This window comes from Parus major, chromosome 2 (assembly GCF_001522545.3).
Source record: "Parus major isolate Abel chromosome 2, Parus_major1.1, whole genome shotgun sequence".
NCBI lineage: Eukaryota > Metazoa > Chordata > Aves > Passeriformes > Paridae > Parus > Parus major.
In genome coordinates, this window is record NC_031769.1 from 103,477,881 (window position 1) to 103,539,202 (window position 61,322).

General features: G+C 42.6%; 1 protein-coding gene and 1 long non-coding RNA gene across 4 annotated transcripts; both read right to left on the reverse strand.

Moving 5' to 3' along the window:
- Positions 1-20,658: 20,658 nt before the first annotated feature.
- Positions 20,659-30,664, reverse strand: LOC107199330. 2 transcript variants are annotated; one of them, XR_001519200.2, is made up of 3 exons: positions 30,179-30,664; positions 22,298-22,420; positions 20,659-21,645 (listed from the first exon to the last, which is right to left on the reverse strand). It is a non-coding gene; the product is annotated as an uncharacterized LOC107199330 (long non-coding RNA). The 2 variants fall into 2 exon arrangements; XR_002002460.1 differs by lacking the exon at positions 30,179-30,664 and adding an exon at positions 28,881-29,267.
- A 16,692-nt stretch (positions 30,665-47,356) lies between these two features.
- On the reverse strand, positions 47,357-55,110 carry ADCYAP1 (adenylate cyclase activating polypeptide 1). Of its 2 annotated transcripts, none has more exons than XM_015649720.3 (5): positions 53,991-54,787; positions 53,509-53,616; positions 51,474-51,608; positions 50,886-50,981; positions 47,357-49,919 (listed from the first exon to the last, which is right to left on the reverse strand). In XM_015649720.3, the coding sequence occupies exons 2-5, from the start codon at positions 53,607-53,609 to the stop codon at positions 49,733-49,735; spliced, it is 519 nt and encodes a 172-aa protein (XP_015505206.1). In that variant the 5' UTR covers positions 53,610-53,616; positions 53,991-54,787; the 3' UTR covers positions 47,357-49,732. The 2 variants fall into 2 exon arrangements, with proteins under 2 accessions (XP_015505206.1, XP_015505214.1); XM_015649728.3 differs by lacking the exon at positions 53,991-54,787 and adding an exon at positions 54,970-55,110 and having other exon boundaries at positions 49,514-49,919.
- Between the last annotated feature and the right edge of the window lie 6,212 nt (positions 55,111-61,322).

The window sequence follows — 61,322 nt, forward strand, 5'->3', positions numbered from 1 at the left end:
TGGATGTTCCCTAGGTAGTTAACATATGAGTGCAACCTCATTTTGATCCCAGATGGCTAGAGAAAAATGGGATAACAGTGAGATTTACATCTCACCCCTCCAAGAAGGATGCCTGTTACAGTCATGAATTGTGGTTCATGCCAAATATATCCCTATACAGGCATTCACGCATTTCTCAGTGTCCTGTGCGCGTCTGAGCAGAGAAGCCACTGACAAAGATGCAAAGGTGCTTTCTAAGCAGTAAAGCAGAGTGTTCTAATGAACTGTGTGATGCCTGGGAGATGAGTCTGGAACCTGACAAAGCCAAGGAGCTGCTGGGATCTGTCCTACAATATCAAGACACCAGAGTTCTCAGGGCAACTAGAGGCAAAACTCATGTGAAGCACAGAAATATAACTTTGAAACAGAACAGTGATTTCTGGGAACATCTTGGGTAGGTGACAGCTGATAAGAGTTCTGAGAAGATAAATTTCAGGCTGAGATCCTTTCACGCATTTGCCATCATGAAGATCATCGAGGCTTTGTTTGTGACTGTAAATCCACCTCCAGGGCCAGGCTCGTGGACCCTGGAGACAGCGAGCCTACAACAACAGCTCAGGCATAACTGTGGTTTTGCATGGTTGTGCAAGCCTGGTATACACAGTCAGACAAAACAGAAGGTTAATCTAGGCTGGCTGTTTGTGGTTAGTGTGCAGGCTGCCTATAAAGAGAGCACGTGGTAGAAAAGCAGGAAGGCAGAACATGCCGTGTGCTCACAGACACATACTACATCTTTTAGAGCTTCATGAAAATCAAACCTTTGCAAAGTTGTGGCAAATGAGGAATCACCCAAAACCTTCACTGTCAGTGCAAACCCCCATGCAACTTTCTATTTTTACAGTAATTAATCTCACATGAATTATCTTTGATTGGTTTTAATTGCACAGTTAGACTGTCAACCAAAATACAAATATCTTATGAAATTCACTTGAGGTTTTAAAATTGAATTGGTAAGGAATTTGATGTGAATCTACAGCTTTTCTCATAAAAAATGAAGATATTCTCAGTGGTAAAAACAATGCCTATTAACTAGGATCATTTTAGTAGAAACCAGATGCTAAAGATGTAAGTCTTAGTATCGTATCATCAACCAAAAAGCAGAGCTACTGGTACACCACTGCAACACTAAATTAGTCTAAAAATGAAAAAATATAATTTCATTGTTGTCTTTAGTTTAAATATAGCATATTTCCATTCTCAGATGCCTTTCAAACTTATTCTAAAAAGAAAAAAGGGGTTTCTAATCTGGCTTCCCTAACAGCAAATATTTTGATTTTTTAGCAATAAAAATGCCTGGCTAAGATCACTGAATGTTTATACAGAATCTGAAGGAGTACAAACAGAAGGCACAGTCCAGTTATTCTTTTGAAGGCAAAATTTTGTTCTTCATTTTGCATCTTGAGGCACAGGAAAACCATCTGTAGAATAAAATAACAAAGTAACCATTATACAGTATATAATATTCACTGCACAAACTTGCTCTGTCCGATGCCCAGTTCTGCTTCCCCTTGATGCTGATGTCATATCTTGGCACCGAATTACAAGGATCAAGCTTGGTCTTGAGAGTATGCAAGGATGTCAGGAAAAGTGCTACACATCATTTGAGTAGGAGAGAGTGGGAACAGTGGATGGAAAGGAATGGAAGCTTTATAGTTAGGGGTACTTATTGCAAATCAAGTTGTAAAAATTATTTTCTGATCTGTCATATGAGTAAATGCTGTTCTTAACCAGTGGAGCCAATAGAATCCCACTAAGACAGGGAGCAGGGAGCATGAACTCAAACAGTGATATTTAGAGCAGAAAGACAAACTCCATGGTCGTATATTGCAGAGTAAGGGGTTCCATGGGGCCTTTGGATGAGGAGTGCTGAAATGAACCTATGGAGTTCAACCCAGTTGTTACTCTCTGAATGATGGATTAAGTGGAAAACAAGATTCCTGGGGCATGAGGGGCAAGAAATGAGACAATTACAGGATTTTGCTTGCTGGAACAGGAGAAGAGAACAGCTCTGATTCTCCAGAGGTAGATATCTGCAGCCACTTACGAAACAGAAGATTCTTCTGCTGAAACACGGTGACAGAAGAGCAGCACAGAAAGTGCGCACACATGAGAGGTGTATGTGCTAATAGCATTGGTTGTCTATATGTGACTTCATTACAGCCTCTGAACTACTCCTGCAGGGCCTGGAGGAGAACAATCCATCACAGAGCTCCTCAGTGCACAGCTGGTACCAAACTGGCAGAACTTCCCTAAAGTTTCCACTCAGAAGCCTGAGCACCAACTGGAACCAGCACACATGTGCAATTGTTCCAGCCAAACTTTGCTTTTGATATGGAAATTAAATACTAACCACTTTTCTCCTGAGCTGAGAGCTCTGCCAACCATCAGCCTAGTGAGGACTTTTATAGCAAGAAAGTATTCATTTCTGTGAGCTGAAGTTTTATCATGTGTAGAATGAGTCACTCTTTACTAGAGCAGTAATACAGACCTGCTCTCTAATCACAGATTCCCATCTGTACCATTTATTTGGGAATTTATGTTAAAATATTAATCCATTCCAGACACAATTTGAGTTTTTTCCTGTCCTGCTACATTTAACCCTTGTTCCCTTCCTTTCCTTTTTCCAATAAACTTGTTTCTGACCTTTTTTGTCACCACTCAGACAGCCTCTGCATTTTTCCTATATTCTAGCATTTTCCAGCAGCAAACATGGGACTGAGTCTGCGAATCATTGGGAAAGCCAGACATATCTGCTTCCTCTAGCATTTTGTGTTGTCTATCCTAAATTTACTTTTTATTAACAAACGAAACCTAGCATATAATTTCATTGTTTCAGGACACTCAGAATAGATCTGAATTAAGGAGAATCAACCAAGTTACAAGACAAATCAGAAAAAAATCCCCATAAATCAGAAAACCAAGTCCTGTTGTTTCTCTAGTGTAAACTTGGTTGGCAGATTTGAGTTCTGGAACTTGTTTAGTTAGAGTCTAATAGCAATATTAATTTTACTCAAATTTCAATTTAAAAAATGACTATATAATCACAAGGGTAACATTTAAAGCTAAACTAACCTTATGCTTACTCACTAATGATTTTTTATAAAACTGAAAACAGCATTATGGCAACTCAAACATAAATGTTGGTATGCACTTTAGACTAGAAATAAAGTGTCATTTAGCCAAAAGTGCCATTTAGCCACTTATCTACAGTGTTGAGTTAGATCAGACTAATCCAGAAAAAATAAAAAGAGTTCTAGCAATATCAATATTCATGTGTTTAAAGATGCTATTATAATTTTTGAAGTTTGAATGAGAACAAATGCAGCAGATGGATAAACAAACTCAAATGGACAGTGCTTTATGAAATATGAACCTCAACCAGAGACAATGTCAAAATTTAGCTGAACTTAAATATGTCCTTCTACCAATACCACTGTCACGAACTTCATGACCAGACAAGCTACCTCCATGACAAGGAAAAATAATTAAAGAGAAGTTTTAAAGAAGACATTGCTGAAATTTGCAATTAAATCATTCTATTAGTAAGCAGTCAACACACTAGGTAGCTAGATCATGCAAGGAAAAAAGCAGTCCATTTTACAGCAAAACACATAAATCTGATCTCTTTTTTGTTTGTTTGTTTTGGTTTGGTTTTTGTTGAGACCACTTATTTCCACAGGCTTACCAACAGCCCCAGACACCAGTTTGAACATGGCATACATCAGTAGGTGATATTTACAGTAGTGGGTTATTCATCTCTATGGGGTTAAGAAGGGCTTAGGGCAGAAAAATAATTGATTATTTAATAATAATAACTGATTATTCCCTTGCATAATTACTTGACCATTACACAAAAGCTGTACAATGGGACGTCTCCCTGGCAATGGGGAAGGACAGCAGCCCCTCCAGCAAGGGTTCAATCCCACAGTGACAAAAAAAGACAAGCAGAGGAGATCCAGTGGCAGCCCCTGGTTTAGTCCCTGGCTGTCACCAAGCACGTTCTCGGTGACAAGAGCATGTCCAAAGGCAAGCAAGAAAGTCAAGTCAATAAGGCCAAGCACACACAATTAAGTTTATGCAAAGGCCAAGCCAAGTGTTCCTAGGCCAGTGGGGAGGGTGGGTCCTTCATTCAGATGGTGGCTCTTCATTTTATCTTTCTGCTGATGGAGAAAACGGGCACTCGTCCATGAGGTGCCATAGTCTGGGCATCTGAGAAGTCTTGGAACTTATTAGGGGTAGACTGGTTTTAGCTATCTTTGTAAATGGATCAGCAAAATGAAATGTACAGCTTTACATCCCAAACTTGTATTAATATAGTGACTAAATGATTTGTGATTAATTCTTGTTAAATTAAAAATTAATAAACGATTACCTTTTAGCCGAGATGACCATCAGTTCTATGGAACCACAGCAGCTGGAAAATGCATTCCCCTTTCTGTGCATGTTGTTGAACTAGTCAGAGCTCTTAGTTACAGTGAGTTGAAAGATGCTACATTTGAGAATACAGCTGTTATTGTTTTCAAATTTATAGACATACCTAGAGGTAATTGTAAACTATTTGAGTGACTGCCATAAGCTACCCTGAAATGACTGGCAGCCTTTCACAGCAGTTACTCAAAAGGAAGTTATAATCCCAATACAAGCAGATGAACAATTATGGGAATACCAGAGATGTCTGGAACTGATTTTTGTTTGAAATTTTTCTAGCAGATTTCATCTGAAATGTAGCACTGGAAGGGACCTCCTGAGTTACTGAATCCAATTTCCTATTATCACAGCTAACAGAGTCAGAAACACCACGAATTTGGCAAGAGCTCAGTGATGGTAAACTGCCAGTCTCCCTGCCTTGGCATTCAGAGGGAAAACATAAGCAGGTAGCCAGTGGTGGCTGAATTTACTGAAAATTGCTACTGAAATGTAAGAGTTTCTCAGACTGGTGGGGAACGGGATTTTGCCAGCTTCAGCACCAGGATAAGGGTGAGAGGGAGCCCTCCCACCAGGGGAGGGCTGGGAGAGGCTGGATGCTGAAGGGCTTGGGAGTTAGAAGGTAAGAAGAACCTAAAGAGCTCCAGAACAGAGGCTTATGGGATAAGAAATACCTATGCAATTAATTAATCATGCTCCTCTTAGAACAAATGATTGGATGAAAACAACTCCTGCAAAGCCTCAGCTGTGCAGCTTCCACCCCTTGAGGGCAGTTTCTGTCAGCAGTCTGGTCCCCTGAGCCAGCATCACAAACTTCAACACTGAAATTTAGTTTCGTAGAGCTCGGAGCAAGACTGGGTTTAGGTGAATTTTGAATGAAATATTCTTTGGGTAAAAATCCAGTAAAACAACTTAGAGGACGGTAACCCATCCATACAAATTTAAATCAACATCTAGAAGCAAATGGGAGTTCCTTACATTGTTGGACCTTAAGGTCTTGTTTCAGAGTTGTGGGGCAAGGAAAAGTCTCTCACCCTTAAGATGAGCTCCCCAAAAGCAATATTGTCTTCTTGAAGTTCTCCAACTGGCAGGAAATGGGAAGGAGGAACTGTCATGTGTGGCCCTGATGAACCCATCAAAACTGAATTAACACTGCATTTTCTAGGCAGCAATATGCTTGAAAAACTTCTGAACATGCTGGTAGTGTTTTGTCCAACACCTCTTGGTAAGGCAAGTTTCCTTTCTGAGGATGGACACAATGATTTTATCACATTGCTTCTCAGGGCATAAAGAGACTATCCTATAAGAAAGAGACATGCCCTGACTCCATGCCTCAGTACAGGCTGGATCCACATCCTGGCCTTGCTGCCTCAGAGCCACGCTGGTGCTGTGAAGAAAGAGGAAGTTATTGAAACTGGATGGATGGGCATCTAGAATGGCCTTCTCTTTTGAGCACAGTGCATCAGAAGCAGAGTTAGTTTTGCTGGAAGAAAAGCTGAATGCCAGCAGGCATCCAGGCAAGAGGTTGAGCCTCACTTGTGTATCCTGTCTATAAAAAAAATTTTAAAATAATGTTATTACATTATAAAACTCTTCAAAAATGAAGAAACCGTGATCTTCTTTTGACACTGTCTGTCACTTCCCCCTCTGAACTGTGAAAGGAATCAAAATCTGATCCCCACAGTAAGTCAAAAGGCCATCCCAAGGTAACTGGCAAATTTTATTTGATTAAGGTTAGAGTCGTCTCAGTTGTGTTTTAATTAACATTTCATTTTTTTCCAAAAAAAAATGAGGAAGTCTTAGGTATCCTGGAATGCAGAAAGTGTTTATAACCTCTTGAGAGCTTCATTGATTAGTCTGTTTTCCTCAAGTGGTACCATAACCCTCCGTTTTTATATGGAAATATGTAGAAGCATAAACATAAATGTACGTATGCCTTATGGACTCAGGAGGAAAAGAACAACAAAAATTGCAGACCAAGCATTTAAGGTCATTATTTTTTTCTGCAGTATTGCTGTGCAAAGCAGTCTTGAAATCACAGCATAATCAGTGAAATATTGTTTAGTGAGAATTGTTCTGTGACTTCACTAAACATATTTGCTAAAAATTATGGCTAAGTAATGCAAAAAAGTCTTGTCTTGTAAATAATGTATTGATCCGCTGATGGGCAACAATCATCTAATACATCATTAGATAATGTGTCAGCCAACCACATAATTGGTAGACTAATGAATACGATAGTTCATATATAATTTACTCAAAGAAATATGCTTTATTTCCCAGATTTAAATAAATGATTCATCTAGATGTATTTGTTAGCTAATACAAATACCTTCTTAAGGTCCAAGTGAAAAAGATCTTCCCACTGCCTTTGAACACAGGCTCTTTAGAGAGTTTAGAGCATATCTGCCAATGCTTTTTTACTGGAAAAATGACCACAAATTGCAAATGTACCTACATGCATATATATTTCCATAAATTCAAGTGTAAACCATCAGCTGGGCAAAGAAGTCTCTTTAGAGACTGCTCCATAACAAGTTTCAATGTCTGTGGATAAGTGTCCTTATTTGAGTTGTTGCAAATCTTTATTTGAGCTCATTAGTATATCTGCACATGATTTCTCTATAAAATATAATCTCTACTTTTTGGCAAATGCATCCAATGCAAATGGAGACCAGAGTAGAATATACAGTTGTGTAAAACTAAACAGCTTAATTGAGCAAGGTGAACATTAGAATTGAGTCTGGCAAGGAATAACAAGGACAACAAAAAGGGCTTTTAAAAGTACATCAGCAGCAAAAGGAAGATTAGAAAAATGTGGAGCTGCTGCTGAATCAGATGGGTGGCTTGGTAACAGAAGACACAGAGAAGGCTGAGCTGCTAAATGTCTTCTTTGCCTGACTCTTTACCATACTGAGGATGGTCTTCAGGAGTCCCAGACCTTAGAGGTAAGAGAGGAAGGCTAGAGAAAGCAAGACTTCCTCTTGGTTGTAGAGAGCTCTGCTAGAGACCAGCTAAGAACACTTAACACCAATAAATCTGTGAGCCCTGATGGAATGCACCTATGGGTGCTGATGGAGCTGGCAGATGCTGCTCTGCTGCTCTCCATCATCTTTGAAAAATCACAGAGAACAGGGCAGGTGTTCCATGACTTGAGAAAAGCCAGTGTTACTCCCATCCTCAAAAATGGCAAGAAGGAGGACACAGGAAACTACCAGCCAGTCAGCCTCACTCCCAGTCCTAGACCAGATAATTCTGGAGGTCATCACCAAGCATGTAAAAGAAAAGCAGGTCGTTGGGTGTAGTCATCATGAATTCACCAAGGGGAAATCACACTTGACCAATCTGAAGATTGGTCATGCCATCTATGATGGTGTCATAGGATGGATGAATGAAGGAAGGGTAGTGGATGTTGTCTACCTCAACTTCAGCAAGGCTTTTGACACTGTGTCCCACAACATCCTCCTAGGTAAACTCAGGAAATGTGGGTTAGATGAATAGACAGGGAGGTGGATCAAGAACTGTCTGAATGGCAGAGCTCAGAGGGTTGTGATCAGCAGAGCAGAATCCAGTTGGAGGTCTGTAGTCAGTGCATTTCCCCAGGGATTAATACTGGGTCCAACCTTATTCAACTTGTTTATCAATGACCTGGATGAAGAAATCAAAGCAAGTTTCTGATGATACAAAACTGGGGACAGTGGCTGATACACCTGAAGGCTGTGCTGCCATTCAGTGGGACCCTGCTAGGCTGGAGAATTGGGTGGAAAGAAACCAAATGGGGTTTAACAAGGTTAAGTGTTGGGTCCTGCACCTGGGGAAGAATAACCTCAAGTTTGAGCATGGGCTTGAGGCCAACCCACTGGAGAGCAGATCTATGGAGAAGGACCTGGGAGTCTTGGTGGATCACTGAGCCTCAGCCCTCTGTCTCTGTGGCCAGAAGTGCCAATGGCATCCTGAGGTGTACCAGGAAGAGTATGGTTCAGCTGGTCAAGAGAGCTGATCCTCCCCCTCTACTCTGCCTTAGTGAGGTCACATCTAAAATTCTGTGTACAGTTCTGGTCTCCACAGCTCAAGAAAGACAAGGACTTACTGGAGAGGGCCATGCAGAGACCACAAAGATGATGAGGAGTTTGGAACCTTTTTGTTATGAGGAGATACTGCAGAAGATGGGATTGTTTAGTCTGGAGAAGACTGAGAAGGGATGCCATTAATGCATATAAAGCACTCAAAGGCAGGTGCCAAGAGGATGGATGGTGCCAGACTCTTTTAGGTAGGGCCCAGTGACAGGACAAGGAGTAATGGCCTTAAAAAATCCCACAAGAAATTCCTCATCAACATGAGGAACAACTTCTGTACACTGAGGGTGGCAGAGCAGTGCAACAGATGTCCAGGGAGGTCGTGGAGTGTCCCTCTCTGGAGCTGTCCAAAATCCACCTGAACATTTTTCTGTGTCACCTGCTTTAGGTGATCCTGCCAGCTGGCAGGACGGTTGGACTGGATCATCTCCAGAGAACCCTTTAAACCTAACAATTCTGTGATTCTGTGACATTGCAACAACAGCTGGAAGATCTGACAGGACATGGGGAATTGCAAGGTCTTCTCAAGCCAAGGCCTCCTAAACTGTGTGGAAGGAGTCTGACTTGGTTAATTACAGGTCTGCAGGTATAAGTGGTAGGACCAGGTCCAGAGCCCCTGCACTTTTATTACTTTCTCTTGCAGCTGCTCTTTTGTTTCTCCAGAGTTTTCTCAGGAGACCCCAGACATTTAAACACAGGGTACTCTTTCTGTACTGTGGGGTCATGGGCTACTTCAGAGATCATTTGTGGACCTTTACTTTATATGCTAAGAATCTTCAGCGCATAACAAAAAGTTCTTATATGTATTTCCCACAAAAACAAAATAAAAAACACCCAAGAACTCCTAAAAGTGCAATATAAACAGTGCTGATTAAATATTATCACAACATATTGTGCTATCTTTTTAAAAATGGTTGAGCTGAAATGGATTCAGACCTGTTGCTGCTGAAAGTGGTATGAAACTAGAAAGGTAAATTCATCCCTACAGTTGCTTATATGTATAGTACAAAATCCCATCCACGCTATAGTTTCACACTAAATGTTATAATTAGGAGAATTGGGGATCTGTAGTCAGAGTTCTGGAAATCAGCATTATCTTTAAAACAACACATTTAAAATTAAATCTGCTTTCTTCAGTCTGATTTCTAACTTCCTTCATACCTGACTGGATGCTCATGGAAATAGTAAAACTCACTTGACCATAGGTGTATTCCTTTGGAAAAATCTACTGCTGCTTCACATCATAAAGGATCAAATTTTAAAAAATTTAATTAAATTAAATCACTTATTCTCCTCCTCTGAATGTCTAAACCATTTTCAATAACACTGTAAGAATTCAATCTGAAGCTTTTATCTACCATGGAAAATTTCTTTGTGAGCTGATAATGTGCAGTAAGGTTATTAGTAAGTGTAATAAGCTATAAATAGGTTCACAGATAAGCAGATTTTTCTTTAAAAAGCACTTTTAAAGGTGAAATTTTAGACTTTTTGTTACACTTTGTGTAAGACAAAACACATGCTACAATCCCAAAGCGCTGGTCATTGCAAATTGATGCACGTTTTAGCTAGAACAAGGCACTGGGCACCCATTAACTCCTTTTATTCTAATTTAGCATTTTACTAAAGCTTTCATTACAGCCATTAGACAAGACCTTTGGCATTAAAGTAAAAGAAAAAACATATATAGAAATAAAATAAAAATTTAATTTACAGCATGGGGACTGGTAAATATATATTAACAGAACTTAAAAACTTAGTTCTAAATAATTGAATCAGATTAATACAAATGAGAAATATATCAAAAAACATATAAAAATCTGTGGGGAATTCATTTTAGAGCTTTGCAGATGGAGACAAACCCATGTTTAAATATATATTTTTTCAGTTATGGCTTGAGGAAATAAACTAATGTTGATTTCACAGCTCTTTCTATATATTTGTAGCAATTAAAATTTCCCACAATTTCTTGTAATAATTGGTTGACAAAAAGGGCAGATAAATGTAAATGTTTGCAGGCAAAATAACCTGTTATTTTCCTCAGTTTGAGAATACTTTTTTTCTTATATTTCTTAAATCTTAGCTTTAAAAAAAGTATTTTGGAACAAACCTAGACATCCCTTTCCATTCACTATTTTCAGTTTCCAGTTAGAAGAATCATGAGTTTGTTACACTAGGTAATATGGGGAGGGAAAAAGGAAAAATAATTAAGCATCCAATCTATACTGTAATGGAAAAAGGAAAAAAAATCCCTCTGAAGCCTAGGCCAGAGCAGGTTGGGGTTTCTTATTTTGGTGTGATTCTTCTCCTGGATGCTCTCTATAGTTTTAACAGGAACAAGATTTGGATAACAGGGCTTGGTAACAGGGTTGAGTGCTACATCTGATTTGCTTTTTGCATGGTTTCTGCTTGGCCCTGGGAGATAGAAGAGAGACATGCCAAGAGACAGAAGTGGCTGTGTCTAAATCACTATTACATATCCAGCCCAAACACCACCCTGTGGGAAGTGGGGTACCAAGGCTCCCCAGAGGCTCCACACCATCCCTGAGCCTGCAGAGCTGTCCAAAATCTGGGGATGCCAGTGCTTTCCCAGACTTCAGCATGCACACAAACACCAAATGTACCCAAATGCCAAATGATAGAGGCAAACTCTGTTTCCATCTTTCTCACAGAAATGTGAGTTTTAGCAAACCAAAAGTCAGCCTCAGCATGGCTCTTAGTTCTTCTTTCGGTGTCGACACAGTGCTATGTAGCATGCAGGACTCCTGACCTGTGATCCTCATGAGCTGACCATGCTCCTCAGACAATATTTTTGTTCTGCTCATAAGAATAGCACCTGTAAAGAAGACATAGTGAGCTCTGCTCTTCTTGCCAGCTTAAGCTTTCCCCATCAAGCAGAACACACTTATTGTGTGATTCTGATATGGCAAAATCTGCTAAGAAATTCATCCTTCCATCACATCCCTACTTGAATTTCAGCTTACAATGTAAATATGTAGACAACACATATTCTAGCTCTGCAGAGACTCCCTTTTTAAAAGTATCAAGTCAATTCCTGTAGCAAGAAGACCATTTGCATCCAAGTGGGCTGAGCTGTCCTTCAGAGGGAGCTGAAGGCCATTTTCCAAGCAATCGGGGATTTGTGGTGATCCTGCTATGAAGTTCTCCATTTTTCTGCAGTCAACAAAGTCACCAGGACTCTGTGAAGCACTGAGGCCCACCTGCACAGAACAGCTTGTGAGACTGGGGCCTGGGCACAAACAATAGCAGTTCTTTTGGCAAGCCTGAAAGACCTTCTTGTTGGCAGATTGAGGAAGCCCACGCTTCTCCTACTGCACTGCCGTTGATCAGCATCAGAGAAGAGCATTAATCAAATATACAATACCATTATTTTTCCAAGTTGAGGCCTCAGGTCTGTGATAAGCACTTCTCTTAACACAAAATTACATAAATATTATGCAACCACACTTCAAAACTGCTGTGTTGAGAAATTTGAATGATAATGAGTACTTTTTGGAAATGCTGCTCCAGTCTTGCTCCTGTCTAGGCAGGAAAGACTGATCATGGTCATGGTGCTACATGCTGTATCAGTTAATTTTTCTTTTCACCTGCTTTTGGCTCACCTCACCTACAACATTGTGAAAAATGACAGAGTGTAAACATCTTGCCATTAATGGGCCATGTGACAGACGCCGAGCACAGCACGCCAGGGAGAAGCATCTGAGTCTTGCAAACTCTCCCCACTGCTAGATTTACTGATGGATGACAGAGCTCCACGGTGCTGACAAAGATGCTGCTGACCTCACTTCCAAGCATGCTAGATGGTTTGCAGCTTACAGCAGTGCAGCCAGGACACAAGAGACAAGAACAAAGTATGTTTTAGCAGGAGATGGGTTGATTTTTTTAACATGGAATATGGTTCAGAAATGGTGAAATCTCGACCAAGAAATGTTGGTTTGGAAATGTTTGTGATCAACGAACAGTAGATCTTCTTTTTAAAATGTGAATCCATAGAATAGTAAACAATCCCCATCTTTTCCCCTACATATTACCTGTCTCCTGCTAGAAACTGTCTAATTAACCTAATACTTAATCTGGCCAGTTTATAACAAATATTTAGAAAGAGGATGCTTTTGTAATGGGAGCTTTGCAAGGGCAACAAAACACTTCTTATGACATTTCTTGCTATCTTGTGTTGGTTTTTTTTAACATTTTCCTTTCCTCCACACAGAACAAACACCCAACTTTTTTTGAATTTTAAAAAGGGAACAAAAATTAAGATAGCATGTGCTTTGCTTTTCAGTCTACATTGTTTCTGGAAGCAAATAAATCCAGTCTTCTTGCCTGTGAGGAAGAATATCAGAAAAGTAGGACGCACAAAATAAAAGCATCTCTGAGTCATACCTACATACACAGCAAATCCAGAAGTTCCTTATGACAACTTAGAGAAGTTGTTCATGTACAGCCTGTGGTACATTTGCATCAGCATTTTAGTTCAAGCTAAGAATTGCTCAAAGATCACTGCTCTCCACACAGTGACGCAGCAACAGAGCGCATGAACCAGATTCCTTTGAGGTGAAGTCTCATCCCCAGAGACACTCTCCAGAACATCTAAAGTGACCCAGCCACAAATAAGCCTTCAATCCACAAGAACAAGCCAAAAGGAAAACCCTTGAAACGACATCATGTGGGCATCACATAGACAAGGGGCTCTCGGCACCATGTCTTCCTACAGATCCACTTCCAGCACCCCTTGCCAAATTAAATGTAACCAATGAGTGCTGAAAAGGTCAGGAAGAAGATTTGGGATGTGGGAAGCCAAGGTCAGATCAGGTAAAAGCTGTTTTCATTCTGCTTAACAGTGAGATATGGTGATGGCCAATTAGGATTTATGGTTGTTCCAGTCAAGGAACTGAGGCAAGAAAATCCTAAATCTCAAGATTAAGTGGCAGAGTTTGGAACCAGATGAAAGAAGTGGTGACTTTGACATTAGCTCTTACAACCATAACATTTAGGGCAGTCAATGAGACCCCAAAAGCTGTATGTACAAATTATGTATTTTTGTAGTAAGAGGAATCCTGAGTCAGTACTACAGCTGCATTTCTGACCTGAGGAGTAGGCAGAGACAGTTCTTCACCTTGGGAAGAAGCCAGGAGAGATGCAGGAGACAGATCTGTAGACACAGAGATACTGAGTACACAGAAATGAGGGCTTACTGCCTCATGCAAATATTGATGCAACACTAAAGAATTAATTACTTTCTGGCCCAACAAAAATGAGCTCAGTAAAGAGCAGTGTCTCCCCTCTGCTCAAGCACAGGAAAGACAATTCCCACAGACATGCTGGATGCTCGACAGTGCTCACATGGGGAGTGTCCACACAGGGACTGACCTTCACCAACCACAACACCAGCCAACTCTGCCACTGAGGAATAGGTGCAGGATCCTTCTGCAGCCAGGTGCTCTGGAGCAGAGGGCAAGTGGGTTTCCTTCATTAAAACTCACATACCTTGGAGATGCATTTGACCTACTTATCTATCATCGATGATTGTCTTTACAGCAACCTCATTGCTGCAGTAATTAAGGGGTGGGTTTCTATCCCCCAGAGGAGAGATTTAGTCCTAGTAAAGCTTGGAAAGATGCATGTCCCAAACTAGAGACAAGATTTTTATTTTTTAGTGTTCCCCCTCTTTTTTATTCCTGATTGTATTTAAATAGCAAGTACTTCTCTGAATGAAAGTCAGACACAGAGAAGAAGAAACATCTATAGATTCAGCTTTGCCAGAAAATAACGATTTAAACTTTAAAATGAAAGGGGTGAAACCAAAATAAATGAAGGTTAAATCAAATAAATTCTGGTTCCCACGTGTCCAAAGGCGGTAGGTTAGGCTAGACAGCAGCTAAATGCCTGCTCAGCCACTCATTCCTCCCTCCTCAACAGAACATCAAGGGAAAAAAATTAGCTTAAAAAGCTCGTGGGTCAAGAAAAAGATGAGATAATTTAACTATTACCATCGTGAGCAAAACAGTCACAGCTTAGGGAGAATTAATTTCATTGATTGCCAATTAAGCATACAGTGATAAAAAAAGGCCCCAAGACGCCATTATTTTGGTTGAGGGGCTCAGTTGTGCCTAAATTGGCTGGAGCCATCAGAAACTGTGCATGGCAGGAGGCAGCCCCAGCCTTTCATCCCAAAGGCCACCCCTCTAAAGGCCACCCCTCCAGCCCCCACTGCCAGCACCTACAACAAGCACACCATCTAAAACATTGCAGAGCATGAAGATCCCCTTCCAAGTGGCTGCAAACAGCATAGGGATAACCACACAGGATTTACAAAAAGGTAACAGCTAGTGCCACAGGTTTCATTCCAGAGTACACAATTACATATATCATTTCTTAATAACCAGAAACTCTACACAAATTATCATAGACACCACTTTCATCCATATTCAAGAGTAGATCCTTTAAATGTGATGTTTCCAGATAAAGTTCTATTTTCCTCAAAGACACAGTGTTGGTTTTGCAGTTTTCTTGCATATTAAATCTAAGTGTCTTTATATTTTCCACCTGGATGCCAAAGCATTTCCATATTTCATAACACAAGATTTAGAAGTTTCATCAAAGCAAATGTACCAGCTCAGTGGCTGTGAGACTTTTGCTGTACACAAAGTGTTAGGATCAAAATACTTCTGAAAAAGTCAGGAGAATCCACAAGATATTTTCATTCAGTTCAGGCAGGGAAGAACCTACTTTATGAATAAATATTCTTCAAATAACTCACTCACAGCAGGAGACGCAAATCTAGAAAAAAAATAAAGGAAATCAGACACTTAAAAAAGAAACTTATTCTGCCTCAGAGAAAGAAAAGGCCGCTGAGGGCTGACTGAAGCAAAATCAAACTTCACATTAAGCAAATTGTACCATTGATTTATCCCAAAGTCTTGACTTTTCCTGGTAAAAGAGCATGACAATAACCCGATCTCGTACATCTGTTAGGCTGAGCCTTTCATGTAATGCATCAGAAGGTGTTTTTCAGCACATCCAATTCTGACAACATTAATCAGCAAAGCCCCTATCAAGCCAGAAAATTTAGAGAACAGATTTGCAGGATTATTATTAGACCAGAGGCTCTGACACAGCAAGAGCCTACCTACAGGAACTAAGTGCATGACAAGCTATATAAGGTGTTTTACTGGGAGGCTGTGATTTTTGCCAGTACAAATGAAACAAAGAAATTATTTCTGAAGCATGGAAGACTGAATCTCAGTTAAAATTAGGGTACTTCAAGACAGAACTGGAAGCCCTCAAAATACTATTTCACTATCATGTATTGTCAAGAAAGCGTGACTTGATGTCAGTGAACTGATATATCCTTATATTTGCCACTTTTAGGTAAATTGATAAAACAATTTGGACTACAGGAAACTCTAGTCTTGTTTAGAGCAAGGCATCAGTTCTTGCCAGGTCAAAGATTTCAATTTACCCAAAATGAAGCCTGTTCCTGCATATTGATTCCTCCTCCTAGCTGTAAATTATCACTGATTATTTTGAGGGCAGAAGTGTTGATAGCTTCCTGCTATTACTGACCCAACTGAAATTAAGTCTATAGTATAATTTTCTATTTATAGCAGCTAAAATGTGGCTGGAGTGCTTTAGTGTTTCAAATCTTACAAAATAATAAATCCCAACATCAAAGACTCTTTTGGTCTGTGGTGTTTTATTGAAGACAATAGACTTTTTCAAAAGTAATTTCTGGAAGACTTATATTCCCTCAAAACATACATATAATTTGTCAGTGATCCTGATTCAAAATTCTTAAGAATTCAGTGCTCCTCCACTTGTGAGTCTTAAGTACCTTCATATGGCATGGTGTGAGAGGGAGGAGAAGGAGGAGGAGGATTTTGGAAAGATTCAGTGATGATAGCTTGGGATCTATACTGAAGTACAAGCCCCAAATCCCTCCTTGTCCAGAAAATCTCAGTCCATGCAGTAACACCAAATCCATGGTTCCTGGTCAAACTCTCCCCAGTTATTTCCTTTTCTCAACTATAAGATACACCTCTGTTGGGCTGCTCCTCAGAGAAGCCAAGTGTAGATTAGACAGTCAAAGAACTGACCTGGGACAAATCCTGACCAGTAGGGATTACTCTAATCTCTAATTTTTATTTCTGTAATAAAAAACAGGAGCATCTCAATGGGGTAAAGAGAAGGTGAACTGCACAGTTATAGCTTGTATGCAATTGATTGAATGAGTACAAGCTTTAAGTTCACAGGGCTGTCAATCTGATCTTTTTCACAGATCACTTTTTTCTATCCTAAGAATTCACATGTCCTTCCTAGACCAAATTGTAATGTCCCTTCTTGAGTAAAATGGGATCAAATTCATCAGTAAATTCAATCAGAAATAGATTTTGTCACTTTTTTGTTTGCTTTCAAATCTTGAAAAACAAAAATAAAGTCAAGAACAAATAGCTGAAAATTCAAACTCCCTCTGTCAGGACCTTCTGCCAGCAACACCATGTCATATGACTTAGGTCATATCACATCTGTAGCCTTTGGGAATGTGCTGAGCTTAAGCTGCAATCAGAAACTGAGTTAGCTGATTTGCATGGGTAGTGCTCAGTGCAATCAGTACAGCAGTGTTGCTGGAGGTTTATACCTCCTGGAGGTCTGGACCATTACTTGTTTGTAAAAGGTCTGGCTATAAAATAGGAACTGCTGACTACAAAAACATTATTGATAATAAGTACTCAGACCAATGCTCATAGCCTAAAGCAGGAAAAACAGTAAGGTGAAGCAGAAAACATCCATCTGACAAGAATAAGCATTCAGCAAGACAAACTACTGTCTATATCCATTTATTCTTGATACTGTTTTAAACTAAAAAGACTCTCCAAAATGCAAAGACCAGAAATGTACATTAGAAATTTCTCTTTCAGGGAGACAATTTTTCCCTCTGTTAGTTTTCTTACCTTCAAGAGGATGAAAAATTTGTGCCTGTACCTGTTACAGCCCTTAAAGGTCTAAGTAACATATATTTTTTACCCAGAAAAAAATAGAGTATTCTAATGCAGCACTTGCTTCTTAGACACAAGCAATTCAGCTTAAATCTGTAAAAAATGAATGCTTGCCATAAGATAATGCCAAGGAAAAGCAATGAAAGGTATCCAATCTAGCCACAAAATTTGGAGTTAAAATCATTGAGCACACTCCTGAAATTCCCACATCTAATGGGACAGTTGAAAGAACAAAATATGACATGGAAAAATGCTTTGATCAGTGCAGAATAAATTTTAGTTAATGGAAAGCTTTTTTTTCTGTTCAGTAGTGGTTTTTCATGGCCTGGTTTTTGATAGCAGGGGTGTCACAGAGTTGGCTCCTGTGAGGAGCTGCTGGAAGCTTCCACCATGTCTGGCAGAGCCAGTCCCTGATGGCTCTGAAGATGGACAGGCTGCTGGCCAAAACTGGGCCAGTGTGAAAGGCTGGTAATGCCTCTGTGATGACATATAAAGAATAAAATCAAAGTCACAGGGTTTTACTTCTTGTCAGAGAAGAGGAGGAGGTGAGAACAGGTGAGGGAAACAACATGGAGACACCAAGGTCAGTGGAGAAGGAGGGGCAGGAGCTGCTCCAGGTGCCAGAGCTGAGATTCTTCTGCAGGCTGTGGTGAGACCATGGTGCAGCAGCTGTGCCCCTGCAGCCCATGGGATCCATGGGGGATGCAGAGATCCACCCACAGCCCCTGGGGATCCATGGGGGATGCAGAGATCCACCCACAGCCCCTGGGGATCCATGGGGGATGCAGAGATCCACCCACAGCCCCTGGGGATCCATGGGGGATGCAGAGATCCACCCACAGCCCGTGGGGAGGTGCCCACACTGGAGCCATGAATCCCTGGAGGAGGCTGTGATCCAGTGGGAGACCCAGTGGAGAGAGTGGCCCTGCTTCCAGGCTGGAGCAGCCTGTCCTTGGAGAGCTGCACCCCGTGGAAGAATGACCCACGTTGTGGCAGTTTTGGGAGGACTGTGTGCCCGTGGGGGGAGTTCACGTTGCAGCAGGTGCCGTACGGCTGCTGCTCCTGAGAGTGGCCCCATGCCTGAGAAGTTCATGGAGAACTGTCTCCTGAGGGAGGGACCCCCGGGCTCACAGGGGAAGGACTCCTCTCCCAGAGCAGCTGAAGGAAATCTCAGTGATGAACTGACCCAGAAACCCCCATGTCCTGTCCCCTGAGCTGTCAGTGGGAAAGAGGGAGGGGCTGGGGGAAAAAAGGTGTTTTAAAAGCTTATTTTATATTTCATTATCCTCCTCTGAATTTATTAGCAATACATTCACTTTGCAACTTTAATTTGAGCCCGTTTTGCCCTTGAAGTTTTACTCCCAGTCCTTACCTCAACTCCTGAACCCTTCATTAATCTCTTTCCTCTTCTCTGCCCAGCTGAGGCAGGAGAGGGCGAGTGTGCCTGGCGTTGGGCCAGTGTCAAACCACGACACTTTTACAGTCAGAACATACATATAAAATCACACCACCAGCAGCTTCCATTTGTGCACTTTCTGTGGCTGAGTTTGAGCATGTTTGCCTTCTATCTGAAGTGAGAATGACAGCCAAGATTTTCCCCAAGATATTTAAAGGAATTAAGGTCTACATTCCTGTTAGACAGAGCATGATGTGGATCTCTACATTCTCCAGGTAACTCCTGAAGTCCCATTAGCTTCTGTAGACTATACCACAGCAATGCTGGAGCCTTAGAAGAAGACATCTCTTGATGGTCACCCATCATTTAGCACAGAGGCTGAACATATGCTTCCATTGTCTGTGCTTGTCCCAGTTGCTCCTTCTTTAAGGCTGATATTCTGCAGCAAAGGGGGAAAATGCCTGTAGTGAGACCAGATTTGTGAAGCTGGGTAGGATCTACTTTACACAGACAGGAGATTCCCTTGGAGACCTTCACAGGAATTCTTGTCACAGACAAGGCAGGAAACTTGTCACTTGCTCCAAGACTGCTTCACTGCGCACCTGCCATTTCAAAACAAGTCCAGTGCTCAGTTTCAGCAGACTGGATGCCACACATGGCCTCTTTGGTTTAGTTGTTTTCTTTTCCTTTTATTTTGGGCAGTGTTGCAGAGAACACTCTTTGGAGACCAAGTTTCCAAAGTTAGGCATGATTTCAATCATGGAACTCCCAGAGCTCAATGGAATAAAACAAACAGATGTTTCAAGTTTTGAAATTAGTGTAACAGCATAAATAAGAGAGTGATAATACTGACAAAATCTAGCTTAATCCAAATATTAGTGGCCAACTTTTTATACTACATGTTACCAGATAATTTTTCTCAAAGTCTAGCTGAAAAATCTAATTCTCAAAATTACCTGTTTTATTTTTTAGATCCCAGAATGATGTAGGGTGAACTAATATCTTCAGGGAGCATCTTTATTTATGCTTTTACTCACTCTTTGCCTAGCTTAGTGTACATTCCAGTTTAGATCACAAGGTCCAAGGGCAAGATCCTTCTTTTTGCTTTTCCTCCATCAAATGCCCAACAAAATTGTCAGGTATTTGTAGGTGTTTCCTAAGAGCCAGTATTTAGGTAAAGAAGACTCAGGACTTGAAGATAGCACCTAACCTAAACTTCATTTTGGCGTTTATCCTAATTATATTATGGACCTTGGGGACCATACATTTGGGTGTTTAAACACCTCTAACACCTCCAAGGCTTGTATGAAGGAAGCCCTTGGAGCCCACCAGTGACCAAGGGCTCTCTCCTTGTCAGTCCAACCAGATACAGACATAATACTAGTGAAACTTAATTGGCACTGGTTTATTAATACAAAAATACCATCAAAATTGGAAAAGAAAATAATATATACTTGGTAAAACCACTCATTTGCATAGGTATTAAAATGCTCAGTGGAGCTTGCAAAGTCTCCATTTTGAGTGATGGACCCTTGGAACAGCACTAATGAAAACACTTCTGTTCTATATTTCCTGTGTGTACCTTAATTTCATTTATGAAAATGAAGGCTTGATTGTGTATCTTCCTCTGCCATTTGGTAGCCTGCCATCAAAACTCTAAGTGACATGACACACAATAGATTTATGCACCATGAAGCAGACACAGTAGGGGTCTGGAGTATTTGTGTTTTATTTCCAGTTAAACAATACACAGGGGGCTGTCACACTAACAAGGTATATAATGATTGACTTGCTCAGCCACTCGGAGACCTTTACTCCGATACAACTGAAATCTCAATAAACAGGAAATTTATATTTGAACAGCTGTTTATTTTGAAATGCTGCGCCCCAGCCACTTCCTTTTCTGAACAGTACATATGGTTCATTCCTATTTAATTAAAAAAAAATAAAATCATTTGTTGAAATTGAGTCATAGTTGTACCAATTAAAGCTTTTAAAGGGAAGTTTTGCTTTTTTCTTTTCACACTTCTCTTTATCATGTCATTTGGCCTTTGATATTCACAGTTTGCAGACAATCCTTAGCAATGTAACTCTCAAGACTGTAATACTGCTTTTTTTATTGGAGGCATCATAATACAAAAACATGATATCAAAAATCGACAGAATAATTTATCAATCACATTACTTTATGAGCACAATAAACCTCAGGCTCACAGCTCTGTAATGGTATCTCTGGCCCTCTATCTCATACAAGAACCATGAGAAGTAAAGGTCTCTGCAATGATCATCCATGAAGCTTGGTTGTATGAGTTTCAGGTGCAGTGATGCTGCCTGCAGCCCTCTTCAAACTGCTCTACAACAGACTGAGGGATGTGTAAGCTCAGGTTCTCCCACTCCTACATGCTTCATAAACAATCATCAGTAAAAATTAGAAATAAGCAATTACACATTTAAAGTAAAGCAACAATTCCATCTTTTAGCTGCAAGAAAGGTTTGATCCAGATAAATAATTTTTATACTAAAATTCATAAATTCCTATTTTGTAAGTATTAGTTTTCATGCAGTACAATTTTAATTCCTTAGACAGTAGGGGCAGGCTTCTTGCTACTGTATCTCGCCACAGTTTGGTGGAGCTTAGAAGGCACCAAATATTTGTTCTATATTGAGGGCTTTGATCCATCGTAAAGTTGATGTCCTGAAATGATAAAGGATATCCATTGTCAAAGCTATCGTGATCTTTTTGGAAAAGACATTTTACACAGCTTCAGCCCATGGAACAGGAGCCAGTATCCACACCACAAAAGACTGAACTCCATCCGTACATGTGCTTTTCACAATTTCAGCAAATATAAACAAATTGAACAACATTGAAATAAAAACAAATTGAAAAACAATTGAAAATTCTGTCATTTTACTGTACTCACACATTTTCACCAAACAACAAGACTCTGTGAAAAATGACCACTCCACTGCTGAGCATTTGGCAAGTGAGGAGGCACAAGGCAAAATCCTCAGCCATGGCAAATCCTTGATTTATATCAGCTGAAGCTCTGGCAGCACAAGCCTCTGAGTAAAGCTACCACAGAGACAAAGTGGAGAGATATTTGCCACTCTTGCCCCATAAATGAGGCCCAGCAGTCAGCTTCTCATCTCCTAAAATTTTTTGAATCCTAACAGGCTCCTGGACAAAGAGTTCAAGTTTGTTTGTCCCTGAGCAGTGATCTTTGTCTTGTATATTTGAATTGACATTAGAATATATGGGTAATAAATCTTTTCAGTCATGTGAGATGCACAACATTCATTGAAATTCACTGGCAGTTGAAAAATTGACAATTGAAAAAATTTACCTGCAACAGGCAACTGGACTAAGCCTTGTGGGTGAGCTCTCCTGGGTCTAGACATGTAGGTCTGTATCACCCAACACTCAGCAGGAAAAGACAGATCACTGTCTGGTTCTATACCAACAAAAACTGAAGAGACACAAGCATGAAGAAAATTGGAAAAGATAAAACTGGATACACAAACTTTCCTCTTTTGAATCTGCCATTGATCTTTGTCCTAGAAGTGGATGTTTCTATTAAAGACGAGACACTTAGCACAGAACATAAAACTCCTCTAACAGCGACTAATTTTAACATGGATGGCACTGACCATGCCTGTAAGCTGTTTTTTGCTGACTTAACTATTTGTCTTTGCATAACGTTGCTTACATTTTACTTTGATAACAAAATGTAAGTTTTGTTTAAAGGTGGTGTTTAATATCTTCTCTATATCAGCTCATAACATATCCTGTTCTTCAGACAGGCTGCAGATAAACAAGTTGTTTTTCCTTAAACACAGTTTGCCACACATGAGCAATATACAGGCAACCTATGACAGCTGTGAATTGGCAGCAGAAATCCCCTCACATTTCTTCAGGAGGACAACCTTATCTTCACTAACTTTTCTGCTGTTGGTTTGTTTTAACTTTTCCCTATATTTCAGGGTGGCCAGTGGAGGGAGTTGGCAGCACATTCCCCCTTTCCATGGTCAAGCTGCCCTTTGATACTCCCAGTCCATAACAGAGGTTGTAATATTCAGCAACCTTCTTCACAGGCAGCTTTGCCTGAGGCAGAAAATTAGGTTTGGTTTGTCTTGCAGTAAAGCATATATTCATAATCCACAATCCACCCCAAAGGCCATAGCCAAACTAGCAGCCACAGATTCAGGAGCTGTCATGAATAAATCATTTGCAAAGACAAAAAAAACCAGAAACAAGCTTATTGCTTTCTGAAGGAGCAACAAGCAATAAGTAGCTGTAGATTGGAATGTCCTAAGGTCTCTGTGTCTGTATCAGTATTAGTAAATAAAACTGTGACCAAGTGCTAGCCCCCTTTGCCTACACTTTATTTGCCTCAAACGAGAGACTCAGAGAGGCAAGTCCTCCTCCTGTGCTCTCGTCCATCCCTCCCCTGGCACCTGTGACTGCCCTGCTCTCAGCTCTGCAGCCCTCCTGAGGCTGTGCCTGTGGGCCCCACATCTGAGGCATGGTCCAGCACCTGTGGGGCTGGGAGACAGTAGGGACCCCTGCCCTAGAGAGAATGAGAGCTGTGGGATGCTCAGCAGACACCCCTCACATTTCGGGGGGCATCCTGAGGAGAATGGCTTGACAATGCAAAGCCTCAAGGTATGGACTGGGAACAGTGCTGTTCCATGTTTCCATGTTCTGCATCCATATTCCCAGGAACAGCTGTGCTATATTTTATAAGTGTGCTGAAAACTATAGCCCACTGAGAGAAATCCTTAAGGCTTCTCCTTTTCTTTTCTTCTTATCTTCACAAAAAGCCAAGAAAGAGCTATTTTCTTTAGTTTATCACCTGAATATCAGGGGACCAAACAAGCCTGGAAGCCTCTACTCGGGTTTGTCAGATGAATGAAGTATTTGCTCTCACCAAAACTCAGGAATACTCATCCTCACCTTCTTGTGAGCCCCTGTCTTAAAACTAGGAAAAACACCTCCCAGGTTTCTTCCCAGAGATTTAGGGAAGGAAGGATCTTTTTTTTTTTCTGTACTTGTATTGCCAAAGCTAACGTCAAGGAAAATAATTTTGTGTGTTTGCAATTTCTTTGGACAGATATATGAAGTCTGACTTGTCTGACTGGCCTTTGAGTTCTGAACAAATTGTTCCCTATGTCACTTTCCATTATGAATAACTTGGAATGTTTGTTTCATTTCTCCCTGGCTTGAAAATTAAAAATACATTATTAAAAAACAATATAAAAGGAAAAACATACTTGTTCAAGCCATCCTTTAATCAACACCACACAAAAATTGCTTCCCTAAGTAATTTAAATAGCAGCACTGCAATTCTTATATACTGTTAAATACTGAATTTAATCAAACAAAATCTAACTAGTGTGGAAAAATACTTCCAAAATAGTCTTTAATGAGACTTATCAGAATATCTTTGGGAATAAACAAATGTAACAAAGCACATTATTTCAAGAAACACAGTCTTAGGAGAGCCACCCAAACACAGAGCTTGTTCAAACACTAACAAATGCTACACAGTCGTGTCATCTTCAGGGAAAATCAGCCTTCAGGTCCTGCTCTGAGTAAAACCCCTGTTTCAATAGGGTGCAGCCACACATACTCAGATCCCACTGATGTCAACAGCACTTAAATGATACTGGCCTGTGGGTATGTGACTCAGTGCTTCCCTGAACAGGTGTGAGTTTCATTTGTGCTTAAAAGCATTGCCTGAGAGAGGGTTTAAATGAACACTGTCAGCTCAGTCAGCAGCCACTGTGAACCAAACTGCAGCATCAGTTTGTAAGAATTCCTGTATACTCCTCATAAATGTTAAAGAAATAAAGAAGTGGTGTTTAACTCTGCTGATATAATGTCTTCACCTTCATGTTATACTCTGGGAAAGCATAAAATATATCTTTCATCCAAGGCCTCCTTGATTCCCCTTTAAAAATTCTTAGTTCTATAATTTTTAACTTTCCTTGTTACTTTTATGTTTGTTCCCTGTTGAATTCCAAATGTCTGAATCAATACCTTTTTATCTTTCAACCACAGCAGACATGTAATGGAGCAAAGGTCCTGCAACTAAAACTTGTCTCTGCATGTCAAGGTAACCACTCAAATCTTGCATTACCAGTACACTGGCTAAAATATTTCTAGCTATCAAACTGATTCAGACATCTTTGAACTGCCCCTATTCAGTAATTAGGTATTATTGTGTTACTTTACAAATGGGAAGTGATGGCAAAGGATCCCATTCAATGCACTGGATGTCTCAATGATTTACCTCAGCCTTCAAAGAAAAACAGTAGAGAGCAGAAACTTAGGGTCCTGTTTCTGGCGGGAGTCTAACCTCTTCACATCAACTGCTCAGGGAAGTGAGCAGCATATTTATATTTAGTCCACAGTAATCTAAATTTACCTCACAGCCTCCTAGCACTGGGAGCCTACATATAGTTTAAGAGTCTGTCACAAAGGTTATCTGAAACCTCATTCATTTTTTCATAGATAAAGCTCTCCTAGCGGATGCGGCTTTGACATAAAGCAGGCAAGAATTTCAGATATGCTTTCCCAAGTGTTAGTAAAAGATGGTTGAAACTTTGCTACCAGAAGCAAGACAGGCTTACAATTGGTTCAGAGTTTCAAATCAGGAGCAATGTCATTACCCCTGGAGTCACTGTTCTCATTCCTAGCAGTGGAGTGACAGAGGTGTAAAATCAGTGTGAGTCCAGACCCATCCCTTTTTCTAGTAACCCTCAAAATCAGATTGCAATGCAGCTGCGGCTGAACTCTCCTGTGATGCAGTACACACAAAAATATAAAGCAAACAAATTTCATAGGCTGGAAAAATTACAAGAAGGCTAAGGTTCTCAAATGATAATGTTTTGTCCAGATTGAGATGTGTCCAGAGCTGCAGAGAATGATGAGCTCCTCTCTTATGAAGAAAAACATCTACATCAAAATTCACAGACAGAAGATCCCAAAGTCAAAATAATTTCCAGATGTCTTGGTCACAATATAACTTCTTGCTCTGTTCTCTCCTTAAGCCTGAGAACTGTATCTACTTTTGTGCACGGACAGATTTGTGTTTGGATATAATGCCCAATTCTGTTCACTCTAGTCAGCATACACCAAGTAGTAATTGCATCAGAACAGCTAGAACAGCCTTGCCCTTTGTATTTTAGAAATGCTTTTGCTCATGTACTTAGACAGTTGGCCACTTTGCTTCAAGTCTTTGCCTAAGGGTCTTTTTTATACCATGAGACTATTGATCAATGCAGTGATGGTATTGGCCATGCTAAAGCACTTAGCAGGGAGGATCATGCAAAAGTTCCTTTCTTCCAATCTATTTCTATATCTATTAAGACAGAGTTATAACTAAATATAAACTGAACTTTTTAAGGCTCCACTGGATGTTTGTCCAAGTGTGAGGAGAAAATTCAGGTCAATTCACCTATCCCTCAAGCACTCCTGAGAGTTCATTAAAACTGAAAAACAAATAACTTTCTAATAGATATAACCATCACTTAGGAAGGACAAAAGTGTCCTTATAAGTTAATAAGTCTGTAAAACATCACACAGGGAATCACAGACTCTCTGCTTCTCTTAGCTTGTTTCCTAGAGGTGGCTAGCCATAGGAAATAAATAGAAAAAATTGCATTAATCTGTTGTTATATTTTACCCACAAGTATATTTACTCTAATATTTTTTTACTGTAGGGGCTGTAAAATGAAGAAGTTTATGACTTTTATGAAGCTCAATAAGAATGATGATTCATCTCTAGAACAAATATTTGGACATTTAAAAAAAGAAAAAAAGATTCAAGAAATGATGCCTGCCTTAATATAGACCTTTTTGTGAAGAGTACTGTCCCTACCTCCATCACCGACTGACTCAGCTCACCTTTTTACTCCAGGCAATCAACAGGCCACTGGCTCATTTTCCAAATATTCCTGACACAAGTAATGTACAGTGTTGTAAGGCTTCTTCACATTGGTTGATTAAATTTTTCTGTAGTCTGGCACTGAGGCCTACAGGCATGACTAGCCCTGTCCATGCTTTTAAACTCTTGTAGTCTCCAGGAGGCCGAACTGCCTTTGGGGAGTTACTAGCTCCTGAATCACTCTGAGCTGGCTGCAAGCTGTTATTTTCTGTGGGTCACAAGTGTGCCATTCCTGGGCTGTTACAGAAATAACAGTACAGACAACCAGGTGCCTCTGCCCTGGGGCCTTCCCTGTCACCACTTAATTTCCTGGCATAGATGTAGCCATTTTCTCAGTCTAGCATTGCCCAAGTTCATCTTTTCATACCTCTGAAAATCAGAGCTCTCCAACAGCTAGCTTTGTATCTACAGCAGCTCAACCTCTTCGTGTTTCTGCTGACATTCCATGAGTTTAAAAGTTATTAAGGATTTTTTGAATCAGAAAAACACTGAAAAAGAGACATCACAGCTCACAGATCTGACACCATTCTTCTGGTTTGCACAGCTTTCTGCCCATGAAAAGGGGCTAGTGGGATAAATAGATAAATAAATACATGGGATTTATTTCTCAGTTGCAGTAATATTGCATTATAAATCAATCCTTCCATACATAAAGATCATAACCACAAGAAGTCTTAACAGCTGTTTTGAGAAAGCTGGAAGAGTAAACATCAAAATAAGACACCTTATTTAAACCTCTAATAAGGAAAAGCAGTTTTGGAGAGAAATGGCTAGGTTATGAGAAAGCATTAGATGCCTAAGGGTAACCTTTCCAATGGAAGTGAAAACTCATGCTTTTAATGAAGAAAAAAACTTATTTTAATTAGAAAATGACAGTGACACTCATAATAAATAAAATGCCTGGCTTAGCAAGTAACTTGTTGCTGATGCATCATCAGATCAATAAAGATTCAAGATAAGAACGTGCTTCAGGATCACAGAAAAAAATTCTCACCTGCTGAGAAATCATGTAACTGCTACTTCTAGCTAGGTATATTTGAGATGACTGCATACAGGTAAGTACAGATATAGTTATAAATATATAGATATAGATGATATAGATAGATGTAGATATAGGTGATATAGATAGATATTAATATAGATATTAATAAAGATATTAATATAGATGGGGTGTTATAGATGTGTGTGTGTGTGTATCTGAGGTGCTCCATATTTATTCTGCTAGATCTTCTACATGCAGGTCTACAAATAAAATATTATATATATACCTGGTTCAGTGTTGACATTCATCATAATTACTCTGGCATTCATAAGAACTCAATTCAGAGTTTTCTTCAGTACATAGTACTTCTTTTTCTATTAATTCACAGTACCTATTGATTCAGGAAGCACTTCATCATTTCTTACTCATTGACTCGCTATTTAAGTTAATACATTGTTTTTTAAGCTTAATATTTTTAAATTTGAAGGAGCTTCTAGATATAAATGAATAAATTATAGGCTCTTCACTAAGGAGATGGCATTCTGGGAAAAATGTTAATGGGACCCACAGAAAATAACTCTAATGTATTTTGAGTGGACTAGTTGAATTTTGAAAGGAAACACAAAAAATAATGAGTAACATTAGGCCTAACATTAAAAACCAAGCCTTTGTGATCAAGCATTATACTGGCAACAGCATTATCAAAAGTTACAGCTTTATTACAAAACCCTGTCCAAGTTAGAAGTGTTCCAAATTGCAAACTTTTCCATTCTTTTAACAATTTTGAACTCATGTCTCTATATTTCCAGCTCTCATAGAATTATAGAATATTTTTCCTCACCTATGCTCCATATCTTGGAGTTCAGTGTTAATAGTACACCTAATTCCTTATGCCATAAATCAGATTCATATTTTCATTTGATTTGCTGGCCAGCTTTGAAGATTTATCTCTCTGTCCTGACAAATGACCATCAATCATCTGTCTCCTCAGTTTACCTTGTTCCCATGTCCAGATCACAAGTGCAGATAGCCCCTTCTTCTGCTCCTTGGTGTCTCCTGCTCCCTCTTTCTCTCTCCTCTCTTATCATATGCTCATGAAGTTCTGCAGGTATTGTATCTCCCCACTCACGCTTTTTGTTCCCCACCCTCCCCCTCCTGTTTCCTCTCTTCCTCCTCTCCCCAGCTTGAGCTATACCTTCCACCGTGGATTCCTTTCTTTCTCCTCCCTTTCTCCTTCAGTTCGCCACCTCCCTAGTAAAAAGAAACCTCTATGCTCCTATGCTTTAACTGAATCCTGTTTTCTGAGCTGGCATCTTACCACCACCCTCGATCAGTCCTTCAGTCATCTTTTCCTTTTCCTTTTCCTTTTCCTTTTCCTTTTCCTTTTCCTTTTCCTTTTCCTTTTCCTTTTCCTTTTCCTTTTCCTTTTCCTTTTCCTTTTCCTNCCTTTTCCTTTTCCTTTTCCTTTTCCTTTTCCTTTTCCTTTTCCTTTTCCTTTTCCTTTTCCTTTTCCTTTTCCTTTTCCTTTTCCTTTTCTTTTTCCTTTTCCTTTTCCTTTTCCTTTTCCTTTTCCCAACCATACATTTCTCCTTGTTGAGGGAATTGTCAGGTTTTTCAAAATTCCTTTCCTTCTGCAGAACATGCAAGACATATATTCCACAATATTCATTCTAACCAGACAAGCATCTTATCTGCTTCTTTCAAGCTTGTCTTTTAATCTCACTGGCACTCTTCCACTCCCTCTTTAGTATCTCTATTTCTCAATTTCCTCAAGATACTCCACCTCACAATATAAATGTACTTTTAAAAATAAATCATCTTTAACTCCACTCTCTACCAACCATCCCACCCACCTTTTTTGTCTGCAAATGTATTCTGGAGCTCTTCCAATTAAGCTCAGTCTTAAGCCTTTTTTTTTTTTCCCTAACTTCTTCCCTTTGCCCTCTAGTGAAGAAGACACATTTTCACCAAAGTGCCTCACAAATCATTCCTCCCAAAACCCAGAACTGACACCCTCTCCAATCTGCCTGCAAAACTCTTCTTCTTGTAAAGCTGTTCCACATGGACTTTGACTCATCTATGCCTTGATTCTCCCCTTTTCCCTCTAACTACACTCCAGTGTGCATTTCAAAGGATTTTTCTCATTCTTCCCTCCAGTTTTCCACAGAAGCCTTCTACACCTGGGCTCTGTCTCTGTTTCTTTTCATGTTGTCTCCAGATAATTCATTTACAGATAATTATGCAAATAATCCAATTCCAGATAATCTCATCTGCAAAATAAATAAGTAATGTACCTGCTCCATGTTTCAGCCATCTGCTTAAGAGTGGCACAGTCATAGTAGGGCTCTTCTTTGCTTCTGTGAAGTTCCTCTTTTTCTGTCACTATGGAAATACCACTATCTTGCCTCTTCTGCAGCTCCTCAGGTCCATGGCCTTGGCACAGCCTTCAGCTGAATTCCGAATTGATTCTTACTCCATCTTTCTACTTTACGGTTATACATTTTACACTTTTATTCTCATTCATAACCTAAAACACTCCTCCAGGCTCTCACCATCTCCCGTCTCAACTAACATCATCTTCTACAAATTTGTCAAATATAACATTGCTACCTATTTCCATTCATAACATTATGGTGAAGAAAAGTTTCCTAGCCTTTTGCTCCGAGCATGTGATTTCACTTTTCACAGCCTGCCCCCTCTTCATTCACACCAAACATCAGCTTCTTGTCTTCATTCTTCACAGCTTGTCTCCACAGTATTTATCATCTTTCATATACTAAAAGTGACAGTAACATTTAACACACGTTCCCACAGCACACTTGGCAGGAACAGGCATTTTGGGCCAAAAGCAGAGGAGAGGTGAATTAACATCCTTTGCGTGAAACCAGCGGGATGTGCCCATGTACCAATAGACCCACTTATCTTATATTTTCTAGTAAGGAAGGGAATTTACTCATCTGTAGCCTGAGGAGAAAAAGAAAGTTTAATTCATGCAGGATAAAGCAGGAAGAGGCAACTCTTCTGAATCAGCCCCTCAGAAGGTAGTAGTGAATGGTGAAGACTCAGGAGCAGAGGCAAAAAGCCACTAGGCTGACTTTGGCAGCATTATTTTATGCCTATAAAATGTCCATCAGAGCAATCCCTAAAAAGCTAAAGAGGGTTATGAGTGCAGCTCAAAGATGTGTTGGTAGCCGACAGCTCAGGTGCAGGGCTCTATGGCAGACTATACCAAACAATCTCCTAATATTTGAATGCATCACTTCTGTACAGCTAGCAGGCAATTTTTGTCCAGAGTCAGAGCTGAGTCTATACCTACAACAGAAAAAGTCTTCCAAAAAATATTCTCTAAAGCAGTTAGCATGCGAGCCTCCTAGTCTGTCTTTCAAACTGTCCTCTTAAAAGTATTCACAACAGGCAGCCACCATGCATGAGGCAGCTGATAAAGGCTCTTTACATCCCAACCCGTTAGAGCCAAACTGTGCTGTGCAGAAACTATCCATTCATTCATCCCCTCTTTCTCAGGCAAGTGCTGTTCACCTGCCTGGGCTTCAATCCCTGTTGCACATCTGGGGAAACTTCAGGGTCCAGTTTTCAGAGCACCTTTACCTCATCTGAACAGGAACCTTTTATACCAACAAATGGCAGCATTTGAGACTTAAGGTGCTTAATCTATACATGCATGCAGATACAAAATATGATGAGAGCTAAATACTGTCATTTGACCTTGAACATTTTCTAGCATCAATTCTGAATTGGTTTCCCATTCATTTTCCTGTTAATAGCAAATTGTCTAGGCATTTGGTTTAAAAAGCCTCATACTCAGAAACAGGCATTTTGTGCAAATAGGGACTGAGCACACCTTGAAGGCTTTCCCTGCTTTAATTGTGATGGAAATGGTTTTCATTTAATTTATTTCATTCTGCTACATATGATTTTTCTGTATGAGAGAATAGACAAAAACAAAGATTGTCCTTTTGGTATCCAAAAGGCACTTTTCAAGGCACTCTGCTCCTGAAAGCCATATGCCTGATCAGACAGCCAGATCAAGATGCTTATAAATTCATATTTTTCAAAAAGAAGTGAATAAATATCCTATGCCTTCACGGACAGCTTAGGCCCCTTTCCAGCTTCAGAAGGTGCACCCTGTTGTCAGTTCCCAAAGCCCAGGGTGCAGCCTGCAGCTCTGGCCAGCTGTGGCCATGAGCAGAGCCTTGCTCCAGGCACCACGGCTCCCATAGGGTGGGCACGAGCAGACCCCATTTCTGATGGGTGATAAGTGAGGCTGCCTGCAAACAGCGGGACTTCACACCAGCTGAATCCTCCTTCTGCAACAATATCACACACACTCCTGTCTTCTAAAGTCTTGCTGGCTGGAAACACTGTGGTTTGAGTTCTCTCTTCTACTTTACAGGATGACCAGGAAGATTTATCAGCAGTTTAATACAGAGATGGAAAAGGGCAGGGGCAGTGAGCTGTCAACGTTAGACAAGAGCACATCCCCCACAAGCGTAGTGCCTTCAGAAATAAAAGAGAGCCTCCCTGCAAAGATCCCTATAGCAATTTAGTCTGAAGGAATATGCCTCCCTCAGGAGTCTTCTCGTGGCTGCCAGAGTTATGAGGGCCACACGCTGACGCATGATTAGTATGGTGTGTTTAATTAGCACATACATGTTTGTGTTCTTTCTTTTGAAATAATCCAAAACTACATGTGTTGTGCAAACTCCCTGCATTAAAATGACACAATAAATTGTGTCTCTTTTCAGGCAGCAATTTGTGAGAGCAACATGCTGCAGAAAAAAAGGTCAAGAATAAGAAAGAGAGAAAAATAAATAGGAAACTAAAATAAAGAGATACTGAAGAAGGGAAGGAGTTAATGGAAGTCTTTATAAGGCACAAAAGATTAAAGGAAGATTTCAAGGCATTAACAGGGCTAACATTTCTGGAACGTAAAATAGCATTCATATTACACAGCTAAATACCATGCCAGGAATCGATATGCTCTGAAATGTAGTAGAATTTAAGAAGGTCGTTGTTTTGTGTAATCATGGTCCTTTCAGTGGTGTCCCCATTGGGATTCATAGGGAGATAGTTTCTTATGGAGGGTTGACAACTTTTCTTCTTAATGAACAAGAAGGTTTCCTCAGGTTAATGTCAAAATAACAGGAAAGGAATATTTCCAGGTCTCAGGTTCATTAAAGTCTGAATTCTGTACCAAAGACTTTTGCGTGGCTCTCCTCACGTGAGGAGATCGTGCTCAGATGGATCAGCAGAGAGGTTCCCAGTAGCCATCCACACAGTAAATGTGGAGATGCTGCAGCATGAGGTCCTTAGTTGGCCCTCCCTTCTTGGCTTGATAGAGCCTGAATTTATTTCCTTAAGGGCATAGTTCAAGGTCTGCTGATAATGCCAGCATTTCTCTGAGGAGTTTCAGCAGACAGCCAAGCTATCACTAAGGGTCTGATTGTGGTTTTATTTATCCTTTATATTGGAACTTGCTTTACATCTTTTGTCTGCAGCTGCATACGTGACCTCAGAGACCTTTTAAAATTAAGAACACCTTATTAATGCAAGTGTGAGCTCCTCATCTCTTTTTCCTGTTTGTGCAGTTCCTAGAAAAGGGGGGGGTTTGGCTGTGGCTGAGCTCCTAGTTGCTATGGCAATACAAGTAATAAATAAATAGTGAAAAATAATACATTGGAATAAAATATTCTGATTTTGTAAGCATGATCTCCAGAATTACAATAACTGCACTTACTTACAATTTAGCATTTCTGAGCAAAATTTTTGAGCGACATTTGGGGTGCCCCAAAGCACTTGTTAACTATCATGCCTTGTACACACCAGAAAATGGTAATGTGGCTCTACCATGTAATGCTGCAGCATTTTGGCAGTGCTGGTCATGACTTTGCATGTTGCCAGAGGAGTGCCTGGCTGGAGATGTGTGTGTGTGGACATGTGAGTGCACATGCCAAAGCCAGGCATGTCCAAACCCATGAGTTTGCACACATGAAGGACACCAGTAACTTCATGGGCTTCTCTTTCTCTACAGTACCATGATATGCCCACTCTCATTCAGATGAGACATTTTACATTTCTCCAGCTGTGCAAAAAAAGCCACAAAATACCTGTAATTTACATTTATACTCCCATTAAAGAATATTTTTCTTTATTATATAAAAAAATAAATATATATAAAAATAATTAAGCATGTGGCCAAGATGCTACACAAAGCTGTAGATCAACAGTTATATTTGAAGGAACTGCAGAATTGATGTTTCCTGAATAATCTCCAAATTATGAGATTCTTTAATTTTTCTTTTTTTTTTTTTGAATGTGTAATAACATGCATTTCCATTGTAGATGGACATTAGTTTTAGAAATCAAAGCCATGCAGAAAAATATCTGCTTTTCCTCCTATTTTGCAGGGGGAAATAACAAATATTAGTAGAATCTGAAGTGCTTTCAGATTTGGTTTTTTACTGAAGCAAAATTATATTTAATCCTATAAGAATAATACATTAAATTCATACAGAGATAAATAGCTATGTTCATATGCATGTGTATTGATTACATACAAATTGCTGCTAGTTGTATTTAGAAAATAAGGAAGTATAAACATTTATTATTGCAGTTAAAGATATATCTTATAATATCCAGTAGCACTAGCGGTCATTGAAATATCTACATACATTTTTGCTGTTGACACATTCCTAAAACATGAAAAAACAAATGTTAAAAATAGAACATGTAAACTTTGCTGGCTTGCAAAGAGAGAGGAATGTTAAATCTACAGTGCTCAGAGAGTGTATAAAGACCTGATGATGTTGTGCAGATATAGAAGCTCATGTTTCTCAAGGCAAACCTTGAAAAATTAAGTTGATAATTCAATGCATCTTCCTTGCAACATATGGCACTACATAGGACTGAGGACCAGCAGTAACACGGACATATGGGAATTGCAGTTGCTTACTACTGCAAGTTTTTTAAAAAGTGACTTATTCTGGAATAGTTATTAGTTACAGAAAACATTTCTGAAGACTTAAAGTACATCAGCAACAATTTATTTTATTTTTTCACAGCAGGCCTCAGCAGGGAAGAATGGGAAATTTGTTAAAAAAAGAAAAAATCCTACCTTTTCCCAAATCCTCTGGTTACAGAAGACACTCCTCCAACTCACATCTTCTTAACAACAGCACATCAGAGAGTAATATGACTTTATATCATAATGAACATTCTTTGAAAGAAGACATTACATGTGAGAAAAGTTAAATTGCAGTTCAACCACAGCCAAAGCGAGATTATGCTCTTTTGAAGACAGCAGGTTATGAAAGATCACTCTGACTTTGCCATGGGAAAACAAGTGGCCAAAGATGCAATGGGGGAGAGCAGTAGGATGCAAGCCCCATTTCTCCAGCTTACAGCTTAATCACTGGCTTTTTCCTGATTCTGTACCCTACGGGGGTGGCATCCCTCACAAGCACACCTAACAGACAACACCCTGAGCAGTAAGTAGGTGAGGTTACATCTGGTTTATGGATCCTGCCAAACAGCCCATTTGTTCATGTCAGGACATGAGGCAGCCAACTGGAAATGTCTGCCCACAGAAAAAGGGTGTGTGTTGCCAGGACAAGGAGATACACCAGTGAACTTCAAACATCTGTACAGCTGGGTGGGAGGTACATGAACACAGCGCTCTCTCAGGCACCAGGCCATCTCTTCCTCCTGATGTCTCCAGCCCTCAATGTCAAACCCTAGGGTATATCTAGCACCAACAAAAACAAGTAAATTTATCATGAGAAGCACAGTGATCCAAGAGCATCCAGGCCACGCTTCACCTCAGGTCAAAGAGACAAACTGCTTGTTAGCATCAGCAACCTGATGCACACTTTTAGGATCAGCTTCTACCTTAAATAGTCTTTCTGTGTGTTGAAAATCCAAAATCAAGTGGAGAAAATGAAGGTATACAGTGTGCTAAAGGAGAAGCCTAATACATCTTTTCCATATCTTTATCCTCCTAAAGCTGCAAAAACATTCAGTGCTGCTGGTTAGGAAGTCAAATTTTGAGATGGTAAGTAGTATCAAACTTAATGTTCAAACCTGTGTCATTTAAACATTTAAGCCTAAAAAATTAAAATTTGAAACAGGATCTGCACAGCCTCTTCAGAGTTAGAATAATTAATACAAGTGGGTTTCTGCATCAGCTTTAGGTAGAGAATAACCCAAATTGTCAGGCTAAGCTGGGTTACTCTTAGTCTTTCTGGTTGAGCAGAGCATGGCTTGCTAAAGGCAAGCCTCCCTCTACACCTTTGGCAAAGGCATTGGGGCCACCTCTGCAGAACTGATCCACCAAGAACATTTCTGGGTTTCCCTGCTGAAACTTTATTAAAGGGAATAACATTTGTGTTCAATATCATTCTACATCAATGTCCACATTAAAGCACTATCTGCAAGTGCTCATCTGCTGCATTTGCAAGTGGCTTCCAGCCCTCTCCAGGCAGAAGAGCAAGAGGGAAGCCTCACTGAGCTCCCTCTCTCTTCTACTGACCATGAACATTAAGCTGTGCAAAAATAAGGGTTTGTGAAAAAAAATGTTGAAACTTTACCACACCTGGAAAGACAAATTTCCTCCACAGAATCCTCCATGTGCAGAGCGAGGAAAGCAGAGGGCCTGGCTGCTCCAAGGCTGATGGAGGCAAACAAGTAACTGTGGGCACTGTGGAAAGGTATCTGATTCAGAGCTCACAGTCATTACCACTATTATTTCTAGCAGAACTGGAACTCATAACTCTCTCTTCTCTCTACTAAAACTCTTGAGAAAATGCTCCTTAAAAAACAATCTGATGACTTTCTGCTGGCTTGGAAACATAACAAAACCCCAGCACCTAACCTGACCTCAGTGTATATGTCACTTTTGAATCATCTGATATTAATTGCACCCTCTTTTCCACCAGGATGAAACACTCACTGTAGAATGACAACCACTCTCTGATCTGCTTGGCTTTTCCCATGGGGTTGGCATAAGTTACTCAACAAAGTGATGGATCTGTCAACACAAGACAATTTGATGCATGTGTGTCCCTATCAGAACAGACCCCAAGGCTGGAGCTCAGCTCCTTGCCAATACAACAATACAAACCATTACCTGAAGTTTTCTCTGTTATGTGCTGGCACCAACAAACTTTGCTGGTTGAGCTGAGTCCTCTTTCCTGTAGGTATCTTCTTATTCTGCAGCACTTTTCCCTTTTTGAGCTACATGCAGATGTCCTGCTGAATTCATGGACTCACCTTTGCTCACAACCATGAGAGGCTCTTTGCTGTGCAGCCTGCCCTGGTGGCAGCAGAGGTGGTATGTTGTGGAAGCATCACCAACATGGAATTATTTCTTGTCATGGGGGTAAAGAACACAGTCTGTTATTTTTGTCTTTATAAACCCATCTGGACATCTTCAGCTCACCAGATTTTTTTTTATTTTTTTTTCTGATTAAGGCAACCAGACTCTAAAAAAGTCCTGCTGTCTTATGTCTTTCACTGTGATGCAGAGTACCTTAATTCCAAGTGGTCAGAGAAAGGCAGCAGCATTTCCTGCCCCTTTTGTATTCCTACAGCAATGAGCCTGAGCTGATTTCTCTGCATGCAGAAAGTCATTGAAAGCCAGAGGGAATCTGTACTTGAAAGGGTTTCAGCCATGAAATACAGCAAGTCCCAGCAGCATCTTTCTGTTAGATTCAAAGGAGTATGTCATTCTTTGGGTACTGTGAATCTTGACAGGTGTTTTAGGGGTATCTCTTTTTACCTACATGGCTACATTATAGTGTCTGTACAATTGGGTGTGTGTATATATATATATATATGAAAAAGATAAAATTTCAAAAGAAAAGCCATTCCAGTTTATTGCCAAGCAGGTGAGAGTCTCAGACTGGGTGAAAAAATATGTGATTTCTTCAAAGTTTCACTGTAATCACAAGTTTTTGGGCGAGATGTGGAAACACCCAGTGTTGGTGTTCAAATATGTGGCTTTGTATTAGAAAAGTATACTGAAGCACTGGGGGGTTTACTTGTGGTTTAGTTGCAAAAATTCACTCCTAGGTTTCAAACTTGGGCTTTGGAGCTGTATGGAAAGCAGAACAAAGCTATCATACAGTGTTTTCTCATGGTGCTCATTCTAAAGGCATTGTTAGAGAAACAGAAGTCAGAATGCTCCTGAGACACAAAAAGCTGTGCTGTGTATAAACACAAAGTTTATATATAGCTTGAAAGTCATAGCAAGAAATTTTTAAAATCCCTAAATTGTAAACAAGGTAGGAAGAATGGACAGAAAATATTAATTCATGTAAGTTTATTTAAAATGTATTTTAACGAGTTGTGGTTTTTTCCATCACCTCCAACAGCCAACATGTATCCTGTCTTGGAATATACAAGTAATGATACTTTGACTATAGATACTCAGAGGGGATCTTCAGAGAGTGGTTATGCATGTAACAATCTAATTTATCAAAACACACGAATGTATAGTGCCTAATTAAAATGAGATATTCATTGCTGAAATAAAGTTAAAAATAAAAATGGACTTTAAAAGGTAGCCACTAAATCAATGGATATCTACCTGGTCTGTTAAACACTCATATAAAGGCAGCTTATGAGTAGAAAGTACTTAATTTACTGATGGCCAGATGCTCATTTTGGCAAAGATGTCCATTCTGCATGCCCAGATTCGGAGACATTTCTTAAACTGCTGATGACCATCAGAAACAGGCTGCTGGGCTAGCCTTTGGCCTGGTCCATATGGAAGCTCTTATGCTCCTGCTAGAAGAGCAGAGCAGGAAAGCAATCAGTTCTTATTTCTCACGATTCAAAGGTTGAGGAGCAAAGTTCTTCTCTTGTGGTTCCTTCTCAAGGCCTCTGCACACAGATGCAGCAGAGCCTTTGGACACACCCTGTTCCTGCCTCGTACTCCCAGCTTGTGCTTGCCTGTCCCCGAGCACAGGCATGGTATTCACTGCCATTTAAAAACTGCTTTTCCACCTGTTGACCACCTATAGCAGGGGAATCTAACAAACTCCTGCTGGTTTTTGTCTTCACTGTGTGTGCATCCTAATTCCAGGCAGAAGCATTTCGCTGAGGAGTCAGAGGACGTATTATCCCTCTTTTATCAGTACACAACCCCAGTCATAATGTATGCCCACAGGAAGAAACCTTTCCCATGCAGGGAATGACTCAGACTAGGTCAAAGCAGTGATATAAGGAGTGTGGAGAAAAAGTGAACAGTAACTGCAGCTTATAAAAGGTAGCATTTATCTTAACAGAGTGACAGCTGCTCACTATGAAGTTACAAGGGAGTATTGTGATTTTCTGACTCTGAAGCCCACCCTTTAGGAACCACTGATCTGGAATATGAAAAGACTGCACATGCTGAAAAAGTTTTTTTTAATGAAATAGGGTCAGATTGTGATGAAGCTCACTCAGGTTGAGTGGGCAGGTGTTTTCCTTCTTGTTTTGGCCCCACTGACGTTAGCACTATCATTACTAGTAAAATATAGCTGAATACAATGTAACAGCAATCACAGTCCTGTTGTATACTAATAATTGATAATTAATAGATTTCAATAGATTCAGAAGATTCCAGTGTTTTTATTTCTTCTGAGCTCTACTGGGAAGTAAGAACAGTATGGAGTTTCCTTGGTAAGATTCTTATAATGAAGTGAGGTGCAACAACTATCAGGCATGAAGTTGACTCTCTGTTTATAAGATTAAACAATGACTAAGCTTTAAAAAAGTGTATAAACAGTGGTGTAATAAGGCTGTCATTGAAGTATAAGGAATAAAATAAAACTGGTAAAAAACATAACTGCATCTTATTATAGCAAGTGAAGCACAATCAAAAAATTTCTTCCTTTCAGTTTAATTGTTCCACCTGTCTGCATACAGCATGTTACACAAAGTCCTGGGCTTAATCACCTCTTAGCTGTGTCATGGCTCTTTCCTGATGCAAAACACAGCAATGCACCAAATCAACTAGAGACACCAGAAATTATTAAACATGCATAACCTTAAAGAGGTTAAGGAAAAGACAGCCTTTCTTAGTTTTTGTGTATTCATTGGCCCAGGAAAAAGATAGATAAAATCTACAGAAGTTGTACAAAAGCAGATTAACCCTTCGGTTTGTATCAGAGATGAGTTGTGCCTTGTAATATCAGTTGGGCTGTGCTGGGGACAGACACCAAAAGACTGGAGGGGAACTCATGAAGGTCTAACCCATGTGGCACAAGAAGTGCATCCTGGGTCTGACACAGAGGAAAAAAGCTCATAACCTGGAAACAGCCTGGCTGCAACTCATTTACAGACAGAATGCACTGGTCTTCCCTTGTTCTGGCCATGGGTCTGCTTTCAGAGGTGTCTCTCAGCGGAGGAATGAGCTGGATTCCTCAGGCTGTGGTGTGCCATAACCTGCAGATATTCTTGGGCTGGCAGGAAACTCATTGGCCCACAGAAAGTCTTGGGAGAAAAGAGAGCTGAAGAGAGTGGCTATGTCTAGTTTTATATCGGGCAGATACAAACAGAGGTTGTGCTGAGTGGGCTGACTTTGCTCAGCTTCATCTGTTTGTTTGGTTTTTTTTTTCCTTGAGACTGGGGAACACTGCTTTGCTCAGGTATCACTTGAACAAACCTCACGTTTTTCATTTATGCGTTTTAATCTCAGCACTCCTGAAAGAGAGATGTCTCAAGGTACTATTTGCAAGGTCATCAGCTAACCTGACTTTAAAAACTCAGAAAGCTCATTAAATTAAATTCTCTGATTTACTATAGAAGACTAGAGAACCAAGGATACATTAAAAAATCAAGTAAGAAAAGAACAGAAATTGGGAAGAAAGTTTCTTTTTCTTTAAGCACTGAGAAGGAGAAAAGCAGAGATGTAAAGGGAAAAACTTGGAGCCAGAAGATCCAAACTTCCCCTTGATTCTAAACTTAGCTCAGCCACTGGCCCACCGTGCAGATGACTCAGTGCACTTCCTTGAACTTAAATCATTCCTCTTACAAAACTTGTTAAAGAAAGACGTCAGTGTAAATTAGATGTTGTGTCTAAGTTTAGCTATGGCCGATACATAAATATCGGAACTCTGATGTGTTCTCATTCTTGTCTGCTTAAGAAAGATGTGTATATACATGCCCATATTCATATATATACATAGCAAGGGAGAGAAAGACTTCTTTGTGCTATTTTTACAGTTTCATTTGCATATATTGTTATTTTACTGGTGACATAAGAGCTCACAGCTGATTAGAAGTTTAACCATTTTCAGAGCAGCCTGATTGCTGCAACGCCCAAGCACTCTTCATTCTCTCAAACTGTCAGGAAAGTTTCAATCCCATCCAAGAAGTGGGAGCTGAGAGTACACATTCGGCATATAACATACATGATGGCTGATTTCTTGTGACACTAATCTTCACTCCTGGGGGAAAGACAGTCATTTATTCATAACTCTACCACTCAAAAGTAACCATTCTTCTCACCATGGAGATAAATGTCAAAACAGAGACCATCCATAGGCTGAGTCTAATCTAATCTGTCCAAAATGAATATATATTTAGATCTGTTGTCAAATTTTGAATAGCAAACCCTTTAGCCTGGCCAACGATTTCCTCAGTCTGCCCTCTCCATCTGCATATATGATATATGCATCTCAGAATGGATATATGCTATTAGAGAAGCGTATTAATCCTGCTAGCATGGACAAGATATGATGCTGACCAATCCTTCTGATACTAGCAAAGAATCAGACGACAAAGCACAAGACTTCCAGTTTAATGTAAAAGAGAGGGAAAAAAATATATGAAGTTTTGTTAAAATACCTCTATCATTCAACACTCACCTGAAATCAGCAAGCCCTCCACTCCCAAGTGGCTGGTCCAACAAATGAGTAAAACAGTGTCCTACCTGGATTTCTGTAGAAGGAGGCAATGGAAATTTCCTTTCTTATAAAAGTGTTAATTCTCATTGTCCCTCTCCTTTTTCCAGTTCACATTTCCATTTTGGGGATGTCAGCTATGAAGTATTTATTTATGCTACATCCTTTCTCACCAAATTGTACCTGTGGAATTCATCACATCCTCTTGAAAATGGTTGTCACAATTTTCAGGAATGAGAACCCCAGAAACTACAGACCTGTCAGTCTTGCTTTGGTGCCCAGTAAAATCATGGAAAAGGTTATTCTGAAAGGTATGGAAAAATACCTGAAGAACAATGCAGTCATCAGTCACAGCCAGCACGGCTTCATGAGGGAAAAGTCCTGCTTGTCAAATCTGATTTCCTTCTATGACAGGGTAACCCACAGAGCTGATCTAGGAAAGCCAATAGATGTAATCTTTTTGGACCTCAGCAAGGATTTTTATATTGTCTGACACAGAATCCTTCTGGATAAAATGTCCAGCTCACAGTTGGATAGCCATGTTATATGATGGGTGAGTAACTGGCTCACAGGCTGGGCACAAAGGGTTACAATGACTGGGGTGATATCAGACTGGCAACCAGTCACTAGTGGAGTTCTGCAGGGCTCCATCCTCAGCCCTGTGCTCTTCAACATAATCATAAATTACTTGGAAGCAGGACTGGAAGGAATTCTAAGTTTGCCAATGCCACTAAACAGGGAGGAGCTGTAGACTCCACTGAAGGCAGGGAGGCCCTGCAGAGAGAGGTGAACAAATTAGAGACATGGGCAGTCACCAACTGTGTGAAATTTAACAAGGGAAAGTGCTATATTCTGCACCTGGACTGGGCAACCCTGATTGTGTGTATAGATGGTGAATGAGGGGCTGGAAAGCAGTGCTGTGGAAAGGGAACTGGGGCTCCTGCTTGATGGCAAGTTGAACCTGAGTCAGCAGTGCCCTGGCAGCCAGGAGGGGCAGCTGTGTCCTGGGGAGCATCAGGCACAGCATGGCCAGCTGGGCAAGGGAGGGGGCTGTCCCACTCTGCTCTGAGCTGGGGCAGCCTCAGCTCCAGTGCTGGGGGCAGTTTCAGGCACTACAAGATAAAAATAACATTAAGCTTTTAGAGAGCGTCCAAAGGAGGGCCACAAGGATGGTGAAGGATTTGGAAGACAAGCCATGCAGGGAGTAGCTTAGGTCACTCCGCTCATCCAGCCTGGAGAGGAGGAGACTGAGGGGAGACCTCATTGTAATTCAACATTTTCACAAGGGGAAGTGGAGGGGCAGGTATTGATCTCTTCTCTCTAGTGACCAGTTTCAGGACACAAGGAAAAGTCAAGAAGCTGAGTCAGGGGAAATTTAGGCTGGATATCAAGAAAAGGTTTTTTACTTAGAGTGGTTAGGCACTGGAACAGGCTTCCCAGGGAAGAGGTCACAGCACCAACCCTGAGAGAGTTCACAAAGTGTGTGGAAAATGCTCTCAGACCCATTTTGTGATTTTTGAGGTGTCCTGTACAAGCCCAGGAGTTGGACTCAATGATCCTGATGGGTCCCTTCCAACATAGTATATTCTATGATATCCTGGTACTGAGACACTGAATGACACCATAGAAGAGCTAGAAGTGACTGTCATTTTTCTGTCCCACTCCTCTATTTCATAGTAGCATGAATTTCCATGAAGCTGTTTTTGAAATGGAATGTCTGAAACTTATCTCAGAGCCTGAAAAGAAAGAAGCCTTCTTGCTGTGGTCCTCCCAAAGAAAGTATGTTGTTTCAGAAAACCATACCTCTATCTCTTGTGGATATTTCATTACTGAAGTTGCACAACAAACACTATTACTATACTATTTTGCTATTACTTGATTACTATTACTATTATATAAATGGTAAACATAGTTTACACTGCTTGTAAACTGTCCTATTTCTGGTGCTCAAATATCATTATTCAAAACTAAATTCCATTTTTACATTTGGATGAATCTTTTCAGCAGCCAATTAACTAATTATTTCAGAAGATGAATCAAGTTTTACACTTACTCTACCTTAGTAGTTCAACCACATTACCATTAATGCATTATGAACTACTTTTCTTGTCTACATATTCCAGCTGAGTAACTGAGCTATGGTTGCATCAAAAAGCACCTTCAGATGTCCCACATAGGTTTAGGGCAAATGGGACCTCAGCTATGCCAGTACAGGATTGCCTCTAGGAACCCAAGTGCAAAAGGAGATCTGGCCAGCAACCTGCTATGAGTCACTCTGACTTGCTCTGTCACAGGATTTGCACTTACAACTGGGTCAAATCCTTGTCTGGAATAGTTAGACAGATCTGCACTGCAGCAGGATTGAGCCCATGTATCACAATGCACAAATACATAAGCAGCATTGCTAGAAAGGGTCTACTTTCTAAAGGTGGCAGAAATGGGTGTCAGGTGACAGCTGAGATGGTGCAGAATGGTCTTTGTGCTGGAAAAAAAAATGGATGCTTTGGAGAGTAATAGCTCAGTAAGGTAAAATATCCGGGGGAAAAAATGCTTTAATACAACATAAAACGATAGGACAAAATAGGAATCAAGAAACATGGTGTCACTTTCAGGCCATGGCTTCTGTGCATGTGAAGTAATCATCTGGAAAAGAAGCTAGCTGTGGGAGAGGATTATGAACAGGTCATGATCTCACAGCATGACAAAATGGCCAAGAGAGCAAATGCAACCCTTGTTAGCAATGAGCAGCACCTGCAGAAGGAGGAGTTAAAGAAGTTGCTACTTTTTGTCACATCCACAAGGTGATCATTGCTAGGTATTGTAACCATTTCTAGCCTCAACACTTCAGCAAGGATGTTAATAAATACAAATGGCTCAAAGATACTGCCACCTGAGGAAAATCTCCCTCATGCTGAGCACTAAAAGATCAACCTCACTACCTGAAAGAAAGGGCACAGAGAAGAGAAAATCTCTGCCTAAGACTATCTATGTGGAGAGGGAAATCCACAGGCATTAGAGATTCTTCTGCAGGCTACAAATCTCTCTGACTCAAAAATGAGACAAAGAACAGAGTGCTAAACTGCCACACTTGGAACAACATATCCAGTAAATTTACCATCCTTGCTAGCCTTGCAATCAATACTGCTATCTTACAGAATAGCTCATTCAGAAATTAAATGCTGAATGAAGGAGTCCATGAAATCCTATGCCCTGTATTATCTAAAACAAAGTAGTTGATCATAAGATTCCACTTGGGTCTTAAAAATCTATGAGTGTAGTTCAGAGGACATGTAATTCTGGAGACTAAGTATGAGGTCCTTACATTTTTCAGGATGAATTTTCCCTGAAGACTACATTATTCATCCTATAACTGAAAAGTAAGCTGCAAAGATATGAAGTAGTGAGCCCCCAAAAGATTAAATTTCCTCCTTCTTTTTTTTTTTTCCATTTCTTTTTTTCCTTAATTCCAGGTGAAAACATGTACAGAAAATGGACAAACTTTGTGTTTTGAAGAAGACTGACAGGTTCTGAAGGCTTATGGAGAAGAGGTCAGCACTCTCACAACCAAATCCTGTGAAAGACAGATACTGGCTGCATCTGGCTTTACAACAGGGCTCTACAGGAACTGGCTTTTCTGGTTTTGATGACCTCTGTAGCTCTGTGACAGATGTGGTGTTGTACCACATTTCCAAGGGATGGGATCTACAGCATCTACCCTTTACTATCTAATTGGATTTTATCTCTTTGACTGAATGTCAGGAGGTTTTTACAATGTGAGACTCCGAAACCATGTCTTGCCTAGTCATTCTTGTTTTCTCAGCCAGTTTTATCCATTTCTACTCCTAGCTGGATAGCAGCATACAGAGCTCTAGTATTCCCCACAAAACCCATACTGTAGGACTCAGTATTGCACGTTATCCAAGAGTATCATTTAAGATGGCACTTTAAATCACTGGGAACTGAGCTGAGCTTTTTGATGAAATTGTATTTGATTTTGTAAAGAGAAATTTCAGCAGTGAGGCTAGGACTATCTCTATGTGATTTACAGCAGAATTTCCATCTTTTGCACATTTTCAACACATACCAGGACTTGATGAAGACCTTACTTTTCAGGTGGACCAATCCTAAGTTTCATCCTCTAGCTACCAATACGAGGAAGGCATTCAGCTTGGCTGTCTTAATCGCATTTTCGGTTTTGATGGGCAGGAGATGCAGTGTAATTATATGTGCAAGCCCTGAATAAGCTTAAGAGCAGGTGTTTGCTGCATGCTGGTTTTGGGAAACAGTGGCTGGATTTTGTTATGCTGTAAGTCAGGGAAATTAGTCACATCTCCCCATCCCCTCAACAGGTAAGTTTTGGGGGGCATGGGGGGGGGTTGGCAGTCTTCTCTGACCTGGTCTGCATTTAATCAACACTTTGATCTCTCTTTGCAGTAACTCCTCACAAGTACCACTGACATCATCAGCTAAGTTCTCTGTGTTTTCCAGTTTGTCAGTAAAATACTGTTGTTGAAACCAGTTTAGAAGGTGAATTCATGGCAGAGAGGATATGACCAGCCTGTCTCAAATCCTGGACTTGGAGTTTTGAAAAACAAATTGCTAGGAAATCGTCATTTAAATTCCTGTGCTTTGTTTTTTAATTGTACCATCTTAGAAAGAAATAGAGTTTGGTATAAACTAAATTGCTGTTACTTTTCAACATACTTGAATAAAGTCCCGGAGGTACAATAAAAATAATTGACGTAACCAGCTTTTGCTAAGCTAAAGTGAAGATTTAAGTTCTGACCTCCCCTTTGTGCTGACAAACTACCCTGTGCTTTTTTGCTGTAGCCACATACTACCCTGAAAAACTCAAGGAACCCTTTGTCATGTTGCAGTGTAATTTTTTTTAGGCCAGCCAGTACATCTTTAATCCGAAGAAAGATGCTGCCATTGCCAAAGCCGGGTGACACTTGGAAGCACATTATCACATACAGAATGTTCATTAAAAGCGGATTAGGAGAAGATCTCATCAAACATACCAATTCCGCTTGAAATAAACGGCTTCTAAGCACAGGAATTGTTAGAGGAACGGACCACAGGCACCGACTTTGGTTTGCATATTTTAGAGAGTGTTTTGAACTGGTGTGTGTGGGACTGGGCTCTTTACTCCAGCAGTTCTGTTTACTTTACTCAAACAGAGTAGAGGTGATAAAATGTGGAAACTTAATGAAAATATATCCCAGGCATGAAACACTGCAGAAGAATTCTGCTTAATAATGAACTAATTTAAAAACAAATTAAATGAAATGCAGCTTTCAATGTTAGGTTCTAGATTTCTCTCCCCCAAACATTAGACGAAATTGCATTGTTTACAAAAATTTATTAATACAAACTTTACACACTTTATATAACAGTTATCAAAGTCCTAGTTATAGATATCATGTGTGTAATAATACTTTGTTTAACTTCTTTTTTATATTCATTTGCACACAAAATAAGTTCTCCAAGACTAACATCTACCTACTATGACTGTATCTCAAATCTGCTCAAATTTTGGTAAGGCTGTTGGCGTTTCTGAAAAAAAAAAAAAAAAAAAAAAAAAAAAGAAATCGTACAAAGGATAATAACCTAGATGATCACTTCATAATGCTTGCGACTAGCCACTGAACTCTAACTGATAAGGTCATAAACAAAACGTCAAGAGAGCCCTATGTCATTATACCACAGCCGACACAAACACAGCGCACTCTGCCCATGGCCAAAGAACAGAAGGACGACTAAAACGCAAGCCGATGTGTTGCAGCATCGTAGGGCCACTAAATAGCCATCCGTGAACTCGTGGCGATTTACAAGGTGAAGAGAAGGCACGAAAGCTGCACACTGCGCCCCGCGTCCCCGCGGCCGGGAGCGCGGCCGGGCGGGCCGGCAGCGCGGCCGGAGCCGCCGGGGCAGCGCGGGCGGGCGGTGCCGGCAGCTCCCGCCCGCCCCGACGGGCTCTGCCCGGCCCGCTCCGCTCCTCCTGGCCGGGGAAAGAAGGTTTGACCCGCGAGGGTTTGTTGGGGGGGTTGGGGGGTTGCTTTCCGACGTCTTGAATGCGGGGCTCGTTTTGTGTCTTTGGAAAGACTCCTGTAAGGTTTGTGTGGTGAGCTGGAAGGAAGCGGGTACCTACGTGTCCTCCTTCGCTCCCGGCCCGGGCGGGGGACGGGACCGACCCCCGGGCAGACGGTAAGATAGGAGTCCGTACATAGAGAGATGAGGTGAAAATGGTTTATCTCGTTAGAAACCGGACCACAGGTGAACACTACACATTCTTTTATGACAAAAGTTTGTTTTATGAAATAAATTTTACTAAGCAATAAGCCAGAATGTAGAAAAATACATTTTACCTCCAAACTCAATAAACAAGGAACAAAAACTTTCGTAATAGTGCATAATTCTTTAGTGGTAGCTACAACAGGGGTTCCTAAACTTGTACAATAAGAGCTTGCATAAAACAGAACAAAGGAGTGAGAGAGCGTTCACAATCTTTTTTTTTTTTTTTTTTTTTTCCTTTTTTCCAAAAAGAACATAACCCAAAAAGGTGACTCAGGTGGGTTAAACAGAGTTCGGAAAAGTTCGAAGAGAGGATGAGAGGCGGGAGGTCCTACAAGAAAAAGCATTTAAAGAAAAGAGCAACTCCGACCGAAAAATGCAAAGGCGAGAACCCTGCTCATTATTACACAAGATGAGAAGCATGGACAGCACTGGAGAGTAACACACTGTACTTTGCATCCAGGTCCAGTACCGAGCTGCCCGGGGCAGTTGGGTAGCGGATCGGAGGTGGGATCGCCTCGTCTTACCTCGACCCTGCGGCACCGGCTCCGGTACCGGCTCCGGCCCCGGGGCGCGCCGGGGGCCGCCCCCGCTCACTTCCCCACTCTTTCCAAACGGGTCCTGTCTCTGCTTTGGCTTTGTTCTGCAACTCTGCCCGGACAGCCAGAAGAGCAGTGCACGGGGCTTAGTACTTACTACCCTTGCTGCTGGTTCGGGATTTTGGGGTTGGGGTTTTGAGTTTGGCTATTTTTGGTTTTATTTTGATTTTTTTTATTATTATTATTATTATTATTATCATTTTAGTTTTGGTTTTTTAACTATTTCTCCCTTCAATAGGCAACAGAGATGCACAATTTGGATCGAGCTGTTGTTTTCACAAGATAATTATCCTCTAAGCTCATTGTTTGAGGATACACTAATAGAGATACGATTGGAATCAAAGAAAGCAGGAGAGGAAAAAAAATAATCGAAATCTAGAAGAAAGGGGATGCTGCCCCTTCAGAGAGGCTAGTAGCAAAGGAGCCTGCCTTGAGACTCACCAGGGGAAGAATCTGCTTCACCAATTCTCCCAAATCAATTTCCTCATAATCCCCCTGGGAGCAGGTCATCCTTCTCTATGTACAGTAGCAAATGGTGAAAATTAATGTTTTCGACCCTGTCGTGGATAAAAATACTATCCTTTTAATTTCTGTTACAAAAATAGGAGTAATATTCAAAACAATGATTGTCTTTTTTTTTCTATTTATATAAAAACATAAACAGCTCAGGCGAATTCTTGTTCTTGTGCAGGCTTTTCATGAAGAATTGTTCTTAACTATTCTTAGTAGTATTTATATATATATATTTATATATTATATATAACTTAATGATTGGTCCACAAAGTAGATCTGTGCGTTTCTCTAGTGCTTTTTGTACAAAAGAAAAACAATATTATTATCAAAATATTCATTTAATGGCTTTACTTCATACATAAATACATGTTTAGATAACACAGGAGCGGTGATTGTTCAGTCAGTTTGGAAATGACTTTTGTTTTTGTTTAGATTTTTTTTGTTGTTGTTGTTGGGTTTATCTCTCTCTCTTTCTCTCTCTCTCTCTCTCTCTCTCTTAGGACTTTGTATACACAGGAGTGGCTGGTTACTCACATCGCTACAAATACGCTACTCGGCGTCCTTTGTTTTTAACTCTTTGTTTATACCTTTTCCCCAGGACGGCTGCTAAGTATTTCTTGACAGCCATTTGTTTCCGGTAGCGGCTGTAGCTGTCGGTGAAGATGCCGTCTATGTGCCGCTTGGTCAGCGGTTCCGCATCGTCCCCCAGGCCGCCGCTGGCACCGCTGCAAGCACCGAGAAGCACAGCTGCATCAGGCGGGGCCGCTCCGCCCTCCTCCGCGCCCCTCCGCACCGCCCCCTGCCCTGCGCAGCCCCGCGCCGGCCGCTGCCCCCGGCGCAACACGTTGCGCGGAAGATGCGCGGGGAGACAAAGGCCGCGCCGAAAGCCGGTCCCGATGCTGTGCGCGCAAGTGGCGGCAGCGGGAGAGACAATATCTCCCCGCCATGAATTATTCATTGCGGCCGCCAAAGCTGCTCTCCCTGGGGCTTCATTAACGTGTTACCTTCTGCCGAAGGGCAGCGGGTGGCACCCTGCACCGCCGACGGCGGGGAGCCCCGGGGAGCCCCTCCCGCCGGCTGGGGGTGCGCAGGGCTGTAACCGAGCCTCCACTGCTGCAGCTGAGCCCTCGGTCATCGCTTTCCATAAGCTGCTCCCCCCGGCAAACCGTAAGGGCTGCCCAACTTGCTAATTTTAAATCGGTTGATTATAAAAATTTCTAGAGACATATGAGTAGATATAGGTGATATATATATAGATATATAGATATATAGATAAATAGATATATAGATAAATAGATATATAGATATATAGATATATAGATATATAGATATATAGATATATAGATATATAGATATATAGATATATAGATATAGATAGACAGATATTGATGCATGCATGTGTGTGTGTGTATATCTCTATATGTACACACACATACATCTTTATGCCCTAGCATAGTAACCCAAACAAACCTCCGCGGACACCCGCGCTGAAAACCAGGCTCACGCTGCGCTGGGAGCGGCCAGGGGCAGACGATGCCTGGGGAGCCGGACTCCACCAGACTCATCGCGGGCTCAGCACATTCCCGACCCTGGCCGGAGCAGCTTTGTTCCCCCCAGCCGCAGCCCTTCCAGCGTCTCCGCTCCAGCAGCACCAACGCCCACCGAGGAAAAGAACAAGCAGAGAGCCTTACCCGACCCGCTTGGCCATCAGGGAGTGCAGATATTTTCTGGCAGATAACTGGCCCAGGAGTTTCCTGTAGGCTTTGTTGAAGATCCCATCGGCGTGCCTGGGCAGAGGGAAGAGCCCGCGGGTGAGCGGCGAGGCCCGGGAGTCGGCTGCGGCGGGTTGCGGGAGCCCGGGCGGTAGCGGTGACCATCCCTCTCCGCCGGCGAGCGGAGGGCGGCATCTCCCCACGTCCCCCGGGACCCCTCGTCCCCACCCAGATCCCTCCCTGCCGCGCTCGCTCGGTTCCGCGCCGGCTGGGCATTTCTGCTCCGTTTGCGGGAGCATCGCTAGCCCTCCTCGGCGCGGGCGGCTCCCCCGCTCCCTCCCCCGCGCTGCTGGAGGTAAGGCGGCTTTTCCGTTTCTTCTGAGCTTTACACTGGGCACCGGGACCTGGGCAGTATTGTAGTTTGATTGGGTTCGGGATTTTTATTTTGATGTTGTTGCTGTTTGCTTGTTAGGTATTATTACTATTTTTTCCCCCAATCGGTTCTGCCAGACCCGTTTTTCTCCCTACTCCAAATTCACGCCTGACACCCCCGCGAGTTGCAGTCACCTCTTTTCCGGTGGGTAATACAAGGTGTACATCTCGCCGATCATGGAGGACGGATTCGCTATACCGAGGGGCTCGTGGTCGTAGGCGAAGTCCTGCAGGGTGTTTCCGTCCTCGTCGTAGACTTCATCCTCCAGCCTGGCAACGAGAGCAGCAAGGAGAAGGAGTCAGCCTGGCTCCGCGGGGCTCTCCGCTCCACTCCCCGCTGCCGGCTTCCGGCTGCCTCGGCTGCCACTCCTCGGCGGAGCCGACCCGGGAGCCCCGGGAGCCCCGTCCCACTGCCCCATCCCCTCCCTGCACCCGCCCGCTCTCCATCCCCGCCCTCTCCTCTGCGGGGCAGGACCGCGGAGGAGGGAACACACCCGCCGTCAGACGCGCTCCAAGAAAACCCCCAAACATGCCACCCCCTCCCCCCGCCCTCCGCGGCCCACGCCCCGGCCCGAGAAACATCCCCTCTGTGCCACAGCCGTGTCTGATGCTTCCCGAGCGGAGCGCACGCCCAGGCTGCCGCGCACACACGCGTTCGTGTGCCAGGGGCTGGGCTGGAGCCGAGCAGCCTCCGCCGGGGGACGGGGCGGTGAGCGGCAGCCCCGCCGCCGGGGCCGGGGACCGCGCCCCGCTCCTCCCCGCAGCCCCCCCCCCGGGACGGGGGGGCTTCTCCTGCTGTTTTTCGTTGAACGGTGACTCTGCCCTTTGAGATCTCGCCAGTTTTGTGTGTGTCCCAGCCCCCCCAGCCCCCGCTCTCTGCCTCCCTCCCTGCAGTACGATGTAGGTCATTGCACGTTACAGGCAGCTATTTTTGTCTGTGAGCTTTAGCGGAGGTATTAATAATAGATGCCGCTAAAGTGTTTCACTCCTGCTAATTCAGGCACTTGAATCAAGAAAGCCGGCTTGCTGCCGGCTAATGGCCCCTCAGGCCACCGAGCCCGCTGCCCCCTAGCCACACTGCCCAGGAAGATGACACAGGCTGCTCCGAGCCAGCTCCGACGGGTTACTGCAAGGACACCTCAGAGCCCCAAAAAGGACACCCACCTCGGACAACCTCGCGTTCCTGGCATCGCCCCCTCCCCCCCTTCATCTCACCGCAGCAGCTCACCGCACGGCAGTGACCCCCGCAGGGCACCCCGCTACAGAGCCAGGCGCCGGTGGAGCAGGACGACAGCACCGAGCCCAAAACTCCCCCCAAGACAAGCAGCACCGGTCGCCCGAGCAGGCGACAAGCATGGTGAGAGCAGGCTGCCATCGGCCGTCCCGGCCCAGGTGCCCTGAGCCCCCAGCCGCAGACCAGAGTAGGAAACTCCCTTGTGCTGGTACCTCTGGGTGTCCTCCACTCCTGCCCCACACACAGAGGGATTCAAACGCCCACGGCTCCCAGCTGGAAAGGGACAGCACAAGGCATCAGCCTGTGCTGCAGCCCAGCAAGACAACTCCGAATATAGAAAACCAAACAACCTTGTGCCAGCCCCTTTCCCTCTTGAGAAGGGCTGTCATACACAGACAGGTAAACAGGGGAAGAGACTGAATCCCCGCCAGCTCCAATGCCACTACACGAACTGTGGCAGCTCCCACATGCTTGCAGACAACGGCGCACCCGTCCCCGCGCCCCCCGAGACGGACAGGCGATGCACGGCGCTCCCCCTGGGCTGCCAAGGGCCCCGCAGGACAGGGGACAGACAGGGGAGAGGAGCTTTTGGGCCCCGTCGATATGCAGCCGGGACCTCAGCCCGCTCCCGCCGACAGGCAGAAGAGCAGGTCCCCCACTCCCGGAGTTTCCACCGGGGACAAGAGGCCGTGGGTCACAGCACCCGGGTCCCGAGGAGCGGACCTGCGAGATGCCGGTGCTGCAGCCGGAGGGGGTCTTATGCTGAGGTGGAGGGAGTAGGCACACAGCCCAAGTGGAGTGGATTTCCTTTGGTGACTCTACTCCACATCCCCTCTCATTTTCCTTCCCGGTAAGATTCCGCTGCCCTTAGCTAAGCTGGGGCTGAGGGGGGCTGAAGTAGTCCCGACAGAGCTCTCGGACAGCTGACGGACCTACCTGAGTGCCGGGTACTGAAGTCCGGCCGCAGGTGAGCAGTAGACGCTGCAGTGCATTATTATGCCATAGACCAGGAGTGCTAAGATCGCTTTGCTACACATTGCCACTCTGTGCGGGAGGGAAAGGAAACGGCTGTCAAAAAAAAACAAAAAAAACAAAAAAAACCCCACCAAAACAAACAACAACAAAAAAAAAAACCAAAAAAACCCCGCAAACAAACCAAAAAAAACACTAACAAAAACCCAAAGAAATCACCCCACGGCTTACCAACCCCCTGGCCTCGCCTGCCGGAAAATGAGGCAGTGCAGCCCCGAGGGACAAGCGCTCCGGGCAGCTGAGTGCCGGCGCGGAGCAGCACGGAGAGGAGCAGAGCCGTGCCCGGCGCACAGAGCTGCGGCCGCCGCCCGCCCCGTCGATGCCCGCCCGCCAGCCCGCCCCGGGACCGCTGCGGGAAGGCCCGGCGAGCCACCTCGTGTCCTTACCATTAAACTCTAGACACCCGGCACTGAGAGGGTTTGGCTGCGAAACTAAAACGGCAGGTCTTGGGGAGAGAAAAAAAAAAATTAAGACCCAAAACAGGGAGGGGGAGAAATCGAGCTCTCTCCCAAGTTGCGTCCAAAAGGAGTTAAAACCCTCGTGACATCGCCTCTCCGATGGGCGAAGGACCGGCAGGATGCAGAAGATGCAGAAGCGGCAGCAGTTAGTTGTTTGCTGGTTTTAGGGCAATCCACTCCAAAAAGAAAAAGAGAGACGGGAGGGGAAAAAAAAAAGATAAAGGAAAAAAGTTTGCAGGTGGGAGCACAGATCTGGAGTGGAGTCTATAAGGGAATGGAGAAAGAGGGATGGAGCGAGATGTCGCCGGAGAACCGAGCTCTGGGGAAGAGGGAAGAGAGTGAGCGAGTCCGGGAGGGAGCGGAGGCGGGAGCCGCGGGCTGGCTGCGTGCGATGTTGTCTTCCCCAGTTCTCTCCCCTCACTGAGCGCCTTCAGCCTTCTCTTCTTCTGCTCGGTGGCTCCAAACTTGACCAGCCTTCCGCAGCCTTTCGTCTGATACGCAATTAGCAAGAAAATCTTTGCAAACACCCCGCTTCGGCAAGAGCTCTCTTCGTAAACATTTGCCTGCTTGTTACCTTAGAGGACGGGCAATATTGTTTGTTGCCCCCGTAGTGGTGTCCGGATTTTTATTCATGAATCAAATGCCTTTTTTTTTTTTTTCCTCAGTCACGTAATAATCGGGTATCAGAAAAGACGTCACCACCCCAATTCCTCAAGGAACACAGTTCTGTGTCGTCCTCAAAGATGAGCTTATCAGGAGTCATAAAGCTTCTCATAAACACCAACTCACACTTCCCTCCCCTCCCCCCCGAAAAAAAATAGAAAAAGAAATTCTAGCAACCAAACAAACACGCAGAAAAACCCCACCGCACAAACCTAAAAGGATGTTCGCCACTGTAAAGTTTTACCTGACGTGGGAAGGGAAGCGGAGGAGAGCAGTTATGGGTGGGGTGGGGGGTCCCCGGGCTTGTTTGGCTCCCCCACGGTTTTGCTCCGGGTCTTCCAGCGGGGCCAGCTCACCCCAAACGCATCCCGGGGCCGCCGCCGGGCGCAGGCCCCCGCGGAGCCGCCCGGCTCTGGGCGCGCAGGCGGAGCAGCCCTGGCGCGGAACCCCCCACTTCCGCGGAGATTTAAGAACATAAGTGCCTGGTTTTATTTTTTTTTTTTTTTTTAGCCCCCCTTTTTTTCTTTGTCTTTTCCTTTTCCTTTTTTTTTTTTTGCTTTAAGGATTGTTAATATTGTTCCCATTACACAAGGCTCCCCCCGCCGGGTAAACCAGCAGTGCCTTGACAGCTCTGCGTGTGTTGAAGCCGCGGGGCGCAGGGGACAAGCCCCACGGCCGTGCAGCAAGGACGGTCCCACGCGGGGCCGGCGCTGCCCGGGGAGGAGGGGGGCGGCTTTCCCCCCCACTCCCCTGGCCCGACCCTCTCGTCTCTCCGCCTCGTGAAGAGACAGATGTGCAGCTCGCAGCGCTTGGCAGAGAGGGAGGGAAGAGCATCGCCATGAGGGAAAAAAAAAAAAAATGTTGATTTGCCGGAGGGACCGGGAAGGAAATCCCTTCTCTGGGGACTTCCCCGCCGCCGGAATAATTTTCCCCCGAAGTGATGCGCGCCGGGCGCGGGCCACCGGCGGGCTCCCAGCCGCTGCAATTGCTGCTCGTCTCCGCACTCCCCTCCCTCCACGACCGAAAATGTGCCCTTCATTTCCGAGAATTACCCAAAGAAATCCAGGCTGCAGGAGCCATTACTAGACATTTTAATTACTGGGATCATAAGCAGAGCGTTCAGGAAGCAGCAATAATATAGTTCTCCTGTTTCCTATTTGAATGGGTTTGGTGTAACATGCTCGGATGAGTTATTTGAGCTCAAATCGATTTCTCAAAAACAACAACAACAAAAAACACACCATACAATTATATTCCTATTACGGTCATTTAAGGTTTCAATATTTTCCGGAGATAAAGGAAATTTGACGTGAATGAATGATTCCCGTAGAAATGGCCAACGGCGCGATCCCGGGCGGGGATTCAGGACGAGGGGACGGAGAGGGACGCTATCCCCGCCGTCATTCTGTGCCGGGCCTTGCGGGCAGGGAAGAAGGACGGCCGGCAGGAACGGGGCAGGGCAGGACGTCTGGCGGAGCTGCCGGGGAAGCGGTCACCCCGACGCTCCGGCAGGGGAAAGGGTTACCCCACCGCTCCCGCTGGGGACAGGATCACCCCCACGGGTCCCGCTGGAGCAGGGGCACCCCGCGGCTCCCGCTGGGGTCAGGGTCACCCCCAGGGGTCCCTCCGGAGCAGGGGTGCCCGTGGCTCCCCGCGCCGGGCCCGCAGCGCGCCGGGGCATCCCCGCTGCTGCCGCGCACGGTCCGTGAGCGCCGGGCGCCACCGCGCGGGCAGATCCGCACCTGCGGCCGGCACCTGCCCCGGCTGGGGAGCGCTGCGGAGAAACCCCCCGTGCGCCGCAGGGCTGCCGGACACGGCTGCGAGAGAGGACTGCCCGAAAGGGATCCCCGCTGCTCCCTTTCACCGGGCCTTGGTGGGGTCTGTGCAGGGGGATTTTTGGTTTCCTTTGTCACGGCTCGGCGGTAGCGGGTGTAAAGACGGGTTTTTCTAGAAACCTGTGTGGCAAGGGTTGTGTGAATCACGTCGGTACGAAGGCTCGAACACACACTCCGCCTAACGAACAGGAAAAACTACTTCTTTCCAAAGAGACGACACACACACAGGTAATACATTTTAAAGCTGTGGTTGTTTTCACTTTAGAAAAGCTACTTTCAGCTACTTTTGATAGATACACCCGCATTTCCTCTCTTCCATCCCCACTCCTCTAGATCCTTACAGAAAGTGTAAGGATGACTGAAATAACAGGCATTAGCAGCACAGAGGTAGAGATACCCATAAAACAAACCTGAAGCTACAGACCCCACACAGAGACCCTGGTGGTACTGTGTATGCAGCAGCAATGTCAGGATGGTTTGTAAAAAATGCATCTTCTGAGCTCTCATTTCTGGTTGAGTGACTAACGCACACACAGTTCGTGCCAATAAAAGTTTCATAGCATCTCACTCTACGCCACAGGGGTGTGTGTGCAAAGTGAATAAGATTATGACATGACTGTGGTTTAGGCTGAGGAAGTAAAGGTTTTAATCCGGTCTCTGCGTACAAGTAAATTTCTCAATAACTGTCATTTCAAGGCTGAGAGGGATTTCAGGTATATAATACTTGCCTCTAGGGCAAATTCCTACGGCAGCATCTGAAGAAAAGCAGGGGTTTTTTTATTGGCAGAATTTCTTTCATCTTTCCCCTACCAGCTTAAATGAGACCTTTTAATTTATCTGACTATTCTATTTTAAATATCTATTTTATTAACTAGGGTATTATAATTCTATAGAAGTTTCTAGGGGAGCTTACATCCTGTGAGCCTTGTCAAGCCTGACTGCAGCTGACTGCTGGAAACCTTGCTGCTATAGTTCTAGTTCAAAGGAACATACTTATTTCATCATGTACCATGATGGGTGTCTTTTTGACCCTTCAGAAACCCCCTTTTTTATTTATGCATATTTTATAAAATATACTATGAGTAATTTATCAAACTGTCAGGAAACTCTATTGTTCCATAAAGCCATATATCTCATACACATTGTTTGGGTGTCCAGCCACTGTACTCATATTTCCTCAGTATGTCCCAGCTTAAGTGCATATTTTAAAAAGAACCTGGAAGAATTTATGTACCTGTAAAACATAATTTTATCATGAAAAGACACATGTATTTCTGCCAGTATAGAAAAGGATGAATTCTTCTTTCTCAAAAGCAAGCAATCCTGCCAAACCAGCTGTCTCCCTCTCTCAGACAATCACACATTATGAGTTTATCATCTGCCTTGTAACTTTCTCTGCCAGGCCTCCTTTCTTACTAGGGTATGAATGGGGAACCTATTGCTAACCAGCATGCCAATAAATACTTGTCTGCATCTGTTTCACAAACACCAGCCTTTCCTTTTTCTTGGCTTTCCTGACTCCTCCTCCTCCTCCCCAAGGGCCACCTCCTGGGAAGGATGAACTTGTCAGAGGGGCTATTAACCCATCCATAAAATCATTCAGCTGTGGCTGTGGTCATCTGGAAAAGGCTAATTAAGGATAGCCTGGCAGCAGAATAGAAGGTATTATAGCTCTAACACTGCTTAGGGGACATTTCAGCACTTCAGCTGAGATGTAGAACCTGTGGCAGAGGAGGGAAAGCCCCACTTCCCTCCTGTAGGCTAGATGTCAATCCACTCAGGGAAAGAAACAGCTGAAGTATTTAATTTGCAGAGCTGTTTTTCTTTTATTAAACCATTCCTTCTCATACTTTCTTTAGGCAAAACAGCAAAATGCTCAGGCACACTGTAGAAACCACAAACATCTGTGTGCTTTCTCATGTCCAAAGGGACAAAGCTGCAATCCAGACAAGTTTGGTCAGCCAGGGATGTTCTGGGTAGATTGTACAAAATACAAAAAAAAAACCCAGAAAACAACAACCAGGGACATTATTGGGACTACAAATGTCTCAAGAGATGATAGAGGCAAGCCTCACCTGGTAGCCAGGACCCTTGCCAACCTCTTTGCATAAGAGCACCAAGAATTAGCAAAGTCTCTGTGAGAATCTTCCAGATAATTCCTTGCTACCTTTTATAACCTTACTTCCAAGCAAACAGAAAAAAAAAAAAAAAAAAGGACTGATTTTTTGGTTTTTTTTTTCCTTTCCCTCTCTGAAGTGAGGAGGCAGGACAGCACTTGCCAGGGCAGCAGTGTAAGAGCACCAGCAGTCCAGTCACTCTGCTCTTGCCGCTGCTTAGAACTCACTGTGAGAGACAAGTCCAGTGGGTTGCCTGTGTCTTGCATGATTGCCCACACAGAAGCTCAGTGTTCAATCTTACCCCGTGGGTGTTCTCCTCCCCCTGTTCAGTAAATGAAGGCTGATGACTGCGACAATACAGAGGCAGAGTCATTCCCATCCAAACACAAAGGCAGGAAAATCACTTTCTAAGTAAATGAATGACCAAACAGCAGACTCGGTTTCACAAGGAGGTAGCACCATGCTATCCCTGTGACAGAAAATTTCCTTGGATGACCAATAGATTTATTTATAATCTCTCATCTTTCACCCAATAAACTTGTATGCTGCAAGAGAAGGAAAGAATTGTCCTTGATGCTCTCTGACAAAGGTTCTTTGATCAAGCATTTATATACGAAAACTAGAAAAATAAATTATGAAAGGCAAAAAACAACAACAAATAAAGGACTTCTTTTAAGACTTAATATTCCAAAGGCCTATTTTGCACTAAAGCAAGCAACCTATAAAATGCCACTAATGACCTTACTAGTCCACAGGGCAGAATAAAAGGCTTTAGCACTGGCAGCAGATCTATCCCCACTCTCATTTCCATCTGGTCCAGTGTTCAGAGGACGGGTAAACCCTTAAGCAGATTGAATATACAAAGTTTCACAAGTGCTGCCAAGATACAATAATTTATACTGGACAAGTAACAGCCACAATATTTTTGTGTTCCAGGTTGCTTTAGATGCAGCTGTAGCCCAAGGTGAATAAGTTCTGGTTTTGTACCCAAATGTGACAGAATTTTGGGTACACCTTTAGAAACAGTGGAACTGCCATGTGCCCGTGTCCAGAAACAAAAATCCATCTGTAGTTCTGAGGTATTGCTAATGGCATAGCTAAAGTTATTCATAGTTTACATTTACCAGAAATAGTTGGAACAAATTAATAATGAATTAGAACATTTCTTATCATCGCAGGGAGCAAGAGGGAATAAATAGAACCATCCATATTTTCTTATTACAAAACAGTGTGCAGCCTATTACCAAACACTAATTTAGTGTTGCTTGTGCTGGAAAACTGTTGAAGGGTCTCTGGCTCCTGACAGTGCAGCTTAATTCAGTCTGACGGGAGCAAGGCTGCACAGAAGCAGTCCAGGGTGGGCAGGTGAGGACCATCCCAACAGGGGTGGATCCCAGCCTGCCAGAGCCCGGCGCCACTCAATAATTCCAATTAACCACGCTAAAGATGACAGAGACGGGTCACGCAGAGCCCAGTAAATATCAATCAGAACCACGTATTTTGATGAGAGAATAACAAAGTCTTTCTCATTAAGGAAAAAAAAGACATTTGGTTGGGTGTACAAGCCTGTCCTTGGTGGCTTGTGCACCCTGCAGCGCAGTCTCTGCCTTATGGGGCTGCAGGCTGTGCTGCCCTGAGCATGGGAGCCCTTCACGCGGCTTAGCTCCCTGTTTTGTGCCTAGTGAGCAACAAGGAGAGCTCACACATCCCTTAGCAGCACAGGAGGGCCTGTGCTCCACCAGATATGTAGCTGCTGAAATGTGGGGTGGGGTGAGACTGGGGAGCTCGGTTTTCCGGCCTCTGTGCCCTGAGCTGGCTGGACAGCAGACACTGGGGCCACCAGCCAGACATAGGGGCCAGGAAACAGCAAATAATCTTTGTCTGCTGTCATAACTTAAATAAAGTACTTGAGTCTACTTAGCCTAGAGGAAAATATGTGGTTCTTAGTTTTTATATTTAAAGATAGCACAAAGAATTTCTTGTGTGTGGCCTTATGGTCCGATCCATCTCTATCTTCTAATAAAATGCATTTCTGTAACAGCCGAGGCAATTAATCACTTAAACAGAATTGGATTACAATCTCCATTACTAGAAAATCTTTAAAGTCAGGCTTGCTATCTCTGAAAAAGATCTCAAGCTATCGAGCCATTCTTTGCCCTGCTTTATGCAAAGGTCAGACTGGATGTTCGTAATGGCCTCTTCTAATGTCAAAAATCAGTCTCTGACCCTTGTAATGCCACTCACTGATTTCAGACAGAATTGCACTGGATTTATTGACCCTTCTCATTAGGAATGAAGATTGTCTACAGAGACTCCTATGTGATTTCATAACTCCAGGTACATGTCTATTGAGCTCATTATGTAAATGCTGATGTCTTTAGTCGGTCTTGAATTTCAGAGGAGTTTGCAGAGCACGGCACAAACCAGAAATTGCTAGGACATTGCAAGACTGAACTCTGTATTCAGTCTCCAGAGGTAACCACATATGTCAATAGGAGCAACATAATGATAAACTATGAGGCTCTGTAGGTATGTTTTAAATCCTGAAACATATATGGTATTTTTCTATGTAGTGAATTTACATTTCCTGGGGATTTCTTGCTTCCAAGTGCAGGTATATTATTGACTTTGATATGTGTCTTCAG

What these genes read in the sequence shown, in the direction of transcription:
- ADCYAP1 (XM_015649720.3), bottom strand. Translation starts at nt 53,609, where the DNA reads ATGTGTAGCAAAGCGATCTTAGCACTCCTGGTCTATGGCATAATAATG. An exon ending in TATTACCCACCGGAAAAGAG is followed by an intron (nt 50,982 to 51,473) that starts GTGACTGCAACT and finishes CCCTCTGCCCAG; the next exon opens with GCACGCCGATGGGATCTTCA. An exon ending in CTGATGGCCAAGCGGGTCGG is followed by an intron (nt 49,920 to 50,885) that starts GTAAGGCTCTCT and finishes CGGTGCTTGCAG; the next exon opens with CGGTGCCAGCGGCGGCCTGG.